Source organism: Rhinolophus ferrumequinum, chromosome 3 (genome assembly GCF_004115265.2).
Source record: "Rhinolophus ferrumequinum isolate MPI-CBG mRhiFer1 chromosome 3, mRhiFer1_v1.p, whole genome shotgun sequence".
In the NCBI taxonomy this organism is placed as follows: Eukaryota; Metazoa; Chordata; class Mammalia; order Chiroptera; family Rhinolophidae; genus Rhinolophus; species Rhinolophus ferrumequinum.
The window spans coordinates 68,239,474-68,311,562 of NC_046286.1; the positions used below are offsets into that span (position 1 = coordinate 68,239,474).

Consider the following 72,089-nt stretch of genomic DNA (forward strand, 5'->3'; position numbering starts at 1 on the left):
ATATGCTTATATGATAAAATGGAAGACTATCCTCTTACATAGTATCCAATAGGATTTTTATTAATGTTATCCTCACAGATAACACTGGCCATCAGTATTTGTAACACAAAACTAACCCAAGGAGACTAGAGTTTTCGCCGTCTAAGTTGGCCCCAGTGGCTCTGGCAGTTCCTTCCAACCAACATATTTTTAACCAACTCAGATTAAACAGTTCCTAAGATCAGTTAATTCCTACCAAAAAAAAAAAAAATTTCTATCACAGTAACTAGGTTGAACCTTTGCATGTACTTTATGAGCCATTGGTATAAATAATAGAAACTACTAGAAATAAATAATAAACCAAAATATTTAATGTGAAAGAAACTATTTTTTTTTAAAAAAAAAGATCAATACCACTTTTAATGTAGAAGATGCCATCTTTATTTACAGGCTAATAAAAAAAATATTAAACTCAACTAGATATTATACATTTGTCATAAATCCTATAGATTTGAGGCCAACCCTAAGTAGATTGAATAAGTGGCACAAGATTACATAACAAGGATGCCAAATAATGTGCAACTTACACATGAATGAATATATTTTGTTTCTAAACATGAAAACAAAATAAGTGCACTGTAGCGGGAATGAAACCAGCACCAAGACAAGCTGTTCAGTTTTGACAACTGTTCAATTATAATTACCAAGACCCACAAAATTTTCATCTCTCTGAAATCTATTTTAACAAGTCTCATAACCCAAATGTTGTTTTTCCATCTTATTCACAAGATACTATAGAATTTAGAGGTTAAAATGTAAATGTATACACACATACACACAAACCCTCACATGCTACTGAAAATTTTTTCTCAGCTATTCTGTTTGTATATGCATTTGTGTACTTTTTTCCTTTTTAACTGTAATGACTTTGCAACAATTCTCTCCTTATCTGTTTGGTTTTGTTCTAGAAGGTTGAGTGTTATGAGTTTCTTTCCTATAAATGTGAAAATATAAAAACTGTTTCTCATTCAGTCCTTTGGAAAAAGTCTATAATTCTTAATTTATCCCCCAAAGACCTAAAGATTCTAAAATGAACTTTTAACTGGGTACTTTCTAAACACCTGACAGGAAGCTCACAGTAGCATGTGAACAATAGTGCTCTCACACAGGTTTGCAAACCAAGGTGAAGCAGGAAGGAAAAGGGAACTGACCTGTGCACCTTTAAACTATCAGTAAATTTTTCATTCTGCTTAAAAGCCCTAGAAAGGAGTTATATCATAACCATCTCACACAATCCTTAACATTACAAAGCATCCTCATAGATACACCAATTCAAGGGTCTAAAAAAATTCCTTATAGACTCATTAGATAGGTCTTGAAAATCAAAAGGTTTTAGCTAATATTTCCTAAGATAAAGGATATTCTCTGGAAAAAAAAAAGCTTTGTCATCCCATTTAAAATTGTATTTTAAAAAGATAAAAATAACATGGTTTCAAGTCACAACAAAAAATTTTTCAGATATGCTAATAATTTTTACTAAATGAATACACCTGAATTTTACATTTTGCAGATCTCATGTCAAGCATAGGGGGTATGTGTTTGGAGTAGGGGGAATGCATAAGAGAAAAACATTGTTTTCTTTTAAGAGGCCTAGCCTAGTATGTCAGGAGCAAACAATAACATGTTGCTCGCTTATTCGGTTGTGCAATTAAATACTAACTTTTGCTTAGAGGCAACGTTATCCTACAAGGTATTTTAATATCAGTAACAATATATATACTATGAAGTGCATTTCTATTACAAATTAACATGGCGATATACACATGAACAAAACCACCCAAAACAAACCATAAATGAGCAACAGTTAAAACATAAAACTTATAAATAGCAAAACCACCAAATAAAGTATATACATTTTACAGATTTACCTATGAACAAATATATAGTACATCTAGGAAAGACGAGAAAATGTATATTATATCACATAACATGTGACTATTAGAAATGAAGAAATGATAATACTCTAAAAGCCTTGTAGGCTTTCCCCCACTTAATATTCCCTTACAGGTATATCCCTTAAAACAGTGATATTGGCAAAACTATCACCTCTTTAAATGCAATATTTTCACTTTTCCCAGCAGGGTGCAGTGGCCTGCAGAACAGTGAGTAAGAGCAGGTACTCCATGCTTAATCCTGGGATAAGAGAATTAGCAAACCTGTAATTTGCATGTGAAAAGCACTGTAGTCAAATACAGTGTATGTAGTCACATACACTGACATGAAAAGCCAACTAGAACAATTACTGTATCAAAAGTCTTCACCTTATATCTTTTCCACCAGTGCCTCAGCTTTTTAGATGACTGGCCGGCCAATCAACTACTTTGAGAGAAAACTGCTGTTTGAATGCAATGTATTTTGTTGACATAGTAATAAATTTGAGCTTTTACTGCCAGAAAAATGTATCTTTAAGTGCCAGGATTATCACATCAAAACAAACTTCATGAACAACTCAAAATGTATAAAATTGTGTTTTGTGGATCCCAGAAAAAAAGCATTTGAGACTAAACATTAATCATGTAATGCTCACACCATGCACACAGATCAACATAATTGAGGACAGATATTTCCCACTCATCTGCATTTCTTTTAAAAACCAGCAAAGTACAATGTACAATAACTTTTCAGAAACTATTTCCAGTGCAGCATTGACTGATAAGAAAACTATTTTATACTGCACTGAATAAAGCTGAAAGGCAAACTCATTACAATAAATGATCATTAAGAACTGATTTAGATATCAGGATGCAAAATAAAAAAAAAATTAAAACCATTCTTTCAATTTAAAAAAAATTAAGTCAAGCCTGTATTTCTGCAATTCATTGAAGTCCAGTTCTGTCCTTTGAAACACCACACTTAACATTCCGGAATGTGTAATATGAATTCATTTATTCTCTTGCATTTAAAGGCTATTTCTTATAAAATACTGGTTAGCACTATCCTCCTACTAAATGGAAAAGAAACCAAATAAAACAGTAGTGCTTCATTTGGTACTTAAGAGCCTAGTAATATTCCTTTGGGAAACACATGCTTTGGTGCTTTACAATTTTTTAAGAAAATCAAAATTACTTTACATGCAATAGCCGATTATGGTATACCACAGCAAACAGGGAGTTACGCATTTGAATTGCTCACATGAAGCCCTGAGGTACCCGCCTTTCATTTAGGCAACAAACAGCCCTCCTTGATCTCACAGTTTTTGTTATTGTCTTCCCTATTGCCCCAAATCAGACCAGTCTGACTAACAATCCTGTCTGGGGATACAGTCAATTTAATAAGATTTTTTATGATAGAGACTGTGCAGATCATCTAATTTAGAAGCACTGTCTTCTAGTGTAGTTTCACTTGAAGTTCCTAGGTCTCCATTTTCGTGTCCATCAGTTACTGTCTTCTTATTAAATCCTAAAAGAGAGAAAAAAAAAATCAGATATTTTTCTAGCCTTAAATAAATAAAGGGTCTAGTGATTTTATTGGGCAAAAACAAAGGAATGCCCATTGTAATTAAAAATAATGGGGCCCCAGATTAGTCGAGTTAGCAATTTCTGAAAAGGGAATTTTTCCTTCTAATAGTAGATATCAAAAATTATACAGATTTTAAAAATATTATCTCTTGGATATATCTAAAAATTGTATAAAATTTCCTACCAAATTTTCCATGAAACTTAGAATTGATAAACACAATTGTAAAATTCAATTTTACTTACACAAGTATCTTTTGGACTAAATTTCCCTTTTACATTTTGCTTTAAGATTATTTAACTTCAGTTCACTGCATACTAGTTTATTGCTAAACATCTATTGAGTTGGCAGACAATGTCCAGATATAATTCAAAACTAATTCTGGTTTATCTGCAAAACAGTAATAGGCTTTTAAATACATGAGAGTTAACTATGTCATCTATTTAGTGAGCTATGACGTATGGATATGTGCTAAACAAAAAACCAATAGATAAACACTTTCGTGATTCGAGTCAGTTAACAGTAATATATCCTAAGAGCATACATTTTTGAGTCACATATTAAAGTGGTCTGCAATTTACATAGGTGACAAAGAAGTCTTTTAGCCTCAGCTGCAAAAAAGGAAGGGACAAACCTAATCCTGACAGAAAATAGTAGAAAGGATGAAATACAATGAAATCATAGAGAGAGCAGCCCAATAATGTAAGGGTTTGACATAATAGTTTTGTTCAAGATGCATGAGAACAATAACGGCTACTGCTGTTCTTGTGAAGATAACTCATAACATATGAGCTTACCAGAAGGACAACAGTTCATCAGTTCACTATAAAACTCTATGCCAGGAGTTCTCAAGCTTTTTGGTCTCAGGAGCCTTTTGTACTCTTAATAAGTACTGACGACTCCAAAGAGCTTTGTTCATGTGGATTATTAATGTTATGTGAGTCACTGATATTTACCATATTAGTAATGAAAACAGAAATCTAAAAATAATTATTACTTTTGTTAAAAATGATAAAAACCCAAAAAAGTTAACATAAATAACATTAGTTTAGTGAAAATAACTATTTCCAAAAATATTTACTCAGAATAACATTATTTTACGATACTGCAAATATCCTTAATGTCTGGCTGTACTGAAGACAGCTGGGTTCTCCTATTTGCTTCTGCTCAATCTGTTACAAGCATGTGAAGAAAATTCACCCTCACAAAGATATGTAGTTGGAAAAGGGCAGAGTAGTAGCCTTTTCAGATAACTGTCACTATTCTTTTTTGATATGATACCAAAATTTGACAATATAGAATCTGAAATCATATTAATTTTTTGCACTGTTACATTAAAATCCATTTGTCTATCTTGTGCTTTGAATGGCTCTTTTACCCATGCAAGATTTTGTGACATTATGTACTTACTGGTATTTGAAAAATACTGGATCACTTAGTTATGTAGCAATTCCAATAGTTGACACATTCATTTTACTATATCCAAAAAATCATATTCATTAATATCACCACCAATCTTACTAGAAAAGTTCTTTAAGTGTGGGGAAGCTGTCAAACTCATGGTGGCTGATGCATGTGTTACAAAACTCTAATTTTTACTTGAAAGTTCACATTTTATCACTGGCAATACTATCAGTTGTTTTTCTTGAAGTGATGGACTCACTTTGTTCATTTTAAAGAAAATGATTGCCAAATAGTTTGAACAACCATAATTTGTTATTCTTTCAAGTAAAAATTGTCTTCCATGAAAAAAATGGCTAGTTCAGCTAGCAACTTAATCACTTAAGTACTTTTCCTTGGAACCAGCATCTTAGTGCAATACACAGACTAAGTGCTTTATGCGCACTTTCCATCTCATCACACAGAATATAAAAAAGAAATATACTCAAGGGTCAAGATTTTAAAAAATGAACACTTTTTACTATTTCATCAAAGATATTCTTAAGTGAGAGTAGCATTTTCTTCTTTTTTTTTTTTTTACTCCAAGTGGTTGTCAAGGAAGAAAACAAGGATTGCATATACAGTGGTGCAACTGCCTAGAGTCATACTAAGGCACCAGTAGTTTTATCCCCATTGCTTCTGTACCATCACTGCAAATATTAACACAGCAAAAAAAGGCAAATAATGCCTTAGTGTTATTATGAAAAGTTTTGGTATCATGAATGCCCTAAAAGGTCTCAAGGACTCCCAGAGATCCATAGATCATAATTTCACAACCAGAGCTCTATGTAAAAGAAAATTTCAAAGAATTTTTCTTTAAAATCTGAGTAAATGATAGCAAAGGAGCTAAACCAAAAATTTCAACATCACATATCCTGACTCTTACAATAATCATGACAACAGTCTAATCACTTATTCACATTTAGCCTGTAACTCATTGTATTATGAAAAAAGAATTTGCATTAAGACAGCGAGATGACACTAAAATATCTTTACTCTAAAAGGCCTATTGGTCTTTGTTCAGAGTCTAGAAAACTTGAATTTTATTTATTTTTCAAGAATCACTTGTAGTTCAGTAACTGTTAATGTACTTATCATAAAGTCTAAGATGAATCAATCTAGAAGAACTTATATGTAAATAAAATTTTGGCACAGTTACCGGTGTACAATAAAACTATATAAGCAAGGGAAAGCTATTCATTCTGTTAATGATGGTTTCCCCATTACTAAAAGTGTTACTGAAGAACAACCAAGGCTTTCCTATTTGAAAATTTTATTAACAAACATATTCTTAATAACTTTGAGTGGTTTTTACCTTGTAACACTTTGATTTCCCCGCTTGTGTCTTTGCAACTAGCACCAGGATTACTGCCTGCTTCTAACTCATCAAGGTACAAGCGGTAACGATGTCCACTCTCATCTTCATACTCTACATTTTCATCATCAGAATCCACTTCAGGAGCCACATAAACCACTTCAAACTCAATCTCACCTCTCTAAAATGGGGAGAGAAAATGAGGCAGTTATTGTAATTAAAAAAGGATTTCTAAATTCTTTAGAATAGAGGATAGAGGTGCGGAGCTGTAGTCAAACCTCAGACGTAACTCCTTTCAAGATGACAAATAATGAAATTCTAGAATCTCAAGAGGTGGAAGAGGACTAAGACCATCGTGTCCAGACCAACCCCATGAATCCTCTCTACAAGTAATTTCCTTTTAATATTACCAGAGTTCTTTCGATCATAGCTAAGACCTAAAATAGAAAAGGATGCTTTACTATTTAATTTATAGAATTTGGGAACAAATGTGCAGTTTAAAAGTCATTTAGCCATTTTGTACAGGTTGGTGCAAAAGTAACTGTGGTTTGAAAGGTTAAATGGCAAAAACCACAATTACTTTTGCACCAACCTAATACTGTACATAGCAATTCAGCAAATCCATCTATGCAGTCATATATTAAATAAAGTTGCACCTAAGGGCATCACACAAACTCTTCCTTGACTAATTTAAGAAAGCTCTACACAATGATTTCTTGTTTCTTACTGACCAGGTCTTGAATCTTTTCTTAACTTTCACTGAGTACCAGGCATAGTGTTAATCAAGGCATTCTGTTCAGTGGTAATAGTAATTACTATATTTATTGTGTAAGATGATACTCTTCAATCCTCAGAAAAACCCTAACTGTAGTCTCTTTTACATGAATGAGAAACCTGAGTGAGTTCTGGAGAAAGTAGGTAACTGTCCCAATATGATGAACAAGTAAAACAGAAAAGTAGAATTTTAACTCCAAAGTTCTTGCTCTACTATATTAGACTAAATGTATAATACTTGTATAATTATTCTTTAACAACTTTATGTTCAAGTAAAAACATTACATATTTTTTTATGTTAAAAAAATTCCAAGCTGTAATTGTCATTTAATAAGAGACGACAGTCATTACACACAAGTCTGGTATTTGCAACTCTCTCAAAACGATGGCCTGCCTTTGCTCAAATGAAAGCAAGCCATTTTTTTACTGCTGCTCATTAAGTTAGTCTCTTTGGTGCTCCTCTTTTCCCAGCAATTTAAGGTTATGCTTCAGAATTTTAATAAGTGCTTAGCGTTTCCTTAAAATTCTATGTCTGCCTATTTGTATCTCCTTTATTACCACAGCTGCCATTCATCCCCCTCTCGTACTACTGGATGACAGCCAAGTTGGGTTGAGAAAACACTAACTTAAAGAGGCTAGAGCTGCGTTCTTAGATCTCCCTTCTTAGATAATGCTTTAAAAATAGCCTTTGGGGAGACAGGTGGATACCGCAGTGGTCTTCAGTTCAAGATGACAAAGTTCAAGATGACAGAATTAGGTCTGTGGGTAGCTGTCACAGAGACACAGATTTGAAGCTTAATATAAGGACAAGCTTTCTAAAAGTCAGCAATGTACCACAATGGAATGGACTGCTTTATCATCAACAAGTCCTCCTTTAATGCCATTCTTTACTTAGTGATATTGTAGAGGTTTATGCATCATGTAGAGTTGAACCATATGAGCTATAAATTCACTTTCAATTCTAAGATTCAATTCTATACTGGCACACCACACTAATGACCCAACAAACACCTCAGTGCACTATTACCAAAACCTCTCTAATTCCTTCAACCCTATTCTTGAAGGAGAAACAAAACAAATCTTAAGCACATGGAATCATAAATATGACTTCTGGATAGGAATTCTAACTCTCTAATTTATTTGCTCTGCAACTTTGAGAAAATCATTTACTTCTCTAAGAACCTTAGTTTACTCATTTTAAATAAGAGGGTTGGGCTAATGACTTCTAAGAACCCTTTTAGTTCTAACATTTATGGCTGTAAAAATCAATCCACCTCTAGCGCTGTCTTTTCTGTAATACCTCATATTTGTATAGTTTTTCAGTCATTAATGATGTTTTGCTCTCTAAGTAAGTGTCTGGTCCTGTTCTGAGCACTTTATGTATTAACATACTTACACGGCTCTCAGAGGACACTACGGCACAAAAGACTTAGGTAACCTGCTCAAAGTTATACAGCTGTGAAAAAGAGCAAATAAAATCTCCCTTTTCAGTAAATCAGGCTGAGTGTCTTCTAAAAAGTCCCCAAAGAAACTAGTATCTATATCTAAACACTTTACTACTTGAGAAACCTCCTAGGGAAGTATAAAATATTCAACAGATTCAAAAAGAACCAATTGATAGATCCAATTTAATCTCATAAAGGGAACTTACCTGCTGGGAAAGAATGGTTACAGCTTCTTTATGCTTTGTGTCCCTTAGATTAACGCCATTAACAGCTAAAATAGCATCTCCAACGTGGAGCCCTCCACATCTATCAGCAGGTTGCCCTGGGTGGATCTCAGAAATGAGGATGGGAACACCATGTTCTTTGCCACCCTAACAAAAAAAGCAAAACAAAACAAAGCAGTAAATTAGTTTACTCTTTGTATAATCACAGAAATTCTAACAATAAAATGTTTTCTTAAAACTATATTTCATAAGCACTCATACTGTCTCTATAAACGCTGAATGAAATCTTATTTGCTGCTTAGGTAATGATAAATAACTTATGAGTATCGAAGGGTTACCTCTTAGTCAAACGATTAATAACATACATGTGATTTTCTAACAAGTGTTCTAGAACCCCTCTCCCCAAAAACTACAAATGCCTAAACTCTTTTAAACATAAATAAAAAGATTTTATGTATTAGTTGTCTACAGTACTAACAGATTTTATCAAATCTAAATTCTTATAAATGGTAAGACATACCATTCTTTTATGTACCACAAAAATAACTGGAAGATTGTAAGATGAATCTCAATTTCAGAGATGTTAAAATGTGAAAAAAATATGCAATACAGAATTGATGAAATGCAGTACCTATTTAGTATCTATCATTTTCTAGCTTGTATCACAGTTATTTGTGTGTGTGCATGTGTGTGTGTCTGTGTGTATCTTATTTCTCCTACTAAAAGGTATGCCTTTTGAGGGCAGTACATTAAAAAAGGTAGGTAATTCAAAAATATCCATTGGATAAACCTTTTATTATAAGAAACATTCCTACATTAAGCAATACTAGAGGGCAAATGAACTTATGCAGTGCCTAAGTATTACCAAATGAAAAAACCACCTTATTCATTCATCTGGAACAAAGCGCCGAACAACAGCAAAATGATTCCAAATATATGTATTTTATAACAGATTGTTCTCAGGAAATGTTGCCCAAGACAAAATTTTGTAAAGGCGTCAAATTTAAAAAGGAAGAATATTTGGACCCAAGAGGCAGTCAAATCTGACAACAAAGAAATGAGACGAGAGAAAAATAACACATACTCTAGTGGAAAAAGTGATATAATCTGGAGCCATTTAACTTAGAAGAAAACGGTCACATCCATTCCCAAGGCTCCCACAGGCATCAGAGAACATGGTACAGAATTATGACTGGAGTCATAATGAAAATGTTAAACTATACTTAACTAAAGGTATACTTAACAATTATTAGGAAGATCTACAAACAAAAAAAGTTTATAGAAAGCTTACACAAAAAGGGTGCCTATGGGGATAAATTTAGTTATTTAGAAAATACATCCAGAATACTTTGCTTCTCCATGATGTCCCATGAAGGAGCATAATATACTAGGTAACTATAGAAAAGAATACTGGAAGCACTACTTACTGTAATTGAAATGCCAAGGCCTTCATGATCTTCCTTAAGGAGGAGAACTTTTCTAATTGGACCAACACCTTGGCTTTTCTTTAAAGAGTCTTGATCCTTATTAGAGGAAAAAAAGAAGAAAAATTAGTATTATGTAAACAATACACCAAGTAGAGTAAACCCGTGCTATATAACTTACCTTTATTAAATAAAGAAATCTTTATTAATTTCTATCTTCTTTAGCTACTATCCTCCTCCCTCTTTCCTTAACCCCTCACACAAAGTTAATCCTCACCATACCTACTTCCTTGTCTCCCAAATTCATTACTCCAACCACTATGATTAGGGTTTAGCCCCACTTGCTCCATTGAAATTGTCTCCTCTGCAGTAATTGGAAACCAAAATGGCTACATACAAAGAACACTTTTTAGTCACTATTCTACTTTAGCCTTCAGAAAGGTGATACTGTTCACTACCCGGTCCTTGAAACCCGCTTCTTCGTTTCTATTACACTTCTTTCCTAGATGGCCTGTATCTGACAGTTCCATCTCAGGCTCCTTTGCTGACCTATTTTCTTCCCTCACTCCATATAAATTTCTTTCCATCTCTGCCCTCCCATTTTTTTACCTTCTATATACTTTCTCTAGATGAGTTAATCAATTCCATAGTTTCAATTATAAACAGATGGATGATTTGCATAATATTTCTTCAACTCAGACTTCTCTCCTGAATTCCAGTCATATATCCAACTGGATATATCTTGGCTGTCCACTGGCACCTCAGGTACTACATGTCTAAAACTGATCTCATCATCCTTTCCCCAAAACCTTCCTTCTCCTCTATATGCTTTTTAAATGAATGCCATCAACTCACTCAGTTGCCCAAACCAAAAAACCTAGTGTCTTCCTTCTCACTCACATACTTAACCAAAAGCTGTTAGTCACAAAGTCCTCTTGATTTTAATTCTGTCAAAGCTGTCCTTCCTCTCAAATGCTCTTCCCCTGCTCTCATCACTTTCACCTTGGCTTATTATAGTATCTTTCTAATGTATCTCCTCACCTCCAATTAGACCTTCTTCCAATATATCCTCTTCACTATACCAAAGTAACTGTCAAAAAATATTAAATCTTATTAAATCCACTGTTTTATTAAAAACCCCCATCCTTATCAGGTTATTTTAGCATGAAATAACTTTTGTCACCTGGCCCTCCTTAGAAGCTAACAAGGGCCACCAATATCCCAGAGAAGACAATGGTATGAGTGCTTACTGCCACCCCTCCTTCTCTCCCACCAACTCCACGTACATATCAATTCTTCCTACAATAATCTTTGTATTATTAAAGGCAACAACTAATTTTACTATGTAAGGCCATGCTTTATCTGGTACTAAGATATGTGAGCCACTGGGTAGGAGTTTGACATGCTTTTATTATATTAAGGCTTGTATTATCAGACAGCTGTTGTGATGAAATCTGATAAAGATTTATCCAGATAAAAAGAACACTCCCTACACGGTGGCTAAAGAAGCAGGCAATTGGACACAGATCTCAAATTCTGTCTTAATTCAAGAACAAACAGGTCTAAGTGTTAGCTCAGAAACTGCACTTGAATCCAGTTACCAAAAATTCCCTTAAAAAACTACCCAAAAATATTTGCCAATTTATCAATATGACTACACACTGTCTGCTAAGCTTACAACAAATTTAGACATGCCTAATCATGATCCAGGAAAATTTTGAAATATGAGCCAAAGTACTAGCAATATATATTTACTAGCAATGGTTCACTGTCTTCAGAAATATCACTTTCAGGACATTAGTAAATCTTTAAAGAGCTATGGGTTGTTGAAACTTTAAATATATATCTGTTTTAAATAAGTTTAATCTCACTTTCACTTTCTAAGTTAAGGTTTTTAAATACTAATAGAATTTTAAAAATGAAAAGGACTTCCAATTAAGGAAAGCCAGAAGAAGTTGAATGGGAAACAGTAAGTAGCAAAGAAAACATACGTGGCCCGGTGGTGCCTGCATTGGTCGTTTCAGATCATTACGTCCCCTACAGGCTCTGATGACAGTTTTGTGACGATGTAAATGTATTTCAGCTTCCAGTTGGTTCCAAAGCTTATCATGAGCAGGTCCCTTCATATCTCGTCCTAGTAATTGTATTTGTTGGACCCTTCATATTATGAAAAGAGTTAATTTGGTTAGTTTTTCATTATGTGTACTATAGAGAGAATTGAGAACTACTGCACATAAGTAGCTTTTGCATAAATCTAAGTTAGTAATAAAACTCAGGGACCTCCCAATGTCTCTCAGATTTACAAAGATAAGAAAACTGAAAAGAACAGATGTGTTAAAGGGAACACCAGTTAAAAAATGAGGTCTTCTTTAGTCCTATACTTAACTGACATACATCTAAGAAGCAATTTATGAGACTAATGTCAATTAACACGTTTCAGGTCTTGCATATAATCAAGGTAGGTCACCAATCTCAAGATACTATTGAATCTTTAGATGAGGCTAACTATAACTGTACAAAAACCTGTGTAATGTTGATTTCTTTTTATAAAATGATTATTTTAAATGTGCTAAAAGTTATTTGAAAATGTGCACTTCAAGATGATATAAATTATTTTCATTTGTTCCACATAAGTTCTAATGTGACATTAAGACAATGAGCATAAAATTATTTAGTACTAATAATAAATCACCGAAGTTTGTGAATAGTTCACTGTGAAAAATTAACGCACACAGAACTCTATATTAGTGTAATAAAATAACTGTCATTCCAACATATTTTTAAGGGGCAAGAAAAACCACATTTCAGGGATCAGAGAAACAATTCTGTATGCAAGTCATGCTACACATGTGCACATTATCAGTTTTGGCGACAAGGCAGGAAATGGCTGAAAAATTCAGCAGTAGAATTGTTCGCATTTCACAGTAAGTCACTACTATCAGTGTGTGTATAGCTAAATAAATCTGCAATATATAATATTATCAGTATTAACAAAGGTAAGCTGTAACCAAATGTAAAACAACTCTTATGGTAAAGATTCATGTTTCAATTACCACAAGACATAAGAGTCAACCTTATTAAGTATCCAATATGTCACCGAAGAGTACAAGGATACCCATTTCTTACACACCTTCCTGCCAGTTCTTTATCCAAGTACTTGGCAGCCAGTCTTGCCCCATAAACTTCGGCCTGGAGAACAGCTATATGTCTGCGAAGGGCTTCATTCTCTTTTCTCAGCAACTTCACTTCAGCTTCCAGTTGAGCTTCTTTCATTTTTTCTTTTTTGTTTGCTTCAAGCTCTCTCTCCTATTAGAATTAAAATAATAATAATAATAATAATAATAATAATAATATAATGAAACTACTTTTAAGACTCTTTAGCAGTAGACCACACTTCTTAAAATACACAAAAGCACACAATCTGTGATACTAACAATGAAAGCATAGGATAAAAATTAGTATTTCATCCCTATAAAATGAAACATAAAGATTTGGATCCAGTTCTTTTTAACTGGTACCAGAAAGTGTTGGAATCACTTCTAGTAAGGATACTGAGAGAAGCAGTCTCCTCGAAGCTCATATTGTCACATACTATAATAATAGAAGTGGCTTCAATCTGCTATTTTCTAAAAACGACTAACATAAAAACAATCAGTCTGCTGGTTGTGCCTAAACATTTAATTAACTGTAATGCAACAACTCTGTAAAGCAAGTCAAAATCACTCAGTGACACAGAGATACGTTTTATAGCTAACTTATCTTAGAGGGCTACAAGAAACTTACAATGCTTAAATTAGAATAGGTATTCTAATTTTAAAAGAAAACATTTTATGGTCATGGAAAGATGCAAGAAACAACTGCATTAAAACATTTACACATTAAAAATTTCTATAGATAAGCATATCTATGGTGTAGATTGTCACTGAATTTTGGGACCTGATTCATTTTTCTGTCCATATGTTAAAGCGAATGAAGAACTGAGTTCTGAGGAAAATATGGGCTTCACTTGCCGACTATATGGAGGATGCATATCCATTTGTAGCTCTCATACTAGCATGCCGTCCTAAGCCTCACTTGTCAGATCATCCCTATGTGGGAGTTTACAGGTGTGGGCCAGAGCGCATCACCTCGAGATCTTCAACACCAAATTTTTAGCATTACCTCACATATGAGAAATCATGTTCAATTTACCTTAAAAGTATGAAGCACAGTATGTCTAGTCCAATTGATCAAGGGTTACACAGGCAAATGCCTTCAGGATCCAAGCACAGAGCAGATAGATAGGTACAAGACAGAGTAGAATGAAAAATGGAAGGTACAAAATCCTGCCTGAAGGTGGTCAAATTCAAATTCACACACAAACTCTGTGGTCAAACAATTTGAGACTTGAGTAAGGGGCCGGATAGATATTTTAAGTGTTTTTTTTGGATCAAGAGAACCATCCAAACACTGCAAACTTATATTTACCCTAAGCAGAACTGTTGGTACTGACTTACAGTCCTACTTTTTCTGAGTCACTAATTTACAGAATCTATATATCTTGTGAAAATATGGCTATAATTGTTGACATGATATGGGAGACACTTCATTATATGAAACTTAAAGATCTACCACAGCACCAGGGAAAATTGTTTCTCTTGAGCAAATGGCAAATGATAGTTTCTATTGTATGGATACTGGTTATTGTAATTATTTCCCTTTTTATTCAGAATATTAAGAAACTGAGACATTTAAGCAAATTTTTAGCAATTCATGAATTATATTATGGTACTAATTTAACTGTCTGCTTTGGTCTACCATTTTGACAACAGTCCACCAATATATGCTATATTTAAACATCAATATATAATATATTCAAATATAAGGCTCCGAGTACCATAATCTTAAAAAATTGTATGAGCTAACATGAATGATCACTACCAAATGTTGGATATATTTATCAATTTTTTGATGAAAAATATTTGTTATTATATATGTGATAAACAAGGAAGATTAGCAGGCTTTTTCAGCTACTGTAAAAAATTAACTATTAAAACAATTTCTAGATATTGTTTTTAAAGATTTTGAAGAACTAGTAATCTACACTCCCATTTATAACAACTTTGGTATTATTAAAATGTCAATTTATTTCAGAACCTACTTCTTAAAAGGGCAGGTATCAGTTCCAAAACAAACCACCGTTCGGAAAACATGAACAAAACTCTTTTTCATGACATTTATTCAGGTTAATGCTGTTTGTTTCAGAAAAAGACCAATAATTTTTTGGTTTATGGGCTAAATAAACTTTATGTTGAGAATTATCTACTTACAATTACTTTAATAAGCTACTTATACAATAATATATTAAGCTACCACTTTAATAAGTCAAACCCCCAATTACCCTGACAAACTCTCAGGCCTGAAATTAACAGATGTAAGTAAGAAAAGGACTGAGAAAACTGAAGTTAATCACTTTTAGATTGAAAAAAGAAAAAAAAAGGATTTGTTTGGTTGACCTGTTTAATATTATTAGGTAAGAACCAAGAAGTTCATTTTGTATTTAGATAGCCAAACAGTATCTTTTCAAAAGACGTGAAGCCATATGACAAATTGGAACCTGATTAGGTTGGGGTAGTGGGAAAAATATTAAGAATTTATGTACTGTTATTTTCTAAAATAATTTATGGTAAAGGGTTTCAAAATTCAGTTGTAAAGGCCACACAATCATTTTCAAGACTTCTGAAAAGTTACAACACATGCAGTGGATGAATAAGAAATCAACATGCACATTCTCTCTCCGGGAATAAGTTCACACAGAAAAGGAGGAAAAAGCTGGGCCTGCATAACATGTCTTCAAACCACTCAAGTGGGAAAACCAATTGCTCTTTTGAAGTAGAGGTGTGAGCAAGTTACCAGGCTCAGAAGTTGTCAAAAATTGATAGGCTCTGCAAATAATGGCCACAAATCACAAACAAAAGAAAAATCTTTAACAACATGTAGTGAAAAAAAAAGCAATGGGCCACCCACTGACCTTTTGAGGTACTGGCACATTAAAAAATTGCCATCATTAACATCGTTTTCAAATACAAAGTGACAACACGTATACGCAAATAAAACACCAAGAACACTTCAGCGTGACATATAAAAGCAAAACAGAAATGGCATACTTACCAGCTCCTCCACAGAGGGGACAGACTTAAGATATAAGAAAAAAGTTTTATAATTAGAAAAACATCAAACAAATGAATTTACCTAGTGGTATAATCATTACAAGGAAAATTCCCATGTTGAATGTCATTTGGGTAAAGTTTGTTAGAACAAATATATTTGCAAATCCATAAGCAACAGTAACTGTATAGCATTAGAGTAAAATTTTTTTGTTTTATGAGAATTAGTCAACACATCTGGGTCAGTGTCATTCCACTATAGCAGCCTGTTTCAAATCTAATGTTAAAATTTCACGTGAATTTTTTTCTAGTGAAAATGTACATTGTTTTCTCAATGTTAATATCAAATATTCCAAAGAAGCAGTTATCAGATGCATGTCAGTTAAATAAAACACTACTTAGATTCATAAAATTTCAGAATTTAAAAGGACTTTAGAACGTAAATATTTATTTAAATAAATTCTAACATATCAGTATTAGAAACTAATTAACCAATCAAATGGAACTAACTGAAAACAAGTAAAACTTACAAAGTGTCTGGCACATTGTACATACTCAATACATTAAGAGGTTAAACTGAAATGAGACTTCAAATATATCTATTGAAACAACCTATATTGATCAAGAAGGCAATGGTTAACTGTGCAAAATTTATACAATGAAATAGTATGCAAAATGACAAAGTGTTCAAGTGGCAGGGAAAACATTTGTAATATATTAAGAGCAAAAGACAAAATGTGCCACTGGTTGGCACCCAGTTCGATTTTCCCCTTCTTCCTTATTAATAGAACTCCAATTTAAATGGAGGTGGCCATGTGACCAACGAAGAGACTGACATACAGCTAGAGATGCTAAATCTCTAAAGAGCCATCCAAAAGAGATGGCTAAATTGATTGGCAAAAACAGTTGAGGAGGATTTCATGAAAAGTTCTTTAAAGAAGGCTAATGCAACAGGGAGCATCCTCTAAGATTCTCCCTTCTACCTACCTGGAACGCAGACATGAACAAATCCTGAGGACAAATCATGAGCTGAAAATAGCAGAGCACAAAAACAAAAGGAACCTGGATCCCTGATATCTGTGGAGCTGCCACATCAGCTCTGGCTGTCTGTCTCAGGGCTTCTTTAATTGAGAGAAAATAATGTGTATTATTCAAGAATAATCCCAATTTTACTTGGGATTTCTGTTATATGCAGCTGAACTTAATCCTAACTGACACAGTAAGGCAAAAACCTGTTTATATGTTATAATCACAAATATCTTTTAAATATGAAAAACATCCTATTCTAAGTATCAGTTGGTTATTGATAGTATCACTAATCACGTCTGGGTGTCATGCTGACCTTCACATTTCCTATTTTCTAAATTTCCCACAATGCACACAGATTACCTTTTATAATTAAAAGCCTCATTAAAATTGTCCTCTCTGTCCTCTAAAATGTATGTAAGTCTATGTTATCCTCTGAACTACTTACCAATTTTGCCTTAATGGTACCAGAGTCAACACTTTGACCAGTTTTAGCATGAAGCTGAAGCTGAATAGAGTGCAACTGTAAAAGCTGATCATGTACTTCTTTCTCCAGCACAACTTTCTCTGCTTGGGTCTCTGTCAGTTCAGATTTCAGATCCACCAACTGTGCCTTATAAAACAACAACAAGAACAAACATTAAGTATGCTTAATTTTCTTTATTTTTGACTCTAATAATTATTATTCAAGAACGACAGAGAGACTCTTTGAAATGAACAGATGAACACTAGAAAACCATTATCTGACAGAGCTATACGACATCCATCTAAATTGACATAAAATCAATAGTACAAGTAAGACATTGGAGTGGCAAGAGAACTCTACATAAATAGTACCTTCTAATAAAACAGAATGCTTATTTACCTTGCTTACTTTAAGAAGGCTTTTCACTGTTTCACCTTTATTTACAAGGTTTATGAAAGTATACAGGTATGGGGTGGTTCATCATCCTGTGAAGACAATATGTGCTATAGTGATCGACTAACATTAATAGTTTATTAGAGGAGAGGCCAGAAAGTGGTGCTCTGTCTTCACCCTAGAGAACACCAGCCAAAATCAGCCTAACCACTACCTAGTAGTTACTTTAGGCGCTCAATTGTGAGCTACTGAGGCTACGAACAGAGTGCTTAATTTTAATGCAGCTCAATATGTCAATAGTTTCCATCCCTAAATTAAATGCTTTGGCCTGAATTTTAGCTTGTCTGCTATCAAATTTGCAATCTCTGCTCTCATTTTGTTTACCCGGTATAATTTTGTCTCTTTATTTTTAACCTTCAATGTATTTTTCAATTTATAGTTCTAAGAGTATATAGCAGATACAAATATAAAGTCTTCACTGCTCTTCGCTAGATTTTTAAATATATATTTTCAGTATTCTGAAAGCTTTGTATCTTTGTTCTAATAATTACTTTTATATAATATCCTTAATTTCCTCTTTAGATTGTATTTAAGATATCATCCTGCTATGAACAGTCATGAAATTAACTAGTAACATTTTCTTCCCCTTTTCCCCCAGGTTTTAATAAAGTGTTATCTTTCAATTTCCAGCTAATAACTATGAGCAATCATCAAGCTTATCATTACTTTCAAAATATTCTTCTCCCATTTTTGATCATTGCCCTATATTTATATTGTAGAGCATACAGTATATAACATTTAAATATTATTTTATCATCCTTAACTCAATAGTCTTAGTCCCATATGCTCACCAGCAGACATTTTACCAAAGCTGCTCCTCTGACTTCAGCTCATTCTCTAACAGAAATCTAACAGATTTCTCAGAAATGTCCCACAACAGTATTTCCTGATTTCTAGCTTATTCATGACTATTTATTTGTAGTCTTTATAACTGAAATTAGTTTGCCTGGATATCAAATCTTTGGCTCACATTTTCTTTCCTTGAGTATTTTAAATGTGCTGCTCCATTGGCTTCTGGTATGAAATGCTACTATGGAGATATGCAATCCTAATCTTTTCTTTCTCTCATTTATGAGTGACTTGGTCTTTTTGGCTGCTTTATTTTTAAAGGCCAGTATTTCACTAAAATATAGTTTGGTGTTAATCATTCTAGGTCCATGTGTACCCTTTTCAATATGCAGATTCAATTTTGTGTTGTTTCAGGAAAATTTTGTTCATAGTTTGTGTTTTTTTAAAAGAACGAATTGGTTGGTAATGTTTTTTCTTGAGGCAAAGTCCACATTTTAAGTGAAAACTTCAGTGGCATTTATTATAATCACAATGTTTGTCCAACTACCGCCTATATCTGATTCCACAACATTTTCATCACCCCTAAAGAAAGCCTCATAGGAGTAAGGCAGTCGCTACCCATTCTCCCGGTCCCCAGGTTCTAGGAACCACCAATCTGCATTTTGTTTCTATGTATTTACCGATTCTAGATATTTCATCTAAATGGAAGCATACAATATGTGATCTTTTGTGTCTCGCTTCTTTTACTTAGCATAATGTTTTCAAAGGTTCATCCATGTTACACCATGTATCAGTACTTCCTTCATTCCTTTTTATAGCTGAATAATATCCCACTGTTATGTGTCACCAGAACTTGTTACCCATTCATCTGTTGATGGACAGCTGGGCTGTTCCTACCTTTGGGGGATTGTGCACAGTGCTGCTATGAACATGTGTCTGCATATTTGAGTGCCTGTTTTCAATTCTGGGGGGTATATACATACCTACGAGTGCAGTTGCTGGGTCATATAATTCTATGCTTAACTTTTTAAGGAACCATCAAACTGTTTTCCACAGTGGCTGAACCATTTTACATTCCTACCAGCAATAAACGAGGGTTTGTTGATAGTAGTTTTAAATATTTTTTTCATGCTTCTTCATGACTCCAATTATACTAATATTAGTTACTATTTTCCTACCTTTATATTTGTAATTTTTCTCTCAGATCTTTTTTTTTCTCCTGCATATCCTCTTTTTCTTGCTGTTCTTATTCTGCTATCTATTTTTTATGTTCCTTCTAATTGTCTCCATTTTGAAATGATTTTTCCCCAAGTTTTTCCAGAGCTCTGCGAGTAATCTTTTATTTTATTTATTACTTTATTGCTGAGTTTTCCTATTTCTGAATTATGCCATTTTATTCATATTATTAATTTCCATTTACTTTATAAGTTTACAATTTTCATCTGCTTTGTGGGCATATTTTTCTGATATGTTGTCACTGTGCTGTATTTACTCTATTAATTTTTATCTTTTTGGATTACAGTACATGTTACAGGATTTAAATGAAATCCTTTTCTGTTACTCATGTTTAAATGAAATGGGTTTTCATACACAGTTAGATATCCATGTAGGGCGGTGGATGTGCACATAGGTAGCTTGCCTAGCTTTAAGTAGACTACTTAAAACCATGGCCTCTCGGTAGCCAAACCACTGTTTTGAAATCAACTGCCTACGTATGTATCCCTCTCCTATCTTGAATGAAAACTTTCTCTTCCCTTTAAACTTCATGTTTCTGCCCTGCTCAATTTGGATTCTATTTCTAGCAGCATTTCTTTAGAATTGGACTTTCTCAGCAGCAGTTTTTGTTAGGAATTTCTGAAATTGTTAAAGTCCATCCCAGTATTTTCTAATCTTCCCATGGCTTCTTCTAATCTTCCCGTGTGTCCCCATGTTTCGCATTCCCCTGCAACTTGGAGCCAGTTGTTCTCAGATCACCTGCTCAAGTTTCCTACCCAAAATGATGTCTTCTCCTTTTAGGGTTTGTTGGTGATTTCTGTGTTTCTGGGTTCCCCTTTCTATTCCTTCTGCCACACAGGTGTTTCTTCATATGCAATATGATTGTGTCCTCCTATCCCAACCTACCCATATTCTGGGGTTTGTGAGTATACATTCTCATCTAATTTTGCAGAAGAGGCTGTCATTGGTTTTTTTCTTTTGTGACTCTAGTTTTCCGGTCTCTACAAAAGATTTTTTTTTTTAATTTTATTTAAAACTATGCATCCATTGTGATCTTTCTCAGACCAGAAATCCTCAGCTCACATTTTCATTGTAATAGGAAAGCTGTGATAATCTAACCCTGCACTGCCCAATAGAATATATGAGCCACATATGTGATTTTAAGTTTTCTAGTAGCCACATTAAAAAAGTAAAAATAAACAGGTGAAATAATTTTTAGAATATATTCTACTTAATCCAAAATTTCTAAACTATTATCATTCAAACCATTATAATATAAAAGTTATTAGAGATTTTTTCCCCATACTAAGCCTTCGAAACCCAGTGTGTATATTACACTCACAGCACATCTCAGTTTGGATCAGCCGTATTTCAAGTATTTAATAGCCACATCAGGCTAGTAGCTATTCTGTTGGACAGTAAAAGTCTAGCTCTTTTACTAGGAATCTGAAGCATTAACAAATTTCATTAAGATTTAAATGCTAAACAAAATAAAAATGCTAGTAGTTGACTCTGTTCTTTAAATATAATAAACATATAAGAGATTCAATAAAACTGAACTTCATTTCCATTGTCTTCTAGAAGAGCATAGAAGTTAACAGCGTTACATGACATCTTTCACAAACACTCCTAACTGAATAAACTTAAAGGAAAAAAAACTTAAACATGTATGACAAAAATGTCTTACAGACTTTCATCCATTTAACAAATTTCCCACCAAAAAAATTATAAACATTTAAAATTACCTATTACTACTAGACAATGTTTAGTACTCCCTGATCCTTTAAAGTACAAATAAGCCTGATCGATAAAGTCCTTCTTAATCAAAACAACACCTATAGGGTTTTATGGTCTCTGAAACAAAATAATCGCAAAAGGAAAATAAATATTTGAATAATACACACTCTTTTTGAGCAGTACGTACCTTATGCTAAAGTGAACCTACCCAGAAATAGTTTAAAATAGGCAATTTAATCTATAACAACCCTTATCTCTCTTTTCATTACATTGACTGTCATTCTTCTCTATTTGTCTATTTCTTTGTGGTACTGTCTAATATATTCCTCTCTTCCTTATATTTCCTATAAACTGGAAGTAGACCTAAAGGCTTAATTAAATTTTCTTAAATCTTTGTGGCAAGAGGTATACTGTATGTTTCAACATGCATATATTGTCTGCTTGTCCCACTATGATTTATTTTTCAAACCAAAAATCTCATGATTTTTTAAATTACTGAGTAAGACTTTCTAGAGTTAAGAAACAAGTTAAAGAGACATCGTGGTATTCATTAATCAGTTTGGCAGGCCAATATTCAAATTAGAAATGACTGTATTCCAAAAGGGCAAGAGAAACAGGGATGTGTACAGATCTTTCGAAAATGGGCTATTATAAACATGGACTCTGCATGAAGTGAAATTATTTCTCAAGAGGTTGCTCAACTTAAAAAATAAATAAAAGAATTCTTTACAAAGAGGATGCAGGTATCAAAATTCAAAGACCAATTTTATTTTTTTGGAACAAGTGTTTAAAATTTACTCTAAATTTAGTTAATATTTAAGTAACTCTTTTCTTGTCTATGATATAAACACGTTAGCTGTTAAGAAAAGTTAGTTATTGATAAATATGTCAAGATTAAAAATTTCCGTATTTTACTTAATGGTTACCCTCCTAATATCACAGAATTTTAGAATTCGAAGAGATATTAGAGACCATAGACTATGACTACGACAATTAAAATTTAGGTAATAAAGCCACGGCCCATCAAGACTGCGTTTATTTCCAGGGCTACCCAATCAGAAGGTGGCAAAACAGCACTTTAAATCCAATTCTTACTCCCAGGGCGAGGCAGTGGAAGTGTTATCAAGCAGCTAGGCACAAGGAAAAATGTGTTTCTATCGCTACAACACGGATGTCTGACTCATTAACAATATTCACAGCTACCACAAAGTAAGCATCTACCTACCATGTGGCAGGCAAGCAAGCACACCACACATTCTCTGTGATTCTTATCATACTCCCCAACTTTTTTATAAGAGGTAAGAAAACTGAAAGTCAGAGTTTAAGCCATTTGCCCAAGATCACACAGTGAGTAAGTATTAAGACTCAAAACCAGCTTGGTCATAAAAAAGCCCCAGTACCTTTCACCTCACTGTCCTACCTTGGCCATGTTATAACTAGATAAAGCTGAAAGTTAAAAAGAAACAGCTGATTTCAACCTTCAACTTTTAAATTTTCAAGTGATATCCAAAAAAAGTTTTAAAAACAGTTAAAGACTGTATTACATATAGACTTTATTTGGGATACAATTTCACTTTCCTACATTTGACCTGAAGATGCATTTCTTGAAGAAAAATAAAACCATCAAGCTGTCCTTTCCCTAGAATTCCTTGAGGATAAAATGATCTCATTCTAGGAGGATCTCGGGCCTTAAGGCCATGTCCTTCACATCACCCAAGCCATTAAATCAAAACGACTGGTGAGATTTTCTGAAGCAATGATTCTCAAAGAATGGTCCCTGGATCACCACTATCAGCTGGAATGGAGTCGGGAAACAGATGAAAAATCAGGGCATGATGTGCAAAGTAGGAATGAAATATTTCTAGGAATGGAAAAAACAGAGAGGGAGTTTATCTAAGTAACATTAGAGGATTATCATCACTATTTATTAGTATTTATTGTAATTATTACTATTCTATTTCTCATCTCATACTCTTTCAAAACATCCAAACTTTTCCATCAAGATAATTCCTTTCTGATATAATTCTTAACCACTGGATTCCACTCTGTGGCACTAACATTAAAAAAGAAAAATTATTTCAGTTACCTATTATTCCACTTTTATAGACCTTAATCTGCTGTCTATATAATCTTCCAAAAATATACAAGAGCTGCACTGTTTTCTTTCTAAACGTAAGCTAGTTTTATTTCCTTAACTGTCTTATGATTAACAATGCCAATTACTTTACCTTATGCACCCCTCAAAAACCTCTTGTTTTGGAAGAGGATCCAACTAAGGCAAGAAATTAGCAAACATCAAGTTACACAGCAAGGAATTTGACTCCAGCTCATTAATTTCAGCATGTTATATAGCTCTTTTGATAACATTTTAGAAGGTCCAAGCTAAGAACCTAAAACAATCTGTCAAAACACCTTTACTTTGTACATGAAGAAAGCAACGCCAAAGAGATTAGGTGAGTTGTCCCAATTACAAATTGCATAGGATTAAAACTCAGATCTCCTGACATGCTTGGTAATTCATGCTTGGTAATAGGAAAAATGGTGAGGAAGCAGTCCATGAGCTAGCTCCAAATGAGATCACATCTCCATATCTCAGAACTAGAGACAACTCTAAGAAAGAGACTGCACACCCCCAGCTAGCTACGCATGCTCACATGCAGACACACACACACGAGCTCATGCATGCACAGCTATGAACATGCATGCAGACACACGCAGGCATGGACACGCATGCACACAAAAGCACATATTTCCTCCCAAGTTGTTTAAGGACTGCAAACAAAACAGTTGACTCCAAAGAGCATTTTAACTGTAATGAACCATAACACAGAAAGATGCTGATAAAGATGTAAACATTATCTCACATCTACCTGGAAATGCTCCCATACCTTTTGTTTTAAAGTATGTGTACAAAAGGTCATCACTTCACTAAAAACGAACAATTATGCTTTTATATGTCTGTGTGTTTTCATGTTTGAAAATGCAATTTAGGATGAAAAATACAGGAATTTAAATCTCCAGCAAATCGTACCATTTCTAAAATGTATCATCTATACCCACCTACTTCCCAAAAGGCTACCCTTCTGGGAAATGTTTTGGTTATTATCAGAGCAGTAGTTCTCACAGGTCTATGGGATCTTTTCAGAAGATCAACAAGGTCAAAACTATTTTCAGAATAATAAAACGTTATTTGCCTTTTTCACTGTGTTGACATTTATACCAAAGGTGCAAAAGCAATAAGTAAAATGCTGGCATTTCAGTACAAGTCAATGCAGAAGCACAAATTGTACCAGGAGTCACTGTAGTCTCACTACTAGCACTAGCAGTTTTTAAAAAAATTCATTTAAGAATATCCTTGACGAACCAGTAAAAATTATTAATTTTTAAAAATCCTGACCTTTGAGTACATGTCTTTTTAATATTCGGTGTGATGAAATGGGAAATATGCATAAAGATATCTGCTGCATATCAAACTAGGTCATCTCAGGGAAAAGCACTTATATACACAATTGCTTGAGTTGCAAAGCTGAACATTTTTTTCTTGAAACACTATTTTTATTTGAAAGAAGAACAAACTATGGTTATTAAGATTAATACACTTGGCAGACATGTACTTGAGAATAAAGTGAATTTGTTATTTCAAGGAAAACAACTGACAGAATTTGTTGCCAATGATAAAAATTTGTGTTTTCAAGTGAAAATGAGAATTTTGGAAAACTTGAATCCATCACCATGAACTTGACAGCTTCCCAACACTTAAAAGATTTTTCTGATGAGAAAAATATTAACAAATGTGATTTTTTGATATGTACAATGAGATGAGCCATTTGGAAGACTAGTATTTTCAAAATGACCAATGCAAGATGTTGTTATAATCATGCCTGTGTAAAATATCCACTCAAAGACTACACAGACCACTCTATTTTAATGCAACAGTGAGTATGTGAAAAGTTTATTGAGAGCATTTCAGACCACATTGTAACTAACCTTGAAGAAACTACCTTTTACTACCAAAGAAGAATATCCACAATTATCTGGAAAAGCTATTAAAACACTCCTCCCTTATCCAAGTACCTATGTCTGTGAGGTCAAATTTTCTTCCTATTCTATACCAAAACCACATATTACAACTGTTTGAATGCAGAAGATGTGAGAATCCAGCTGTCTTCTATTAAGTCAGATATTTCAAAAATCTGAAAAAATATAAAAACAATGCTATTCTTCCTAATTATTGTTTTGAATATATACTTATTTTTTTCACTAAAAATTATATTTATATATTAACATGTAATGGGCTTACTGTTGCTATTTTTAACTGATACAGTAAATAGTTAAAGCTGTCTCAGTTTTAACTTCTAATAATTTCTAATACAGTAAATGCCAGTAAATAGATATAACCCATATTAAAAAAAAATAACTCTTTGGGGACATCCTAATTTGCAGGGTGTAAAGGGGTCCTGAGACTAAAATGTTTGAAAACTGCTGTCTCAGAGTTTCTGAAAGGAGGCCCATGGGACTGGACCCTCCATTTGTGCTCAGTATCAAACACCCACTCATCTTTCAAGATACCACTTACGTCACCATCTCTGGAGGCTTTCCTCATCCCACTCTTCTGTTTTCTACAGGCAGAGGTTGTCATAACACCTTGAACTCACTTGGACTGTTAGATTTGTTACATTTAACTCATGGTTACCACATCTCTAGCTCTAGAAGGCAAGCTCTGAGGATCAGGACCACGTTTTAGGTGAAATAATCTGAACTATCACACGCTTTGTGAAGCTGACTTTAGAGGGTAACATCATCTCTTTGTGAACCTGTTTTAGTTTCCATGAGTTTTGCTTTTTCTCCATAGTGCTCTTAAACCATATTGAGTAGGGATTCCTTTGAGTATGGATATCATGTTCATTTATATGCGGATTACAGAATTGGTGTTTGTCCCCTTTTTAAAATTAGAAATTTGGCACTCACACATTAAACACCAACCTTTCTTAGGTACTTACATCCCTATCTCACCTGCTAGGGGTTTTTATATCTCAGACCTTTCCCTTTCCCATTAGAAATAGAGTCTGAAACGCTCTCAATGAACTTTTCATACTGTTGCATTAAAATACAGTGGTCTGTGTAGTCTTTGAATGGATATTTTACCCAGGCATGATTTTAACATCATGCATTGGTTATTCTGAAAATACTGGTTCACTGAGTTATGCAGATCTTCCAACTGTTGGCACATCTCATTATACAATATCAAAAAAATCCCATTTGTTATCATTTTTCTCATCAGAAAAATCTTTTAAGTGTTGGGAAGCTGTGTGGTACTGTACACAAAGGGGACAGAGAAGGCATTATACACAACAGCCTATGCCAAAGCAGAGAAACCACGAAAGAGCAACAAGGCCTATTTAGAGAACTGCAAACAGACCAATTTTATTGAGGCTAAAGCAGCTAAGAGGTGACAAAAAATAAGGACACAGACTAAACATTGGTCCCATGTTACAGAGTTTATATTTTAGCCATTAACAGGGAGGTATAAAAAGAAAAGTGACTTTTTTTTTTTTACATGAACCATTAAACTAAAAGCTTTTCAGAATCATTTTGATAACTAAAGGATGGGTTGGAGGGGGTAGGAAGCAATTAGCAGACTACGTTAGAAATATACAAGAAAGGATAGGGACCTTGACTATACACAATCTCCTGAACCCACGTATCTCTCCTGCCAGACTTGATCCTTCTCCTGGATTCCTTACTGCAGTGAATGGTTTAAGTCTCCTAGGGCTGTCATAACAAATTACCACAAACTTGGTAGCTTAAAAGAACAAAAATTTATGCTCTCACAGTTCAGGAGCCCAAAATCAAGGTGCTGGCAGAGTTGGTTCCTTCTGGAGACCCTGAAGGAAAAACTGTCCCATGTCTGTCTCCTAGCTTTTGGTGGCTGCCAGCAATCCTTGGCATTTCTTGGCTCCTAGACATGTCACTCCAAACTCTGAGTCCATCTTCACATTGCCGCCTTCTCTGTGTCTCTGTGTGTCTTCTGATTGTCTCTTATCGGGGTCCTCTCATTGGACTCAGGGCCCATTCTCATCTGCTATGATCTTACCTCCATCCTTACATTAATTCCATCTGCAAAGACCCTATTTCCAAGTGAGGTCACATTCTAAGGTTTTGGGTGGACATAAATTTTGGGGGAACTATTCAACCCACTACAGGTATCAACACATTTCCCCAAAAGAAATGTGGTGTCATCCTTCATCCTTCCTCTTCCTCATTGTCTGCATCTACATAATTACCGAATTCTGTTTCTACGTCTTTAATTGAAGATGATCGCCTTTTCTCCATTACCATTTTCACTGCAATGGCACTCTTGTCTACATAGCAAACTTCTTGCTACGGCGCTGGATGAACTCAATTATTACCCTCATCACTATGCCTGTTACTAAACAAGTAAGTATTGCTGGAGAAAGTTACACAACAAGGCAGACTGGTTGTGCCATGAATTCACGATAACTCCAAGTACGTCCTCAACATTGCCTGGCAGTCCTTCCATTTCTCCAGACAACTGGCTCTCCCACTCTTCCATAATTATGTCACATCTTTTTCACTCTCAAGCTCCTACTTTCACCCACTTTCAGCAGTTGTCCTGGACTCCTACTTTAGAGAATAAAGAAGCCATCACACAAAAACTCCCTCAACCTCCTACCTTCTGCTCTCATCATCTCTCCTTTCCCTTTAAGTATAATAGCTGTCCTTTCAATATAAGGTCATTCTCTCTACCTGTATCTCGGATCTCATCTTCACTCGGAAACCTTACTAATACCAATCGTCCCTCTCTTTCTCTAGAATATTCAGATTCCTGAATGAGATGCTTCTCATTCGCTTATGAACATGTTCATTTTCTCATTTAAAAAGAAAATGAAAACAATACCGCCCCTTGAACGGCCCCCGCCTCCCCCAGCTATCTGTCCAGCCACACTCACTCATTCTGCCTGCTTGTCCCTCTGCCTCCTCCTTTTCCCACCAGATATAAATAAATATGTTTTTGGAAGACTGATTTCTCTCGTTCTGTAATCTCAGGCCTCTTACTTAATCCCTGTAATATGGGAATAACAATACTAAACCTACCCGACAGGACTGTTGTGAGAATTAGATGTATCAATGTATATAAAAGACTTAGGATAGAGCCTGGTCCATAGTCATTGATCAAGGTTAGCGATATAGTTATTGCCAAAAATATTTCAAATCCATCTATCCATCCAGCCAACTCACATCTTGGAGTCACCCTGAATTCCCTCATCCCTCCGCTCCAAACCATCCCTGCATCTGTTTATTTTTACCTCTCAAGTCTCTCTGGTTCACTATCTGCACTGTCATCTCACATGGATCAGAAGAACCTCCGAAGCGACTTCCTGCATTCATTCTCGTCATTCTCCCAAACTCTCTCCTTACCATAGATCGACTAGGGTATTTGAACCTCATACCTGAGGTTACCATCTAGTTTAAAACATTTCCCACTGTTACAATAAAGCCCCAAATCTACTGTCTGGCCTATAAAATCATGTAGATATGGTCCCGACCGACCTGTTCAAACATAGCCTGCATCTCACTTTTTTTGCCCTCTGCTCTTTTAACACATACTCTTTTAGTTTTTGAAATGCATTACGTGCCTGCCCATCACAGGTGCTTTCCATTTCCTGTTCTCTCTACTGGAATGTTAAATAATATTCCTATTTCTCTTGCCCTAATTAATTCCTACCTCCTTTATGTCTTAACTCAGTGGTCAGTTCCTCAACAAAGCCTTCCTTGATCCCTCAGAATAGGCTCTCATTACTCCATGTACCTACCTTTCATAGCACATATCAAAGTTGGAATTTCACATATATATGATAATTATGTCAACAAATTCCCCCAATATAATCCAAGTTCCATAACAGCAATAACTATGCCTGTCTTTACTCTCCATTGTATCCCAAGTGCCCAATACAGCACGTGGCACATAATTAGTGCTCAATAAATGTACACTGGATCAATATTAAACGTTAAGTTCCATGCTGCAAAATAGCGTCACTGCTTGTTTAAAAACAAGACAGCTTTAAAGCAGGAAAGGGATAGTATATCATTAGTTCATTATCAACATGACTCTAGACCAAAGTTAAGCTTCCTATTGATGGCTGTGAATAGTAATCACTTTCAAAGGAGACACTGTTTCAGCAATTGCTGAGGGAAAGGAGGATGTGATAGAAGATGTATTGTTTTGCTGTCATTTTAAAGCAGGGGTGAATAGGCAGATCGTATGTCAAGGCAGAGATGAGTTTGTCTCAAGTATTGGTTCTCAACCTTTGTTCTATTCCAACACACCTACTACTGCTACTACCACTATTACTACGACTACTATCCCAGTCAGTACCTGTTACTCCCACACAGCTGTCACCAAGTGGCTCACGTAGCAGGAATTCTCAAACAGGTGGGAAGTGCAGGAGAGATGTGAGTCATCTGAAATGGCACTACCTCAAAATATTCTGAAATTCGTTGCCCTCCCCATTCTCTTACAAACATCCCTCTCCCCAAATATAACTTATGGCAAGAAGCAGTCATAGATGTCATTTATATTTAATTTTTAAATGTAACCTATGATTTTTTTTTTTTTGGCAGCAACATTGTTTTCCTAACTACGACATTAATATTAAACATGGTGCTACCTAAAGACACGATGACTGGGTAGAAGAAGGGGCAGTCTGGAAGAGCACTCAAGACCAATTGAAATGTAAGTTATCCATAATTGGAGATATCTGAGACTTTATTACAAAAATATTTTATTATGGTAATGTGGTTTAAGGTATTAATCACTAAAACCAGTGAACTTTAAACTTTGGTGCACGTTTGTTATACATCAAACCGTAAGTGGCCTCAAACAGTATGCCTTCATGTCCAAATCTTTCGAACAACAGAATTCAATCCACTTACTAAGAAATACAATAGGGCAAGAAAGCATGGACATGTGTTTCTGAGATTTCAAAACCTCAGAAGATTGATAACATTATACAGAGCAACCTCTGAAATTTTGCAAATGATATAACAGCAGATCTACTTTGAAAAGGCACTACTGACAATGAAGCTCTCCTCAGCAATACACAACTAATTTCATAAACACTGTAGAAACTACTAAATGTAGAAGGTTAACCCCACAAAGAGATGAGCAACTGTAACTGAAAAAACATACGAACAAAAAAATCATGTTTAGCCTCTTCCCCTCCCATTTTCTAAGACATTTATATCAAGGGTTTCAAGCATGTTAAAAAAATGTATGCTCACATTATGATAGGCTAGCATTTCTTATTTCGAGAAATAACGCTACTTCCTAAGTCAGGACATGGAGTCAGAATACGTAATTATAATTTCTGGAAAAAAGAACATGAATAATTTATTATAGCTCTGAATCCTCATGTAAAATATTAAAGATGAAAGAAATTAAGCACCACCTCCTACTCAGAGAACTATCCTTTTCCCAAAATTAGATTTTACATCTTACATCAAAATATCACTGTTAAAGTTTCCTTAGTCATTTAAAACATGAATTAGATATTGTTTCATTTTTTAAAAGCTATTTATCCTTAGTAGATACTTTCCGTTGTAAATGATATGAAAGTTCTCATGTGGCAAAACCTACTCTTGCTCTGTTATTTAAAACTAGAGTACTATTAATAAAAATCATCAAATGCAATTTCATTACCTGGAAAAATAACTATCTTCTAGAAACTATCACTAATCAAGAAATCAAGAGACATTTTTATATATCTAGAAGAAAAAGTGATTGGCTTCATATTAGCACTTCCATTCCAACCTTTTCAAAACAGATGGAAAAAAATTAACAGTCCTTTCATTGGAGAAGTCACAAAATTTCTGATATGCAATTCTATACTAATCAAAAATTATACCAACTTTTTCATGACTAACAGGAAACAGAAAGAATGCTAATGGCTATGCAAGGAGAGGATGCATATCTGATATTTATATTGATATGAATCCAATGGGCATTCTCTTATTAAAACTGGTAAGTAGCAATGATGATTTCTTAGGAAACCTAATGTTCAAAGAGCTTTGCACATCATTGATTATCTTATTTTTATGTACTTTAAAATGAAAGACCCATTCTTACACTTAAAATAACCTAGTTAGAAAAAGCTCTTTATGCAATGTTAACCTATGATGATTTCTAAATATTGTAATAATACGCTAATTTAATTTTCTGCACAATGTGGTAGATTTTTTGTTTTTGTTTTTTGTACCCACCACCACTCCACCCACAACCACAACCAAGATTAGAGACTAAAGCAAATGATCATCGTTCACACACTCTCAAAAATAAATCCTGACTTTTGGAAATATAGTCAAGTACAAACAAAATCTCAATGTTAGAAGTCATTTGAATGATTGTAGGGAGCTCTGGTGGTGTCGCCTGTAATTTAAGGACTGTAAACCGAGAAGGACATTGATACTATTGTGTTTATCCCTCTAAATTTTCCTCAGCGCTTTTATCAAATTCCCCTAAATAGTTCATGCATGCAGGGAATAGTATGTCTGTGTGCAACAACAGACGTTCATCTGAAATGGTTAAAAATAATCAGGACAGTATCTGTCTGGATATACAAACCTAGTTTATCAATGTGAAAGTATATCTAAAAACCCAAATGTTAAAAGATGGGCGAAGGTATTCCTATGACAGAATCTTTGAGCTTAAATCTTAGCTTAATGTAATATGTAGGTTGGTGCAATTCGTTCCTGTTGCCTCCTCCTAGATATAGAAGGAAGGTGGATGGCAGGACCCAGGGAGACCTAACGTCGATCTACACCCCCTTTCCACTCCAACCTCACCTCCCTCTTTTCCTTCACACAGACACAGACGCACTCTCCCTGACATTTGAAAGCCCAGGTGCCCCAGGGGGCACTTTTCTAGGGTCGTTTCACTGACGCGATCTGATGACTGCAGTTGAATGCCGCCCCGTCCAGCGCCCAAAGCTCACCTCTAGCTTGTGGTTGATTTGGGACACAGTTTGGGCTTTGTGGCAAAGCTGCGCAAAGCAGGAGCTCAGGCTGGTCATCTTCTGTCGCCCCTCATAAGTGATGTCCGCCTGGTCCGGATCGATCTCGCCTAGAAGCAGATCCACATCCACGAAGGCCTTGTCGAACTCCTTCTCCAGCACCTCCAGCCACCGAAACATGGATACCCCACCGGGGGAGACGCCCACGGCGCAAGATGCGCTCCCTGGGGCCCCTCCGGCTCCTGCCGGGCACGGGCCGCCCGCCGACATGGCGCCGTCTAGGGCCACTGCCGACTACTGCTGACCCCCACCGCCCACCCCGCGCTACAGGAACTGCTGGGACTGTGAGGATCCCCGTGCACGCACGCTCCTTCCGTCCCGTCCCTTCCCCTCGCGCGGCTAACGTTGGCAATGCAGCCCCGAAGTGGCAGGAGCAGCCACCCTGAAGAAGAGACGGTGGCACACGGAAGAATCCAGCAGCCCCACCACCCGGTCAGCCCCGACTGCGCATGCGCAGCCAAGACCTAGGCGGGAGCAGCCGGAGGGACGTAGTGGGCGGGGCTAAGATGCGACCTTGGCCTATGAAAAGCCTCTGCAGGGGACCGGCCCGTCAGCGGCCATATTGACAACTGGCAAACTCCCTCTTGAATGCGGGAGAAACGGAGGGGCATGGTGTCCCCTCCAATTTGGAAAGGCCAGAGGAAGAGAAGGATGTCCATGTGTCGCCCAGAGGAACGACTTCCGCCTGTTTGACTTCACAGTGGGTGGGAGCCATTCTAAAGTCCGGGAAAGTTGTGGCGGTGACGCCCTGTAGGCGGGGAAGGGAGAGTGAGGATGGGCGTGTGAGCCTGCGCAAAGGCCACGTTTTACCTTGAACATCCCAGTTCCTGGTTAGGGTGGGGTGGGTGGACACACTGGCTCATCTTGGTAAACCAGGCCCTAAATTCACAGTGGACTCTGCACATTGAAGGACTGTGGTTGACCAGGTTTTGCTGAATTAATAGTTTTGTCTTGTGATTAAGAGTCAGGCAAGCTTGGATTCAAGTCTTAAACCCTGTAACATATCAGCTGTGCCATCTTAGTTGTATTCTCTTGAATACAATCTTGAAGCCTCAGTTGCCAAAATTCACTCCGTAATGTAAAATGCTTAGCTTCAGTGCTTGGCATTTGGTATTCTTTATTATTACACTACAGGTCATTTCCAGAAACTACTTAAAACGGTGTGTTTATTTCAAAAACTGGTACAGTGTTCCCACACATGACATTTCAGAAAAACAAAATTATGACGATCTATATATTCATAAATATATTGAATGCAGAGCCCTGCTGAGGCATTGGGGATACAAAATGGAATAATACGTAACACTCAAGCAGAGCTCAGAGGCCAGTGAGTCTAATCCTCAAAGCTACAACTTTAATTTGAATTTTGCAGTACCTTTGAGAGTGTTTAGCAACTGCTCTTTGCTATTCTGCGTACTCACTTTCAACCCCCTTCCACCTCAAGAGTAGCCCAGTCTTGGAAAACGAAGGAAAAACCAATCTGAATAGTGTAGGTTGATAGGAACTGCCTCTCCATTGCCTAGGGGGAAATTTTACTGGCAGGCTACAGACTCTTCTGTGATCTGTTCATGGGACAGACTCTTCCAGTTCATTACCACCAAAGCCTGCACTGTGTACCCCTTGCCAACACAATGCCAATGAAGAATAAGAAATCATAGCTTTAGTTTGCTCTCTGGGTACTGTATGGCAGACTGGATAGCATCGGTCAATAAAGTCCTTTGGCTTGGTTCAGCAAACTTAGCTAAGCAAAACTAACCATGAGATCCTTTCCTTGAGCTGAAATAGGCACCTTCATATAGGTTTTAACACACAAGAAATAACATAAAATTTGTGTCTTGCTCCATTACCTTCCCAATTAACTTTATTTTCATCTGCAGTACTTGCAAGAACATCATTACTATAGCTACCAAGTTCCCAGCCACCTTCTCTTGTTAAACTAAAAAATTTTAACTTCCATGGCTGAAGGTCTTTCTTTAAGTAGTGTTTCATTGACCCAAACATGCTAGCCAAAAGACTGGTCTTGGAGCATGGAGTCTGAACCACCAGCAAGCAGCATGGCTAGGTAGAAAAGACAACATGTCTGTCGTCCCAGAGTTTTGCAAGTGTTTTTATACATCAAATATGGGAGAGGGGGAAGAAGGAGATAGTCTGAAAGAATTTACATGAGCTGTAGGCAAAAAGTTGGGGAAAGGTGAAGTCCCGGGGGCAAGTTTTGAGATAGCAGAGTCCACATGAAGAAATGTCTGCTAGGACACCAGTCTAGAAAGCTCACATATGAGCAAGAGGAGGCTCCTGGAGTTAGGTGGTGGCTGGCTAAAATAATCTGCAGAAATAACCACCTGGAAATTAATCTGAAATTCCAACAGGCAAAACAGGGATGTGAGAAATCTTTTTGTTAACTGGTCAGCAGCCATTAGCAGACTAGCAATACTGTCACTTTCTCTTACTTTCCAGTCGCTGTAAATTAATTTGGACCTTCGCAGAAATTTTTTCTTATAACTTTATGCATAATATAGTTAACAATGTATTTTTCAGGAATTTGGAGCAAATAATTTAAAATGAGGTGGGGCACATAACCTGGAATCACAATAATAGCTTTCCATTATGCAGTGCATACTATGTGTTAAACAAGTGCTATTTGTTTACTTCTTTGACTCTCACAAAATCCTGTGAGGTAGCTATTGTCACTTTTTTATAGATGAGTCACAGAGAACTTAAGTATCTTGTTAAAGTAATACAGCTAAAAGCCGACTGAGGTGAGATTCCACTCTAGGTATCTTTTCTTCTAAACTCTTGAAAGTTAAACACGGGTTATAGAAGGATGAGGGAATCTATTTCTTGTATAAGTTACCAGTATTATAAATTGGCAAATCAGTCAAAAAGGTTTTTCGAAACAATTTCTTCCCAGTTGTAGCCATATGCGAATCTATTAAAAAATATATCAATCAACTTCCTGCTATATTGTATGGGTAGTACTGAAATGTATTTTAAGTGTTTATATGTTTCCAGTGCTCTGATCCTTGGTGAATACCCCCATTTTCAGGATTGTGGAATCCAATTAGCTTCTGTTTCCAATCTTTTCATCTTCAACAAGTCACATCCTGTGTCTCAGAATACTTTCATCTCATATTGTCCCTTCTCATTACCATACTATGTAGCAACTACCACATTCCTATATACTTGCTATCTTGGTGCTATGTGACTAATTCAAATACGAGGTGCCCTCTATAGACATTTTTTACCCACCTTGATTGGGGTTTTGCATTTCTGCAAGTTAAATTTAACATGCCTGTGAAAAGCAGGGTTTGATGTTCAACTGCTGCCATCTGTTGGCTGTGCGCTCTACCTACATTTTTTATTTTGACCTACTTTGGAATTGGGAATTGTATTAATCTCAATACTTATGGGATTTATTTTCCTAGAGGTAAAATCTTTATACTTATATTTGCCATTGCATTGGCAGAACCTTCAATAACTGTTTCAGGAATCATGCTTACATGATTAAAAATTTCTAGCATAACTTAAATGTGACAGTCTTGTTTTAGGAACTTACCTAACAGTTTCACCACAAGGTATTGCTAGGAATAAATAGGGTGGGGACTGAGGAAACTGAAGAAGAAAGATGCTAAAGATTTCTTTGGTAGGTACTGGTAATTAGCTGTGAGATTAGACTTCAAATATTTCTTAGAGCATCATTAAGTCCCTGTAGCGAATGGACATAGAAGTTCTACTTTGGACTGGAAAGGGGGACTACCATTTAATGAACTCTACTGTATACCAGGCCCTATATTAAGCTTCACAAGTATCATTTACTCTCCAATGTCCCTACCAGGAAAAGGAAAAGCTATTAAGTAAGTGCTATTGGTCACAATAAATTGTTTTATATATTAGAAGAAACCCAAGGAAAACCCATTAACATTTTGCTTAAGATATGTGGGAAAAATTCTGGAATATATCATATTCATATGTATTATTTATGTCATATTTATTCATATTTACTAACAATTTGAAATTTTGTGATAGACATACTAATGAAGTACGTGTGGGCATTCCACAGTGATTTAGTGGCCTCATTCTCCTGATCATTTATATGAGATCTGACAATTAAGTTCGCGAACTTGTGGCAATGATGTTACTAACCTTTTTTGATATCAGAGGGATTATTCACTATGAATTTGTACCAACTGGACAAATAGTTAACCAAGTTTACTACTTGGAAGTGCTGAAAAGGCTGTGTGAAAAAGTTAGACGCCCTGAACTTTTCGCCAACAGTTGATGGCTCTTGCATCACGACAATGCACCAGCTCACACGGCACTGTCTGTGAGGGAGTTTTTAGCCAGTAAACAAATAACTATATTGGAACACCCTCCCTACTCATCTGATCTGGCGCCCCATGACTTCTTTCTTTACCCCAAGATAAAGGAAATACTGAAAGGAAGACATTTTGATGACATTCAGGACATCAAGGGTAACACGATGACAGCTCTGATGGCCATTCCAGAAAGAGAGTTCCAAAATTGCTTTGAAGGGTGGACTAGGCGCTGGCATCAGTGCATAGCTTGACAAGGGGAGTACTTCAAAGGTGACCTTAGCAATGAGATATGTAGTAGCACTTTTTCTAGGATGAATTCGCGAACTTAATTGTCTGGCCTTGTATATACCTATGGAATAATTGTTTACTCTCTTGTTCCTAAAACTTGAGAATTTTGGTACAGTGATTTAGGATTAGTTCAGACACCTCTTCCAGAAAGCCTTCCTTTTTTTCTCTTCATATGAAGCTATGGACTCCATCCCTATTTAGTTTCCTGCGAATACCTGCTATAGTTTTCATCATATATTTTTTTTGGAGCCCCTTAGACTGTGGCAGCAATAGCTCTACCTCGTTTACTTTGAATGCAGGTCCTGTGTTAGTACTTAATATAGTGCGAATGCTGAAAATATTTGTGTGATCAGTTGAAAAATTAAGATATTACAATTTCAGAAGTAAGATTTTCTTTTTATCAACCTCAACTTCTTTTTTTGAATATGGAGAATGCAAAAGGCAACAAACAGAACTCCTCAAAGAAGTCAAAGGAGAAAAAAAAGACTTGCAAATTCCAACCTTTCTCTGTAGAAGCTAAAGAGAAACAGCAGGCTGTTGGTGAACCAAGTACAAAAAGAAACTCAGGAAAGGGAACCAAACGAGAAAGGTCCATGAAAGAGGATGAAGCTTCCTATCCACAAAAGATGGCACAAGACAATAAAAGAATAAGACTTCGGAAGAAGATACCAGTTCCTCCGTTGCCCTCTAAACTGCCACCGATAAACGTGATTCACCGAGACATCGTGAGGGCCTGGTGCCAGCAATTAAATCTGGGCACCAAAGGCTTGAAATTGGAAGCATATAGGCGACTCTGCGAACAGGCTTACCCTCATCAAAAGGTTATTCCCGTCACATCAGCAGAGGCCAAGATGTTGATCACAACACAAAGAAAATTAAAGATGGAAAAGTGGGAAATGACTCGAAAGTTCTTATCCTTCTAAAGTGACTGCTCCCCCTGAGGAAGGGATGCTTGCTCTTGAAGGACTGGACAAGGTTGTCATGACAACTTCTCCCCCCCCCCCCCCCCAGATGCTGTGTTTGCTTCCTGGACCAGAATTGCAGCCAGAGCTGGGAAGATGGAGGCAGAGGAATCACCACAAGAGACTTCTAGTGTCAGGTGGTGTGTGGTCCATGGGCGAAGTCTTCCATAAAGAGGGTTGGGTCCAGCTACAGTTTTATGCTTGGCAAACCTGGGTTCCTGAAAAACACGGGAGAGTGTGTGCACTCTTCTTGCTACCTGCTAGCAAATTTCCACCCCCGTTCCTGGAGGACAATATATTGTGCCCCAAATGTGTTCAGAGGAATAAGGTATTGATGAAAAGCCTTCAATGAGACTACAATGCCAGGAAAAAGGATACAGCTATGATGCTAATTAACCATAGAAAGGAGACTACTATCAACTCCATGACGCCACTGACCACTGAACTCCAGGCTGCTCCACACCCTCCATGCTTTCTGCTTAGAAGAGGACACACAGGCTGGTGGGGTGCAGATGTTACCCTCAGACTCCCAACAGTTCCTGCTGCTTCGTCTGTTGGGATACCGAGTTAGTTTTTAAAGTGGAAAAGTATTTCACAAATTATCATTCATTGTGATTAATAAAATGAAAAAGTCAATACTATCAAATGATTATCCTTCTGAAATAGAAGTCACCTCAGCAGCTCTTTAAAGTGGGAACTTGAGCATTGTAAAGGGGTTGAGTGAAAAAATACCGCACTCACATGCTGGATTCCCTGCCTCAGAATTCTGTCTTTCTGGGGTCTGCTGCCTTAGTTCAAATTCGGCTGCTTTAAGACAAAGGGAATGCTGTTATTCTCTCCACTCCCCAAAACATTTTCTTAATATTACAACACAACATTTTTTCTAAATTTTCTTAACCTGAATTTCTATGATGTGTCTCTGGGATAAAAACACAGGGTACTTTGTCATTGTTATTTCCATTTGTAATTGTTTTGTACATTTTTACTGATTAAAAATGTTCAAGTCTACTTCTAAATCATAAATACATATATTTAAACTGTATATATAAAATCATCTATTTAGGAAACTTGTATGCAAATAAATGTTAATAGTATTAAGCCAAAAGGCAAAAAAAAAAAAAAAAGATATTCCACAGTTTACCTAGGAAATTTCTAAAAAGTCACTTTTCAAGACATACTTTGATATCTGCTAAGGGGCATAGCTAAACGTTTTTATATTGGCTCAGAGGTTAGGAGTAGCTATAAAATACATGTTAAATATCTATAAAATGCATATTCCTTTAAAAATCCAAGGAATATTTTTCCCAATCTAAAGAGAAGTTTATTTAACAATTTGACTAATAAAATCCAGTATAATTTAGGCTTTGAGAATTATTTTACCTATTCTATAGTTAAAATATAGGAGATACTACATTTTGTATGGTGTACCCAAACCTAAAAACAAAACAGCAAAAATCACTTTAAAAATCTGTATTGCAATATTTTATTCTCTTACACTCTCAAAGATTAACTATAACTGCTTTTCCACTATTACCTGATCTACAATCTTCATTTACCCTTTCCCACAGCTCCAGGTTTGGTTCAGTATTATCTAAAACCACAGTTTATCAACAATGGTATCAGAGTTTGCTAACATTGATTTTTCCTCTTTCACCCACTATCAAGTCACTGTTTATTTCTCAGATTGTCAGACTTTACAGATCAAACATAGACTCCCCCTCACCAGCCTCCCTCATTTGTGTTTCTTATTGACTCGTTCTGTAAGAGGCCCAAAACGACTGCGTTCTGAATGCCCTTTAACATTAATTATCTTTGTACTTATATTAAAAAGTATAATAACACTTTAAATTATCGCATTAGAATTTTCATAGTCTTCTGAAAAAAAGCATAATGAAACAATTACACAAAAGCCATATCACAACAGTTATTAGGACTAGAATTTGTTTGGTCCCCAGTTGATTACAATTCACTCAAAACTCATTTGGCTTTCATGGTCACGGTAAGCAGGAGTGAGGGTGAAAAGATTTTATAGTGGAAATTTGTCACTACTAATGGGGGGCTGTCCATATTTGAACCCCCTTTGTTTAGGCAATTCCTGACCTGTGTGACTTGAATATTGGAAATACAGGCCTCCTCCCATAATGAACTGAAAATGTCAGCTTTGTGACAGGTAGAGCACAGGCATATGTCCTAGGCTTACCTAAACAAAATCATCCACCTGAATTTTTTTATTTTCTTATTTTTTTTTATTTAAGTGTGTTTTCCAGGACCCAAGTCAAGTAGTTTCAATCCGGTTGTGGAAGGCGCAGCTCACAGTGGCCTATGTGGGGATCGAACCAGCAACTTTGTTAAGAGCACCGCACTCCAACCAATTGAGCTGACCAGCCACCCATCCACCTGAAATTTTTACCATGGAAATAGTGAGGCAGGGATTGGGGAATTTTTCTTGGTAGGGAATGGAGACGGGAGTGAGAGTAGCAGCATCTTTTTTCAGTAGCAGCAGTGCCAGCAATGATACCCAGTTGCTGTTGCAGTAGTGGAGGCCAGGACATCCATGTTCTGTGGTGACTTTAGACTGAAGTGTGATTTTGCCTGTGGCTCTGGCTCTCAAGTCTTCCTTTATTCTTGTCCATTTCCAAAACTGGTTCTCCAGGCTTTCTTACCATCCTGTGAGATATCCAGTTTTCTCTCAATAATTCCCTTTCTGCTTAAATCAGCCAAAATTTGTTTGTATTGTTTGCAACTAGTAACCTAAGCAGATACCATTATTATTTATTGAGATCCTCCCCCCCCAAAGGACTTGACATGCTTTAGTTAATTTCATCTCTTTTTATAAAATGGAAAGTATTTCTCCCATTTTAACTTCATTCTGTAGAAGAAAAAATTGAGGTGTAGAGAGGTTAGCTAATAGAAATTTGTATTTTTTGTTTTACTTTCAATTTATGCTCTTCTTGCAACATTTTCCAGAAGCAAACAAGCCAAAAAAGAATCATAGTCACAATTATTTTACTCTTTAAAATGTCTTTTACCTTAGAATGAGATTTTCATAAATTAAAGTCTGTTTAGCTCTTGGCTGATAAGTTTAATAATAGGAACCACAAGCCAATGTTTCTATACCCTAGTCAGGGAGAATTTGGGTTAGTTTCTTCTTTGGAATTCATTTTCCTTTCTATAATGGAAACTTGTCCTCTTTGCTTTTAATGAACACAAAACAGTCTCTATGCAATATCCATAGAGGCACAGACTTGTGTTTATTGCAGTTTCTTAACAACGGGAATATTGACATTTTGGGTTGCATAATTCTTTGTTGTGGGGGCTGTGCTGGGCATTGTAAGGTATTCAGTATCATCCCTGGTCATTACCCCACAGATGACAGTAGCACCGCCTACCCATCCACTCCCAATCTTTTATTGTTGTTCATAATGTGTCCAGACATTAACAAATTGCCCCTGGTTGAAGACTACTGGGTTATAGGAAAAAAAACAGATGAGAAAGCAAGTCAAGGAGGATCCTGGCTTGAGAATCTCAACAACGACATAAATCTAATTCAATCCAGATTCAAATGCAGAGCATTTTTTTTTGAGATTGCAGTTTTTTTATGTGCTGAAAGATTAAAGCTATATTCTGGGCTGTATTTTGAACAGAGTTTCTGGGTGACTTAATGAGTTTTCATACTTGAGAAAGACACTCGTGTTCTTTCTTTAGTCGGTTTCTCCTTACCCAAAGAAGCCAAGTAATAATGATCAGAAAAGGTCTTGTTAAGTCCTCTTTAGAGAAAAGAGCAGTTTACCTCGCACTCAGCCTTAGGGACTCATAAACTCAAGAGCTAAAAACCCAAACTAAATGTAGTGAATTTTACACCCCTAATCCTTAGTCAACATGTCAAAACTCGGCAGAAAGTTAAACTAGATGCTGAGCAGTGGTGAGACAGGATAGTCAGTATGTTGGCTAGGTAGACAGGGGGGTCCCTGATGGAATAAACAAAAAAAACAGCCATAGCTTGAAACTCCAGGCCCTGGAATGTCTCCTTCATTCCAGGACAGAGACATGAGAATATGCCTTGGGGTTAATAGATAATCTCAAATCCCTTCTGGCCGGACAAAGGAGCAGATCTGATAGATAGGAATGGGTTGGTTCGTTAATCCCTTCGGGGATGGACAAACAGGACAGACCTGATAGATGAACTCCATTAGAAGGCTCCAGCCCCCTTCCCCAAGCAGGCAAGGGAAGGTATAAAAGTAAGAGCTTTTGCCTTGGTCACTGGGTACCCCCATTCGGGACCCCCTCCCGCTCCGGAGCTGCAACCTCTTCTCCTGCCTCTAATAAACTATCTTCCTTTGCAACTGTTTGCCTCTCCCTCCTCCGTGTGTCCATTCTTCGGCTTTATGAGACATGATCCCAGCCCACACCCAGAAACGGCTAGCAGATCCAACATCATTTGGGGGTTCACAGGAAAATATTCCTCCTTCAATGGTGACAACTTTTGTGGCTGCTTCCTCACACAACATAACTGCAAAGGGGCCTGTCACCTCCAGAGCAAGTACAACAAAACATGCATGTCCTTCAAGCATTCAGGCTGTACCTTTGTATTATAATTTCTCCTCAGTTTATAGTATCAACAAGAATTCACCTTCTACCTGACCAAAAAAAAAAAAAAAAAAGGGACTTCTCAGCTTAACCCTAAATAAATAGGTATAATCTTGGGAACAGATGGATTTTTATTCTTCAAAACATCCTCAAACTTTTTATAATCAAAGTTATTTATGTTTATAATGGTAAAATCAAGAAACAACCTAAAAATCCAACACTTAGAAAACAGTTAAATTTATACAATACTCTCGATGGACTATTAAACGTTTAAAGTTGTGTTTATGGAGACTATGAAATAATAAGGAAAAATAATAGTGAAAAATACAGAATATAAAGTTATATCTCTATGAGTATGTTTACAAACTGATAAAACTATTCACAGTGTAAACTACTAACATATTAGAGATAATGCCAAAATTGCAGGAAAGCTATAGAAATACCATGGAAAAGTAGGGGGAAAATGTAGTATAGAGTGTAATTTCAAGGCTAATCAAAGAAAACAGAATTCTATGACCACCAACACAGTATAAAAAATGAAACTTATTGCTATGTCACATAACAGAAAAATTAGTTGTCATTGATGGCTGATGAGAGGATAGGATTTTGCAGGCATTTTGTTTCAAGTAACTAAACAGGAATTTACCTTTTTAGCAATACAGGAAGAAAAAGTGTTCAATAAGTATTTCTCTTTGTTGTTTCAAAGCCTAGGCAGTGAAAAGAAACTGGAAAAATGTTTGATTTGGATTTTTCCCCCCTTTGCTCTTTTTTCCAAATTTTTTTTTATTGAGCATTACTTTGCTATTTGAAAATCTTAAAAATTAAAAAAGAAAAATTCTATTACTAGACAAGATAAATAAATAATAAAGTATTGAAAATCAGAATATTGACAGAAATCTCTTATCATTCTTTGTCTCTGATAGTGAAAGAAAACAGAGGGAAAACAGAAAAGAGAAGTCAAAAAGTCTGTTGGGAAAAGCACACAGAAATCCTTACTCCGGAAATAGAATAAATTAATTATTAGATCAAAGAAACTTTTGGCTTCAAAATGAATATTATCACAAAGAGACCTAAGGTTGAAGAGGAGATCAGAGAAGCTTTTCAATATCAGAAAGGGAGGTTGATTAGCAAGGGGAAATTTAGGTCTTCCCCTTGCAGGGAGAGGATTCTTTATTTAATCTTTCACTTAAAATGCTTTCAGATCCCTCAGCAGGGATGACTACAGCAAGACAAAAGCCACAGCAAAGGAGTGCCTGTGATAAGTGAAGGTTTCCCTCTCTAGTCAGGTGTAACAGCCAATAGGTTCCTCTGAAGAAACCAGAGTTCTTTTTTCTTCCATTATTACAAATAGATGAAGATTATAGACCCATTTCAGAGTTTTATTCTGGTTTGAGTCAACAATATTTTTGAATAACAAAAATATTTTCCAAATATGATATTTGGAAATCAAGTGGATCAAGTGATGGATGAATCGAACAAGTTATCTGTAGCTCTAAATATCTCTCCATTTTACCCTATTGTTTAACCTAGCAATAAAATGTTACTGAAACAACAATAATGAATCGAAAACCTGGCCATTTTCCCATACTAGTTAATGTGAGAAAAAAACACCTGTTCCTTGCAGTCCTACAAAAATGGTTTTAATATGGGGTCACAGAAAATTCAAAGGTTTTATAGCCCCCTATAAAATAGCTCTTTGTCTTTTCCCACTAATTCCCTAGTGTCACATTTAACAAAACAAGGAAACCACAGATAATAGAGGTGTTTGCAGATTAGCCTTTCAAGCCATAAATAACACCGGGTTTTGCTCACCTACAGGTATTAAGGCAGCTTATCAATGTTTAAGCCCCTTCCTCTTTGTAACGGTTGCTAACATTTTAACCCAGGCAAATGAAGAATTTTTTCTTTCCTGTCATCTTACATTGACAGAGTACACATTCATAAGATTCTATTATCCGATTTCATGGTATAAAGAGTGAGACATCACCTAAACACTCACCTGTTCCCTGAGAGGCCCTGTTTTGGAAGATGCATCTGCTTTATGTGTTCCTTGCTTTACTCTCTCTCAGTGACGGTTTCGATCCAAACTGTCCTGGCAGATGCAGCTGCGATTATGTGCAGTCGGTGCAATGCTACAGGCTAACGGAGGTGCCATCGGCCATTCCTCCCACCACCAAGAAGCTCTACATCAGTCATAGCAAAATTCAACACCTTCAGGTAACTATTCATTCATTCAAGTTGCTGCTACTTTATTTTACGTGGCAGGGTAAGGGGTGAGTGTGGAATCATTCAACTTGATTTAAATAGTCAAAATTTAAAACTCAAAGGTTAAAACTTAAAACTCAAAAAATAATCAAAACATATCAAGTTTGGGTAGTTGCACTAGCTACCAGCTTGCTCTGTATTACGGAGATGGGTATGTGCCTCTGGATGTTTCTTTTTAGAAAGGAAGCAACCAAAAAAAAAAAAAAACCCAAAATCCCCCAAAAACAAAAAAAACAGAATCTGTAATTGATATTTTATTTCAGTGTTTGTTTAAAAAAATGTCTGATTATGTTGTTGCAAAGAAAAAGTAAAGAAATGGCTCTTTTGAACAAAAAGAGTTTGAGAGCATATGGCTACTTTATGTCTCCAGGATTAAGAGTATGTCCTTCAAGGGAAAAACGTAGTTTTGTTTATACCATAGAAGGCAGATGATACTTAGAGCATTATAAGACTATCAAGATGTACCCAGCATACAAGAAGTATTCATACAGACCTTATATTCAGCTAAGCATTAGTATCTTTGTGGAAACCTATTCAGAAGAAATACATGTTGCTGAAGTTCTCATTCTATGTACTTTTAATTATGATTTTTATTTGTATGCTTACCTATTCAGAGGACGCTGAAAAGAGTGCTATAGATTTGTCTTACTTTTATTTTGAAAAAAGGATCAAGAGACTAGGATTCTCACCTTAGTTTGCTTACTAAAAATCTCGGCCTCACTGTTACCTTTATGAAGTGAGAAAGCTGGATTAGATAGATGATCCCAGACCGCTTCTAGATGGAAAATTCTATAGCTCTCTGATTTTGCCTTTACTGGTCACTGCTTCTACCTCATTGATCCACATCCTAAAATAAGGAAATGCCTCTCTGTGATCCAGGTACAAAGTCAACAGGTGAATGTACTTTCTCTTCAAATAGAGACCCCTCCTCCTTTCATTTGGTTAAGAAATGTTAATGTACTCGTAGTTGCATGTGAACACAGAGGGTTTAAAATATGTGGTGTGGTATTTATTTCGAGGCTTATTCAGCACAATTGCCCGGTTGTCATCTGTTTACTTTCTTCTCCTAATCCAGTGGTGCCCAATGCCAGATAGCAAGTGTGACCCGGTCAGGTCTCAGCATTCAAGCCAAACACCTGGTTAAAAGACCACATGCTTAAATATTTGTTCTGAGGACTTGAGAGGCTGAGAGCTAGGGGTCAGCTAAGCCTGGTTATGATTCCACACTGCTGCTTGGCAGCCAGTAAGATGAAATTATGACTCTCTTATCAAGTTTAATGACTGAATCAGTCCATTTGTCATTGGTTTAGGTTCATTAGACCGCAGTATTGCCACTTCCCTGACTTGAACCCAGTTAATTGTCTCTTGGAAGGACAGTTCCCAGCAGAAAGGTTGATGAAACACAGAATTGTTTTACGAAGGAAATAAAAAGCTTTGAGCAATAATATTTTCTCCTTTCTCTTTTCAAAACCCTTACGTTTTAAATGGCCATATTTCAATGTATTTGGTGAATACAATGTATATTCTGTGTACTTGGTTTGAATTGTAGAATACAATGCCTATATTTAAAGACAAAAAAATACCTTAAAATGTCTCTTCAGATTAATTGCAATAGAAATTATGTGTGTGTATGCATATATATGCATCTATGTATATAAATATACGCATACACATATCACACACATGTATGCATGTATACACAAATATATACACATATATGTGTATACATGTCACAATTTAAAATGTTTCTATTATGTGTCTGTGTGTGTATGTGTGTGTGTATATTTATATACACACATACACAGAGGGTGCCAAAAAACTGTATACACATTTTAAGAGAGGAAAAAACTATATTAAAACTGTAATACTCGATATGTACCAATAACAAAAAAACGAATAAAAGTCATGTGTATACATTTTTTTGGCACCCCCAATATATGGTGTTTGGAACCATCACACAGTAATTTAACTATGCTTGGGATTGTGGATAAAAGAAAAATATACAGTTTCTGCCATCAAAAAAAAAGGGACTTTATCAATTTATCTGTAAAAAATTTCTACTTCTTTGAAGGTGCATTCCATCAGGCTGTAAAAAAACTCTTTGTTCTTCTGTGTGTCTTATACTGTGCCCTGGTCCCTTCCCCCTTGGCTGTAGTCTTCCTCTCCATCCTAAACCCTGCATGTCTTGAATGACTTCAATGTCCAATGTCCTAGTCTCATCCTTCCTTAAACTCATAAAAAAGTATCTTTTACCATAGGCATCTACTGTCTTGGTTATGTCACAATCCTCTTTATACCTAAAACTTCTCCACTCAAAAATCTTGAATTCCCAGACCCTCTCTGGTCCTCATCTCCTTTCCTTTCAGCTGTCGTAATCTGCATTTCTCTTTCTACCTCATGGAGACTTCTAATCCTAGATCTACCCAATCAATTTATTTCTTAATCTATCTTTCTACCTTTTCCCTGTTTTGCATCCCATAATGAATTACCTCAACTCTTATCCAGCAAAGCCTCAGTCTTAAGTTAGGGTGATCATTTTCCTTTATTTCTCCTGTACCTAAACATATGGATGCTGCTGGAGAAGATTACACACCCTCTGTGTGTGTGTGTGTGTGTGTGTGTGTGTGTGTGTGTTTAGAACTATCACACATTTGTAGAATCACCACAAATTCAAGGTCTCCAACCTCATCTGGATCTTCAGTGTCACCCATCTGTCCTTTCAATTTTTCTTTGTCAGGTTCTCCTTATGTTCCCTCCACATCTTCCATAACTTCAGTATCGTTTTGGATTGCTTTCTCAATCCCTGCCCTCCTTATTCTCACCAAATGGCTGGCCTTCCATTTTATTGACAAATTATGACAAAACTAAGGCCATTATTCTTGATCTCCTTCAATTCCTGCTGTGTATTAACTTGTCTCTATCCAATTCTGCAAACTCCTTCAGAAAGGATGAGATATCTCTCCTTCTGTTCAAGGCAACCTCCCTCACATGCCCTTGATTCCATCTTTCTCACCTGCCCCCAAAGCTTGCTCTATTATTCTCCCCACTCCCATATCTTTAGTTGCTCTTTCTGTACTAGCCTATAAATATGTGCCTTTCACTACAATAAAAATAAAAGTATTTTAATCCTGTGTCTCCTCTTGCTACTATCTTTATTTGCAAAACTCCATGAAAGGGTAGTCTGTATTTACTGTCTCCACTTCTTCTGTTTATTCTTTAATTCACTGTTGTCTGGTTTCTACCTACTCCACACAGCTAAAACTGTTCTCTCTCAGACATTGGCTCAATCCTATTTCTTGAAATTCCTACTTTCTTGCCTTCCATGACACCACACTTTTATGTCTTCATTATTCCTCCCTGATATGTCTTTTCTGCCATTTTTATAGGTTTCTTTTCCTCCACTGCCCCTTAGTTGTTGGCTTTTCCAGAGGGTCTCAATCATCAGCCATCTCTTTTCTTACTATGCACACTCTCCTCAGGTGACTTTATGTACATGATGATGGCTCCCATAACTGAGTTTCTATGATACCTTTCCCCCATGTTTCAGTCTGATTCAGCTGTCTACTAGATTTCTCTCTTGCGCTATCTCTCTCTCTCAATAACATGCCGTAAACTGAATTCAATCTTTCTCCCTAAACCTGTGGTCTTTTGTGACTGGCTTTTCCATTTAAAAAATGTCCTCAAAGTTGATCTATGCTGTAGCATATGTCTGAATTTTCTTCTTTTTAAAGACAGAATATTGTATATGCCACATTTTGTTTATCCATATATGAGTTGATGGACATTTGGGTTGTTTCCTCTTTTTGGCTATTATGAATATAATGCTGCTATGAACATTCATGTACATGTTTTGTGTGGACATATATTTTCATTTCTCTTGGGTATGTACCTAGGAGTGGAATTTCTGGGTCATATGGTAACTCTGTTTGACATTTTGAGGAATTGCCAGACTTTTCCAAGTGGCTCATCATTTTACATTTCCACAGCAATGTATGACAATTTCAGTTTTTCCACATCTTTGGTAGCATTTCTTATCTCTTTTTTTGACCACAGCCATCCTAGTGAGGTCAGGTGGTATATCTCATTATGTCTTTGGCTTTCATATCACTAATGGCTAATGTTGTTGAGCATCTTTCATATGATTATTGGCCATTTGTATACTTTCTTTAAAGAAGTGTCTATAAAAATCTTTTGCACATTTTTAATTAGGCTTTTTGTCTTTTTATTATTGAGTTGAAAGAGTTTTTTAATATATGCTAAATATAAATCTTTTATCAGATATATTATTTGTGAAAATTTTTCTCATTCTGTGGGTTACCTTTTATTTTCTTGATGGTGTCCTTTGAAGCCCAAAAGTATTCAATTTTGATTAAGTCACATTTGTCTATTTTTTCTTGTGTCACGTTTGTTTGATGTCATATCTAAAATAGCTTTTACCAAACCCAGGGTCATGAAAATTTATTCCCATATTTTCTTCTACGAGGTTTATAGTTTTAGCTCTTACATTTAGAAGACAAATAGGAATGTCTTTGTAGGGGGCAGTCATTTACAATGGTTGCACTTTACATCTTTTGTGGAAGAAAAGAAGTTACTTAAAATTCCTCCTAGGTAAGAAATACATAAACAGGTTTTATCACCGAGTGGGGGATTATAGATTATTTTTATACTCTCTATATACCTTCCAGAATTTTAAAATCATTTACAGAGAATAAGTGTTTTGATGATCAGAATAAAAAATTCCAACATTGTTTTGAAAACTTTTTGCTGGCTTGTTCACACATGTCTGAGGTACTCACTGTGACAGTATGTCAGTTTTGTATGTACCTTAGACCTATAAGAAGTTCAGGAAAAGTGTGTGGCCCTCTAATGCTCAGAGCATGGTCTGCCCAGAATTGAAACCAGAAACAAAGCCTTTCATGGGGAAGCCAGTAGGAGTTGCCCTTCGACTCTACTTCATTTTACTTCCCTCCTTTTTTTTAAAATTTTCATATTTTATTTTAACTTTTATCTACATATGTATTAGCTAACTAAACTGTAAAACTGTGATGGCAGGAATTATACCTAGATAAGCTTCCTATGCCTAATTATTAATGCCAAGCCATACTTGCCTTGCTTTTTAAGCAACATTGGAAAAACTGCCAGCAACTCCAAGGTTAGTTCTAGGACAAAAGCATCTCTTTCCACATTTCATTGAGCACAACCATGCTTAGGCCAGGAAAAATGGAAAAACAGGTCTGGCAGAACTTTTTTCTTTTCTCAGTTCTGCAAACTCAACTGAAAAGTTGAAAATCAGTAGGTATTTTCCTCACTGTTTGTGCCACCGTAACTATATTCTTCAGTTAAATGAATATTGTAGTGGTTAAAGTTAAAAATATACGTATTGGGGTAAGATAAACCTGGGTTGAAAACCCAACTTTTCTACATGCTATATAGATATATTTGGACAGGTTATTTCGCCTTTTGATCATTAGTTTCCCCTCTGAGAAAAGGGTATAATCATGCTTAAACATAGGACTTTGTAAAGATAAACATAGTAAATACTTAAATAAAGGTAGCCATTTTAATTGATAATCAAAAGTAATCTGCATTGACTCTGATAAAAAGAAAAAGAAAAGTTTCTCTATGTTTAATAAGAGAAAACAACTATCTACTGGATTTGGTTAAGAATACGGACTATTTACTATATTTACTATTTAGGCCAGTCTGTATACTTTACAAATAGAAATCAAGACAAACTGACAGATTGAAGCTCAGACACCACACTTTACTTGTCTATTCCCCAAATAAATTGCCCATTCAGATGCACGTCATCTCTGATATTTGCTGCATAATCAGCAATCTTTTAGAGTTTGTGGTCACTCAGAAGTGGAAGTTCTTCTCTTGGGAGATCAACAGTCCAAGAAGTAAAGATCTATGTCTAGAGTCGTTTCTGACTTTATATGAAATTCTCAACTCTTTCACTTACTAACTTCTAATTTCCTCATCTAAAAGCCAGTGTTGACAACAGCAAACTTGAGTGTTATTAGGAGAATTAATGATAACATAGAGAAGAACCACTTCACACTTGTAGGTATTCAACAAGGGCAAGAAAAAATTTTCTCTGATAGCCTCATCCTAGTGATAGCAGTTTTTAGGACATTTAAAATTTTCATTTTTTATGCTTAAAAAATATAAAGGCAATTTCTACTTTAAAAAAATTCAAATAATGCAAAATGTAGATAGATTATGAAAATCCCTTGTAATCTTATACCCTAGTGTTAGCAACTGTTAATGGTTTGGTGAAAGATTTCCAGATTGTTTCAATTTGGGGCTATTATAAGATGCACAACAAGGAACATCTTATCCCATAAATCACTGTACAATTATAGGTACTTCTGCCTAGAGGTAAACTTGCTGGGTCAGAGAACATGCAGCAAAAGTTGACCAATATTGCATGTCTAAGAACAGTGTGTGTAAGTGCATAAAATGTTTTTGATATCTTACACTGTTAGCAATCATAAATAGTCAGGATCTGAGTTTTCATCCTTTTGCAAGAGATAATTTAAAATAGATCCTGAAAGGAAATCTGAAATATCATTAGTATTGAATTATACATATGGTTTTTTTCCCACACACAATTTTAATTTATTGCTTTTCTCCCCGCTCCCCACTTCTGCCTTTTTTTTTTTTTTTTTTTTAGCTATCTAACTTGACCCGAATGTTGGCTCTAGAAGATTTTATTCTTCTGGCCAGTGGAACAGAGTCAGTAGAAAATGATACCTTCAAAGCTCTGGGTACCTTGAAGACCTTGGAACTCTGGAAAAATAAGCTCAGACGAGTCCCCAGTGCTCTCCCAGCCAGTCTTGAAGTGTTAAAACTAAATGATAATTCCATATATGTCCTGCACGGATCTGATTTTGAAGGACTGAAGAAATTAAAAATCCTTGAACTTAAAAACAATCTGATATCTTCCCTGTCTGATATCTTCTCCTCCCTTGCCAGTCTGCAAAGTTTGATGTTGGATGGGAACAATATTGAGACGGTAGCCGGACCACTGGCTCTTCCCCATCTGAAACATATGAGCATGGAGAATAATAAACTGCATCTTATACCAGCTATCTTCTTTACTTCTCTACAGTCTTTGCAGTTTCTCAGTTTCAGTGGTAACCTTCTGACGAGAATTCCTATTAACCTGCCCAAATCCTTGGTCTCTTTAAAGATGGAGAGAAACCAGCTCAAAGTGGTAAGGTTTCGAGATATGAAACACTTGGAGAACCTTTCCCATCTTTACCTGTCAGAAAATTCTCTCTCTTCCATCGAAGGGGCACAGCTCCTTGCCAATTTAACCACTCTTGAGCTGTCCCACAACCAGCTTCAAATGCTGCCCCTCAGATTTCCGGCAAGGCTACAGAAGCTTGATATTAGCAATAATCTCATTCAGAGAGTTACAGTGCAAGACTTTCAGGACCTCCGAGACTTGAAACATTTGTTTCTGGACAACAACATTGTCAGCCTGTTCGAAGCAGGAGCCCTGCAGAGGTGTTCCCAGCTGTCTAATCTGGCCCTGGAGCAGAATTTGCTGTTATCTATACCTCTGAGGTAAGTGAGCGGTACCATTTATGGTCACTAGTATAAAGGTTCTCCAAAGATTGGGACAAGGAGAACACAAGCAAGAACATTAGTCAGAGCAAACAGAGATGACCTGACCGAAGGGTTGAGGGGTAGAAATTTTAAACGAGATTAGAATCTCCAGCCCTCAATTTGAGGCCAGCACTAACTTAATTTATTATTTTGCCCATGGGACAAGACACCAATGGATGAGATCTATATTTGAAAATACGCAATGCTGTTTTGGGGAAGTGTGCTAACAAACATGATATGGAGATATTACCTATAAAAGGTGTGTTTCGGTTTCTAAGTATATGGCCTGGGTTAACCCAGGGCAGAAGAGGCATGGGCTTAGCCATTAGCAAAGCAAGGACACGAGCAACAAAATGGGGGTGGGGGTGGGGGAAATGCAGTAAGACATTTATTCTTTAAAAAGCATTGAAATAGTAGTTATGGGAAAAAATAAAACTTTACAATTTAATATTATATATATCTATTTTGAATTACTTATTTGTGAGCCTCATATCCTTCTTAGTGCTGTGATCTTTAAAGGACTTAGCTGGCTCTGCTTATTCTCTGTGTGTCTGTGAGTGAGTGAGGCCATTTGTGTTGGCCTTACCTTCTGGTTTTGGTTGTCTCTTCACCTCTCTCTCTCTCTCTCTCTCTCTCTCTCTCTCTCTCTTTCACACACACACACACACACACACACACACACACACACACACACCCTCATACTCTTACACTTAATTTGTCTTTCCAAATATCTCTCTCTCTATACCCAACCCACTGTTCCCCCAAACCAATCATAATCTAAACTAGTGTACGTTTACATTAATTGACCCTATTTATTTTTTTGACCCTATTTATTTTTAAGCTTTCTCCTATGTTCTACATTTTAAAGTAGATAAATAAATAAAAAAGTAGAATACAGCATTATTATTCTCTCTAAAATTATATTATATTGTTTATTATATGTGCCTACAAGTGGATTATTTTTTCTTTTAGCACTTTATAGAAAAGAAAAGGCTTCTTGCCTGCCTATTATCACTATGATTTCTCATAATATACCAGCTTCTGGCTTCTGTAGAATCCTACAGCACGCTATTTATTTTCATTGTTAGTTAAAATAATTTCTCTTACCAATGACAAAGAGAAAAATTATCTTTGATATTTACAGATGTTAATTTTTTTCTAGTTAAAAAAGAGACTTCATTATACAGTATGATAATTGTACTACTCAGTACAAAACATCAAAATGTGATTTTCCAACTGAAATCCATGTTTTAAAATATATAATTCAGGGTGATTTGAAAGTAATCAATTTCTTTCAATGCACAGCATGTGCACACAGTTAATTTAATTCCCTAAATATGTTTTGAGCATTTACCATGTGCCAATTACTTTACCAGGCACTTGGGATGCATCCGTTTAATAAAAGAGAGAAAACTTCTTGTTCTGTACAGCTTAAATTCTAGCAAGGAAAGAGTGACAATCACATAATGTATAAGTAAAGTATGTAATATTTAGATGGTGTTAGGTGTTAGAGTTCATGACAACAAAAAAGGGCAGGATTACTAGATTCAAGACTGTAGAGTGGGGGTGCCTGGTTGAAATTTTAAATAAGATAAGTTCTCATGAAAATGCAATTTTTGAGCAAAGACTGAAAGGAGATGAGAGATTAGCTGTGAAGCAATTTGGGAGAAAAGGTGTTCCAGACAGAAGAGCTGGTACAAATCCCACCAAGGCAAGAATATGCCTGCTGAGTTCCCAAACTCTAACCCTTGTTATTTAAATAATTATTGTTTCAAGCTATTTTGCTACTGCATGTCTCTACTCCAAAAAAAAAAAATCGCGTATGTAATAAAAACTCATAAAACAGTCTTGGGAGTGACTTTATCACACAAGGATTCTCAGAGGCTTATGACAGCTGTGGGCAAAATTGAGAACTCAGTTGATTTTTCTATTCAGGTTACTTTTAGACAGCATTTGGTTAAGTAATGCTGCTAAATTTAATGAGTAAAAAATAGCTTACTTATTTACTCCTGCTAGCATATTTGTGTTTTAATAAGTGACTGTAGAAAGCCTTGCGTTTCTACCCAATGGAGTGTATAATGGAGTTGCAAGCCTGAGTGAGCTATTATTTTCAAATCTGACTTCACATTAGAATGATCTGAAAAACTCAAAAAAAGTCATACTCGTGCCCAGACCTCACCTCAAACCAATTAAATCAGACACCTGGGGTTGGGACACAAGCATCTGTAGTTGTAAACAGCTCCCCAGATGAGTTTACTGTGCAACCAGGGCTGAGAAGTAGTGGGCAAAGGCAGTGGGGCAGGTAACATGACATGGGAGCGGGCTTTTCCTGTGAGACTTAAATTAAACAACATAACTGTCTGCTCTGTCAAAGAACTTGGCCAGCTATGAGAGTGAAATACTTGTAGAGAGTGACTTTTAAATTCAAATTTAAAAATCACTCTCTACAAGAGTGATCTATTTGAATTTTTAAAAATATTTGAATTTTAAAACTTTTGTTTATGAGCTTTAAACAGTACACCCTTTCTTTTCCTCTCTCTGTCTCTCTTTCTCTGTCTCTCTTCCCCCCCCACCCCCGCACACTTCTTATTCAGACACAAAGTCACACTTTAAAATTCAGTTTTGTATAAACTGTAATAAACACATGCAATTTATTTCTATCACAAACTATTTTCACAAAACCTTCTTTTCCACCTTGGATTCTACATTTCATCAAGAATAACAGTCTACCCTATTTGCCCCAATATGGTAACTGAGGTAGAAAATAATACCTAACATTCATTAAGTGCTAAGATCAGCAGTGAATTCATATACATTCGTTGTTCCTTACAGCAATCCTAGGTAGGTACATTGCCTTCCCTATTATTTTACAGATTAGGACGTTACTGTTAAGAGGAATCAAGAAACTTGCTCAAAGTCACATCATCAGTAAGCGGCAGTGGCAGGGTTAGCACAGTAGTCTAACGCCACAGCTGGGATCTGTGATCATCGCAGGATCACCCGCCTCGAGGTTAACCCTACTTTGGGCAGTACACTACAGTACTTAGAAGTCTGAACGCCTTACTTTGCTGCTTCACATTTCACCCATCTGCAGCTCAGAGAACAAATATATCACATCGTCTCTTCTTTATCCACTCTTTGGATAATTCAAATCCAGGACAGCTTTCTATAAACTAACGCATTCCAGTTAGCATTTTATCTTACTCAAGTGCCATCTACTTGCAAAATAGGATAGGCCTCTTTTTAGCCTAAAAAGCAACAACTACCCAAAGAACATATAGCATTTCTAGAAACACATTTGTCTTAAAATCAGGGCTACCTTTTCATAGAAATCAGAATTACAAAGATAAATTATATCTAAGCAATAAATGACTGCCCGAAAGTCACAAAACCAGGAAAATTAGTGTTTTTTTCTTCCGATGTCATTTTGGCTATAACATCCATAGAAACAAGAGAAAGAAAAAAAAATGTACTCCTGAACATTTATTGCACTTAAAACAGGTGCAATATTTGGTTACTCAGCCCAGAACTGAATAATTGTATTTGTTTCAAAGAAAACTTGGCTTGCTTATTTTCTTTAGCTAACATTTATTATGTGACTTCTGTGTACTGAGAACGTTCATCTGTAGGGTGGAAAATTAGAAGTTTTAGGAAGTGAAATAACCTACCTAAAACCACACACTGGTAAATATTAATGGAATGAACGGTCAAAGTTAGAATCCAAGTCCTAATGGGTAGGGACTTTTTCCATTTTAGGTTTACTCATATCATATCTTTTTCCAGTTTTGCTCTCTTGTACTCTCAATGGGAAAAGAATCTTGCTTACTGCTACACAGTCTATAATTAGTCAATCTTTCCTTGGTTGGGGGGGAGCTATACAGGAGAGACTTTCTGTGCACCTTTGAGAGATGTACCTTACAGAAACTAGTGCATGCACAAATCACATTGTCTTGGCAATTAAACTCAAATGAATTTAATCATCAAACTGGTAAAATGTATGAAGTAATTTCCCGGGTAATTTAATCTTTGTTACGTAAATTTTATTCCAACTAAGGAGAAGGCATTTATGTAAGTATATTTACTATATAGTTTAGACTATGAATACAAATATAAAATATATAAACATAAATATATATATATAAATATAAAATACAAATATAAAATAAAAACCCAAGATAAAATTTTAAACTAAGAGCCAATAAAAAACCTAAAAGGATAACCTTTTGGAATGAAATTCGTGTAAGAATAATACTATAACAAGCAAAGGGGATACTGTCGTAAAACATCACTAAATTCATTTGTTTTTGCTCTTTGACATAACAATCAATGACTGGGAATGTCACAATAAATTTCACTGAATACTAAACAGGCATGGACACACATCCAATGTGTTCACACCATATGGAAATAGTATTTGGATGGCATTTGAAGGGCCTTTTGAAGGGCCTTTTTTTTTTTTTTCTGTAAAACTTCCCAACTTTTTGTGTTTCATGAAAAGAATGGCACTAAATACAAAGTTTTTGTATAGCAGAAAATTTGGGGGTTCACAATTGTGATTCTTTTTTATTTTTTTTATCAATGGGCATTCATATGACATTTTTCACATTGCTATCCACAGTTTTTGTTTAAAATTTTTTTTTTTGGTAAAACTTCCTAACTTATTGTGTTTCATAAAAAGAATGGCACTAAATACAAAGTTTTTGTATAGCAGAAAATTTGGGGGTTCACAATTGTGATTCTTTTTTATTTTTTTTATCAATGGGCATTCGTATGACATTTTTCACATTGCTATCCACAGTTTTAAAAACTTTTTTTTCCTTGACTATAAAGCAATATTTGTTCAAGGTTGAAAATTTAGTGTGCTGGAAAATAAAAAACACATCCATAATTGCTCAGAGAGCCTATGTCTAATCATAATTTGTTTTTACATATTTGTGATCATTCAATTTTATATTCTAATTTTTCTACCTAACATTGTAGTTTTTTTTCTTTCCCTTTTCCCTTTCCTTTCTATTTTTCTTAAGTATCACTATGAACTTATGGATCTTAATTTATTCAGTGTGTTATGATCCTTTATAGTTGCTAGTCTATTTTCATGCTCAAATTGTCCCCAATTTGGCTAGTTGGAGCCCCTTTTAGTTGGTTCTTGTGTTCATGAGACATGACTCCATTATCTATCTTTTTTTTAACTGTGGTAAAATACACATAAAATTGACCATTGTAACCATTTTTAAGTGTACAGATCAGTATTGCTAAATGTCTTCACATTGTTGTGCAACTGATCTCCAGAACACTTGCATCTCACAAAACTGAAATTCTACACCCATTAAACAGCAACTCCTCATTTCCCTTCCTTTCAGCCCCTGGCCACCACCATTCTACTTTCTGTTTCTATGAATTTGATTACTCTAGGTATCTCAAATAAGTGAAATCGTACTGTAGTTGTCTTTTTATGATAGGTTTTTTCATTTAGCGTAATGTCCTCAAAGTTTATCCATTTTTTAGCATGTGTCAGAATTTACTTTTTAAAGCTGGATGATATTGTATGTACATATAGCAAAATGTGATATGTATGCTATATACTCATCTGTCAATGAACACTTGGGTTGCTTCCACATTTTAGCTATTGTGAATTCAGTGCGGGTGTATGCGTGCCTAAATATCTCTTCAAGACCCTGCTTTCAATTCTTTTGAGTATGTACCCAGAAATGGAACTGCTGGATCATATTGTAATTCTATTTATAATGTTTTGAGGAACCACAATACATATGGTAAGATACCATATGTGTTCCTTAGCAACTGTGCCATTTTACATCCCCACTAACAGTATACACGGGTTCCAATTTCTCTACATTTTTGCTAATACTTCTTATTTTCTGGGTTTTTCTTTGTTTTGTTTGTTTTTTGTTTTTTGGTAGTAGCCATCCTGATGGATATTCCGTTAATCTTTAAACATTGTATTGCATTTTGGCTCAGAAGTTCTAGCTTACCTCACCTTAGATATGGGATCAGCCATTTCTCCAAGAAACCTTGTGTTTTTTTAAGTGGAGATTGGAATTCTGAAACTAAGATTTGAGTGTGTGGTGTGCTTATGGTATGGGGGCAGTGCCACTACTAGGATGTAATATTGCTTCTATTGTAATATTGTTTCTAGGTCCTTTCAGCACACAGACCTAGAAAATATATTTTGAAAATTATGAATTCACGTGGACATTTCCAATTCATAGTTAACATTAGAGATGGTTTTACTTCTTCTGTTTTGTAGTTGTACCTTTTTCTTTTACAGTGAAAATCTTGGTTTCTAATAACATTAATATATTTACTTGTTTTGTCTTACTGTGTTCATTAAAAAGTTTTAAAATTTAGTTACTAACATTAATATTAACAGTAAACATACTGAGAGAAATTTCTTTCAGGTCCTTTTATCCTTAGACTCTAAGACATAGCCACTAAGGATGTTCAGTCAGAGTACTAATATTAACAGTAAACATACTGAGAGAAATTTCTTTCAGGTCCTTTTATCCTTAGACTCTAAGACATAGCCACTAAGGATGTTCAGTCAGAGTACTTTTTTCTTTTCTCTATATGTTTACATTTATGTTACCAACATAAACATTTGAATAATTAATTAGATTTGTTTGATTCTGCTTGTGTTCAATTTTAGGGCTTGATTTTTTTCCCTTTTTTGTTTTGTTTTGTGGACATATAAAACATTAATGTGATTCAAAATTTAAAACCATATGGAACCAAACATTCCTTATAAGTAACCACTTTTATTCACTACTGGTTTATCTTTTTTTCCCCAAATACCAGCAAATATGTGTATATGTATTCTTATTGCCCTTTTTCTTGCACAAAAACTAGCATATTACATATGCTGTTCTGCTTCTTGGTTTTTTTTCCCCCTTTAGCAATACTTTCTAGAAACTATTTTGATAGTTCATAGAGACCAACTCCTTTCTTTTTTAAGGATGCATACCAGTTCTTTTCTGATGAACTGGTTGTTTCCAATCTTTTGATATGATCAGTAAAACCATAATAAATGCCGCATACATTGTTTTATATTTGTGGAGTCATGTCTTCAGAGTATATACCCAAAAGTAAGATTGCTGGGTCAAAGGGTAAAAAAGCATATGCTATTTTCTTAGGTTTTACTAAATTCAGGAGCTGTGCCATTTTAGACTCCTATAAGCTAAATATAAGAATGTCTGTTTCTTCACAACTTTGCTCACAGAAAGTATTGTTAAAGATTAGGATTTTTACTAGTCTGATAGATGAGAAATGGCATGGTTTTATTTTTCATTTCTCTTTCCTGAATATGGTTGAAGTTCCCAGTCTGATGTAAAACATTTCTTTTCAAGAGAGATTAGCTCTTTGTCTGGGATGTACGTTGCAGATATATCCCCAAATTTATCATTTGTCTTTTGACTTTGCATATGCCTTTTGCCATACACAATTTCTTTTAAAATTATTTTTAGTGTAGTTGATTTATCGATTTTTTTATAGCTTCTGGATTTTAAGTCATAGTTAAAAAATTCTCACAGAATTAGTATTTTAAAAATTATTTGAAAACATGATTTTTATGATCACATAATAGTCTTTATCTCTTCATTTCCAGTAGTGGACATTCATCTTTTATCAGTTTTTTTTCTATTATAAATATGATCAAATGTGTAAGAAACATATTTGTAAATATGTCTCTATTTCCTTTTCCTATTATCTTCAAGGTCAAAAGGCATGACATTATTTAAATTTGATACATGTTATCAAATTGTTTCCAAAGTGGTACCAATTTACACTCCCAACACCAGTGTTAAGTTCTTACCTCATTACACCCTGAGTAGCAATAAGTTTTAAATTTATAACCAAAATCATGTTCTCATTTGATACATAAAAATGTTGCATCATTTTTTCATTTGCCTTTTATATTCATTAAGAACATTATTTTCCATATTTTTATTTCTATAAATTATGATTCATGGCCTTTGTCAACTAAAAAAATGGGAACTTAGTACTTTTCTTATTGATTTATTTGTGTGATCCCATTTGACAAGAAAAATATTAGAGTTTTATGACTAGGAGCCAGAAAAAAACAGCAAGTTGGAAAATATGACTTATGAGGAAGGGTTAAAAAACTTACAGAAAAGACTGAGGCTTGCACTTATAATTACTTCTTTAAAAAAAATTGTTTTCTAGCTTCAGAAAGGACAGAGCTGTAAAAAGGCGGGTGTTGCTCAATCTGAGTTGCTCTGCAATTATGGAATAATGGTCATGACCTTCTCTTGCATCCTGGTTTTCTGCTTTTGCAGGCTTCCCGGGACCTTAGCCAGGCTGGATCTCAAAGGCAATGCCATCAGGGACATTGCTGAGAGGGAGCTCAAGGATCTGAAGCAGCTTCAGGTTCTAAACCTTAGGAACAATAAGATCTCGGCCTTAGACCTCAAAGCCCTGGAGGGGCTACCTCGCCTCAGGCACCTGTATCTGGATGGAAATCCATGGAATTGCACTTGCAGTCTCCTCAGAGCGCGGGAGGTCCTGAAGGCCAAGGGGACAGATGTGAGGGGAGGACAGTGTGCAGCACCAGCTGAAAGACAAGGGGAGAGCTGGATGTCTTCCAAGAAGATCATGAGGCAATGTGAGCATCACTTACATCTGACCGAGAAAAGCAAAGAGACCAAAAAGAAATCAAAACCTGAAGAGCACTCCACCATCAGAATCAACGTGGATGATGATTATTATGATTATGAAATTGATTAACTGCGAGCTTTGCTTACAGTTTAGAAAAAGGTTTTGCTTCTTGTTCTTTTCTTTTTTAAATAGACTTCAGTTTTAGAGCAGTTTTAGGTACACAGCTAAATTGAGAGGATGGTACAGAGATTTTCCATACGTCCCCAGAGATTTTCCATACGTCCCCAGAGATTTTCCATACGTCCCCTCTCCCACTCTCCCCCGTTACAAATGCTCCACCAGCGTGGCACATTTAGTACAATCAATGAACCTGCACTGACACATCATAATTGCCCAATTGAACCTGCACTGACACATCATAATTGCCCAAAGGCCAACGTTTATGTTAGAGTTCACTCTTCGTATTGTATATTCTCTGGGTTTGGACAAATGTATGGCATGTATCTACCATTATATTATCATACAAAGTAGTCTCACTGCCCTAAAAATTCTCTGTGCTTCTGAAAAAGTTTTGTAATATTCAATCTTTTAAGCAGAAATATTCTATACATTTAGATATAGAAAAGACTCTTTTCTGTAAGTTTTTCTTTCTTTTTCAAAGCACGAAATGAGGTTAAGATAAGTTGCGATGGGAGGGGGTAAGTAGAAAGGAACAATGGTAAGATGATGTAAGATTCCTTGCATGTTAAAAGTAATTTGTTTGCGTTTTGTACTGAAATCTAGATAAATAACAATGCCAAATAAAACTGCCATCTGTCTAACTTCCTGCAAATAGAGTAAGTTCATTTTATCCAATAAAAAGTGGTGATTTTTGTAGATCAAATTGATATAGGTATATAGGTATATAGACCTACACTATCGTAGGCTTTTGACTGCAAGCCAATAAAAACTGACTGTGACTGACTTAAGCAACAAAGAATTTATGGGAAAGATAGGGACTAGGTCACAGATCAAAGGAAAACCTGAAGAACTTAGAAAGGAGGGATCAGAATTGCTCCGTTGCCCCAGGCAGAAGGACTTAATGAGGAGATTCTCAGCTTCTGGAGGTTTCTCTCTGCAGAATGAGGCACTCCTCCTACTCCAAGAGTTAGCTTTCCTCAAGATCCCTATCCTCAGAGGGAAAAGTTAAGTCCTTGCTGGAGTCACATGTTTGCCCTTGGCTAAGGGACTGTAGTAGGTCTTGTTTGACAACTTACCAAAACCATAGGGAAACCAGAAAGGAAAATATAAACTGGCTGTTGCCAGCACCTGGAAGGGCAGTCGCGGCATTTCAGTCTCTTCCTGAAAGTCAAGGGGACGTTAACCCCTCAGCAGGGCCCTACGTCCCTGCGTGGTACTCATGATGTGAGTAGGGAACAAAATGCCAGTACACAGGTTCAGACAGAGTGAGTAACACAGCTTTATTTGGGAGCCAATATCCCTCCAGAGGCCAATGCTCTGGTAAGCACAGAAGGTAATACAGAATAAAATAGACTTTAATAACGAACCAAGTCCCAGAGTCAATCGAGATAAGGAAGGTCCCTGGTCCGGGAGAGGTGACTGGGCCCACGGCAGGTCTGAGGCGAGCTGGTCTTTGAAGGAAGAGCTTCAGAGAGTACTGGAAAATTGCAGCTTGCTCCTCGCAGAGTCTCTGTCAGATCGCCCCGACGAACGTCCCGGAGGGTTCTGGAGTGTCTCGCTCAGAGCCTCGCAGAGGGTCTTAGCCAGAGCGCCCAGTCGGACCACTCATGGCACTGCTCTCAGCTCTGCTTTTATCCTCTTTTCCTTGGACTTGTCTGCTTTTTAGGTGATAACCAGAAGTTGTTTGCCAGGAGTTGTTTACCTCCCTGGTAATAACCAGACGTTGTTTTGGTGAACGTGTTTACCACCCAATTTTGTTATGCTCAGTTTCACACATAAGCATAAACATTCATGTATATGTTCTAAACATAAACATGTTTACTTTCACTTTACTCTTATCAGTCTCACACATGTGCGGCCATAGTCCTGTCCTTAGTAGTAAACAACTTGTTTTGCAAACCTCAATCCAACATATATAATACATTTTATATGCTCTATACATGCCAATCCCGATTTCTGAAATGTTACAAAGACAATATTGAGGAAATCACAATTATTGTGTTTTAGCAAAAACTTTACCTGTGCAACAGGTGTGTGTTATACATTTAAGCAATACCAACCAAAAACAATACATATCATAAAAAGCAAAATTTCTTTCAGTCCACTCCAACATTTCCAATGATAGAATTCCAGGTAGTTTGAAAGAAGTACAAAGAGTTATTTCTGCTCCATGAGCCAGAACAAGTGTGTAGGCACAGGGATCTCCTAATGAGTCCTGTGGGGACAGAGTCCCAGAGAGCGGTTTATAGGCTCTCGGCCTCACGTGGAGGGGTGCTGGCTCGGGTGGTGGATGGCTGTCAGCTGTGGCTGGTTGGCCATCAGCTGTGACCAGTTGGCCAATTGGCCACTGATATAACTGCTGCGGCTGCGTTGGTTGGAGAGTCGGTCGGTTGGCAGGCAGAAAAGCAGACAGCAGGTTGCAGGTTGTGTGGCTCCAGCCTCCAGTGAGACTATAGTGGTGTGACTCCCCTATCTATGGCTCCGTGGGTGTTCCTTTTTGGCCTAGCCATATCCTGCGTTCTTGTGTGGGGAGCGGGACCAGAGGCCCCGCAGGCCGCTTCGCATGACAAATGGCACAGCGAGCAGGGTCTCCCGCACGACAAGTCCCCAAAAGGAACAAGGTGTACTTAATTCAGTGGCCATGCCTTCCTCAGATAACCCTGCATTCATGGTATAAACCAATGACTGTATTTTGGTTGTATGTGCCTCCAGTGCGTGGAGGTGTTTAATGGTGTCATCACGAGTGGTCTTTAGTACGTCCAAATTTTGATTAATGGCTTCCTTGACTGTGGTGGAATTAATCCAAGGAATTGGTTTGCTAGTATCTGCCACAGTAGGTGAAAGGAAACAGTATGATAAATGTATATTTGTAGAGGTCAGGTAACTGTGACCATTAAAAGTAATTATTAATAACATTCAAAACATGAATGTAAGCTGTAAAGATTAAATTGTTGATTCACATGGCTGTATGATTAAAATAGAGTAACTAAGATATGTTGTGTGTATACAAAATCCATGCGCCATCACCCAAGCTCTTTACAAGTGTTGGGGTTTCAATTTGTACCATATGAATATCAGAAAAGGTAACTTTCACAGGTTGCCTAGTGAAGTAAATAGATGAGGTGAAAGAATGAATAAGAGCTCTAGAAAGATAATAGCCTTGTAGATAAAAGGGTCTCTCAAGGGGAACAAAGATTCGTCCCTGAATTGTGACAGGTGTCGCATAAGTGTCATAGAAAAGTACTGAAGCTGTATCTATTAGTTCTATTAGAATGATCAGGCATTTACCATCAGCTATACAGCCAGATAGCCTGGAATAATCCATTTTTAACAGAGAAGAAGTGATCCAAGAATTAGTAGATGCAATACCATAATTAAGGCATCTCTGAATGTCAACATAGGTAAGCTGCAGCCAAGTGTACATTTTATCACAGCGTCTTCTTAGCTGGTTTTCTAAGTATTGGTATCTAAGAGAGAGAAAATTTTGTTCTAACTGCTCATGTTGTTCTTGTTGTAGTTGTTGAGTTTTCACAGGTGCATGGATAAGTGTGTCATATGTATGTCATAAAGAATTAATTTCACCTATAGAACAAGAAAGTTCCTGTACAATGTCGTGAGTTTGCTTGAAAAACTTGTCTGGTTACTTGATCCTCCAATAGTTTCCCTTTAATCTCCTGTTTCTCAGCTTCCTGTACTCCAGCAATGATGAAATTAGTAATCAGTCCAGCTGCTAACAGTACCTGTAATGGTTTCCTATCCTTAAAGTGATCTAATGGTTTCATCATGCCTAAATTAATTGTCATACGATATCTAGGATCTGTGTATCCCTTACATCCAGGGAGTAGATATGACACCCTGAAATCATATAAATTAAAGGTAATGTGTACCCTTTTAGGTGCAGGTCTGTAGAGCAGGCGTTTAGGCTGCAGCGTAATAGGTAATGGTCTGAATGTAGTACTGATTACTGGAGGTGGTTTAACCAAACCTGATGTCCATTCTGGTTTATAACGTTCAGTTCTCAGGCAATGTGTTGCACTGAAGCAACCTCTCTCTCTAATACATGGTTCTGGCACATACTCAGGAACATGGCATTTCTTCCATGTCACTATTGCTAGAAAAAGGTTCTGTTCAGTACTGATTAAGGTGGTATTTCCAATTCCTTCAGCTGGTATGTGAGAAACAAAGGTAACAAACTTCCAGCTGCTTTGCATTGGAAGCAACATCTGAAAAGAATAAGGATCTGGTAGTGTATTTACTCTTGGCAAGTCTGGTAAACAAAGAACCTCCCGAGGTTTCCCACCACTCAGGTAAGTGTTCTTGGAGGTGTGCAGAAACATTGGGTGGAAAAATAAAAAAGATCTGAAAAGGCGTGCAGTTGACAAAAAGCAAAAGTTGGAGATTGTCTCTGTAGAATATCTGCTAGAGCAGATCCAGTAATAGACATTACCCTGACGTTTGTGTGATTATAATGTTTGGTAATGCTATAGGAAAATGAAGTGTTATATGATAAATCTGTCCAAGTGTCAACAATATTCCTTTTAGTCCCTAAATAAAATATGGACTTGTAACTTGTGTTGCATGAGTGACATAGTCCTTTAGAGCGTAAGCTGGAGGCTTACGCTCCCTTTGTGGTCTATGTGGTTGTGTTTTGTCTGGTTCATTAGGAACCTTAAATGCTCCAATTGTATCCTAGTTCTGATATTTAATAGGAAACTTGATTTGTCTCTTTGGCCTAGACAGTGAGTCCTTAGATTCTACCCTTACCTCTGATTCTTTGGTGAGAGAGTCTGCAATGTTATTATAATATTCTTCTGGTGTTTCTCCCTTTCTATGTGCTGATACATGTGTAATTAAGATCTTAATCTGTTCAGCTAATAGGCTTAGTTCTTTCCAGTAATCCTTGTACCAGATTACTCTGCCATTAATTTTTCTGTCTTTTTCCATCTTTGTGACCAAATCGTGACCAAATCCATTAGCAACTGCCCAGGAGTCAGTAAAAATTCTGACCATAGGTTGCTTATCCTGTACTGAGTGTCTCTCTGCCAACACCACAGCTATGAGCTCTGCATGTTGAGCAGAACTGCTCTTACCTCTTGTTCCTTGAGAACCACCCCGTCCTCTGGCCTGAAAGCTGCTGCTGTCCAAGCAGTCACGCCCTTAGTTACCACTGCTGAGCCGTCTGTGAACCAGACGTTCTGCAAGACAGGAGACCCAGGATGAGCCCCATTTCCCTTAGGGACATGGATTTGCTCATCCCTCAGACCAAGGTCCGGCAAGTCTATCTCTGCCTTGTGAATCTTCTCTGTGAGAAGACTAGGTTGCCCTTTCGTGGCAACATCCCTGCCTTGGATGTACCATATCCAGGCTAGCAACCGCTGGTCACATTGGATGCCCACTGTTTCTTCTGGCATCAGCTTAGTCCAGTATAGGACAGGTACTGTGGTTTGAACAGTGAGCTTGGTGTGGCCTGTGAGAGGATCTGTGGATATTAAAGCTTCATACGAGAGCCAGACCGATTGCTCAAATTTAGTATATTAGGAGAGTATGGAAATTGCCTGGTCCAGAAACCACATGGTTTGAACAGTTTACCCCCCTTTTTTCTGGTCCATAGAGACCATGTGCCATGATCACTCTTCTGTACTAGTTCCAGGTGCAAGCCATCACCTTGTGCTGGATATACTATGGTTTGAAAGGTAAGAATATAGTCTTTTAACTACTGAAAAGCTTTTTCCTGTTTCGAGTCCCCCCAAAAATGTTCTGCCTTCCTAGTTATTTTGTACAATGGTGCCAGCAACGCTCCCATATAAGGAATGTGTTGTCTCCAATAGCCAAACAATCCTATCAGCCTCTGAGCCTGTACCTACCTGATCCTTGGGTGCTGTTAGAGCTTTAATTTTGTCAATTGCTGATTGTGGTACTTGTCTGCCTTGTGAATTCCATGTTATGCCTAAAAATTTAACAGTTGTTGCGGGACCTGAGGTCTTTTCCTCATTTACAGTCCATCCTTTTGATCTTAAGTCCTGTACCAATTTTTGTTTTTCCTGTCCCGATATGTGTCCTCGTCATGCATCATAATGATATCAGCAATGTAGGAGATAATAAGAGAAGAGTATTTGGAATTGTCAATTTGTGATGCCAAAATGGAACGTGCAATGACTGGGCTATCCAAGTACTGCTGTGAATTGATATTGTGCACCTTCCCATGTAGAGGTGGTATGTTCCTTGCTGTCCTCTGTGATCGGAATGGCAAAGAACATATCGGACATATCAATTGTCACATAAAATTTGCTGTTTCTCTGGGTAATTTTATTAATTACCTCCTCAGGGTCAGGCAACACCCCTGGCATTTTGGAACTATTTTTATTAATATTCCTATAGTCAATAGTCAATCTATATTGCCGATTTGATTTTTTTTTTGTTTTTTATTATTAGTTTCAGGTGTACAAAACAATGTAATACTTAGACATTTATACCCCTCACAAAGTTATAACCCCCCTCCCCCAATATACTAACCCTCTGACATTGTATATAGCTGTTACATTTCCACTGACTCTATTCCTTAATGCTGTACTCCACATCCTGCGAGATATATATATATACACATATATATATATACACACATATATATGTGTATATATACATATATGTGTATATATATGTGTATATATATGTGTGTATATATATATAAAAAATTTTAGTTGGCATTCATTATTATTCAGCTCCAGCTTCAGGTACACAGCGCAGTGGTCAGGCATCTACACTGTCCATGAACTGGTCTCCCTAAGAAGACAAGTGTCCATCAGATACCCTACAAAATCTTTACAACATTACTGACTACATTCTCCAAACTGTCCGCATCCTCGTGGCAATCCCATGGTTACCGATTGCGCTTTCCAATCTCCCCACCTTCTCCCTCATGCCCACCGCCCGCCTCCTGCATCTAGCAACCCTCAGTCTTTCCCCTACATCTCTGAGACTGTTTCTGATTAGTTTGCTCATCTATTCCATTCCCTGGATTCCACATATAAGTGAGATCATATGGTATTTGTCTTTCTCCATCTGACTTATCTCACTTAGCATAATGTTCTCTAGGTCCATGCGTATCATTGCAAATGGTAAGATTTCATTCTTCTTTATGGCCGAGTAATACTCCATTGCATAAATGTACCACAGTTTCTTAATCCAGTCGTCTACCGATGGGCATTTCGGTTTTTTCCATGTCTTGGCTACTGTGACTAGTGCTGCAATAAACATCGGGGTGCATAAATTTTTCAAATTAGTGTTTTGATTTCTCTGGATAGATACCATCATCCTGTCCCTACTAGTAAACAACTTGTTTTGCAAACCTCAATCCAAAATATATAATGCATTTTATATGCTCTATACACTGGCAGCTTAAATACTACAGATGTCCCTACAAAGGCCTTCTTGAAAAGAATTGTGCTTTGAGCTATATGCAGTTCTGAGTTGACCACAATCCCCACACTGCCTGCCTTTCGATTACTGCATGCTTTTGAGAGTTGCCTGTCTGGAGATAGAGGTGTGACTGAAGAATATTTTTTTTCTATCAGTCTACTTGTGAATACAATGTATTTACAAATAAAACTGAAACCACATCCAAATTAGTTTCTGTTGTAGTATTTTATAAAGTTTTCCATGAAAACACCCTCGATGGCAGGGAAAGTAAACAGTAGAGATTGAGTAGCTGAGCAAAGATGCCCACCAGAAGCTAACACTTTCTCCAGAATGTCATGTTTCAACTTTTATGCAAATTTTTCATTACTTGCTTTATGTCCATGTTTTCTTCTCCCAAAATCTTTATAAAATTGACACTTCTTGGGGAAGAGACCTTTTTATATTATGGTTTCTAGTACTCCCTGGCACATTGACAGGTATCCCAGGTGCTTAAAGCACAGAAGGGAACTCTGACATGATTTTCCTTTCTTATTGTGTAGGGCTTCAACTCTTTTAATGTGTTAGACCTCCAGTTTTCTCTAAGAAAGGCTAATGATGCTTGATGTGTAATAATTTATGCCCATTGACATTGCCTGGATGTTAATAATCAGAATCCCCCAGCTGTGAAGACTTTGAGACAGAATCCAGTGTGAGGGAGCTGAGGGAGCTGAGGCTCATAGGACTGAAGTGACTGTCAGTTCACTCACACAGGAAGTGGCAGAACTAGAACTTGTAAATCTGCCGCCCTCTCTCTCCAAATGGAGACATTGCTCTATAGCGGGGTGCCAATCACATGGAAGCATATGTAAGTGGCACCCCCTAGGGCTATGCAGTGGACAGCGTGTGTCCTACTGAAGGCCCTCTCTTCCCTCACTGTGTCCCCCCAACCACTCAAATTCTACCTGCTTAGCCCTGCCAAGTGTCAGAAGTGAACCACTGCCTGGTTATACCCTCCTACTGGTTACGCAAATCTTGGCTGAAGATTTCAGATCGCACCCTGTAGGGGCTTGATTGTTCTTAGATGAAAGACTAGTCTCCCTCTCAGTCTTGAGGAAGGGGGTGAGAATTTCATCCCAGTTTGGAAACCCAGAAGGAATAACTGAAATGATCTGAAAAGAAGGCACTGATTCTTCTGGTGTACACGTAGTCCACAGAAACATACTGCTTTTATCAGATCTGATATTTTCATTCAGGGGCATTCTTTGTTTCTACTCAGAATTGCTCAGAATTTATAAACTTTAAAGAGTTTTTTCCTCACAAATTTATAAATTTCTATTATAGCAGGAAGCTGTAGACTTGTCTTCTTTAGATGTGTGGACTTTCTGTGAATGCCTTTGCAAAGGAGCTCACAAGTCTTCTCAAATCTTTGCTTGGTTTTACCTGTGGGTCTCCTCCCTTACTTCAGAGAGAGGAGGTTCATGGATGTTCTGGTTCTGGCTTTAGATGGGAAAGATGTCTTCAAAGCTGATGCTCAGAAAACTCTCCTTCCTGTGAAGGAGTCCTTTTTCTCCATAGTTGTTTACTATGTCCCTTCATCAAATAATGCTCTGGTGCTGAGGCTGTAGCCAAAAATGCTGGTTTACTCATTATAAAACACCTGGGGGGGGGTGGAAGGGGGATCTGTTGATGTTTAACTCTTTCATGTTTTTTGTATATAAGTTGCATAGATTTCACCAGCCCTGAGCAAATGAATACTAATTTTTTAAAGCTCTACTTTGCCAGGGGCTGGGGCTATTATGTCACTTGTTGAATTAGATATTTTGCTCTTAGCTAAATTTGCTTCAATAAATATGGACACAAATGAAATACCTACCATCTTTATAAGTCAACCAGAAACTCAATGGTTTTCCATCATATACTTGTATAGTGAACATTAAAAGTTGGATTTTTGCCAGCTTATCAGTCTGAAACCTCAAGGAATGGAAAATTGTCCAAAGCAGTTTTATGAGAATAAATTTTGTAGAACTGGTGCCATACCGGTAATAATGGTGGATTGTCTTAACATTTTCATTCAGGAACGTTACTGACACTATCTCTGAGCCCTGGTATCTGTTTCTGACTGGGAAGTGCTGCTATGATGGATTACCCTATCTTTTTCTCTCTAAGTCAAGATATTCTTCTAATATTCTCTATAGACTCTCACAAAACACTGTTTCTATAAATCCAACGTAAAGGATTTGATTGAATACCACATCCAACTTTCAAAACAGACACTGACAATTGCTTTTAGAGTATTCTTATCCCAATCTAACTTGGTTTCAGAAAAATACTTAGTCTATAGTCAGTCTTCCCCACCTATTCTCTCCCCACAACACAAACCCCCACAACCTCCCCTACCAATGTTGGATCATTGTCATTCATTGTCATTTGTGCTGTTGGATTTATCATCTACTTTTTAAAAAAATAAAGAATGCACTGAAAATAATACTGTCTGAATAGAAAGAAACTCCACGTTATATGAAAAGTAGCTCATGATAATTATTCGCTTGGAAACATGATGAAATTCCAAAATGGGATCCCTGTGTTAAAGGCTATGTAGATTTTTAATTTCAATTGATCCCAACAGATTATTTTACAAAGATTACTTCTTCCAAATGTTGTATAAACTCATTAGCAATGTTTGTAGACACCTGTTTTGAAACCATCAGCATTTATCCTCAATCTTTACAGTTCTGCCAGTCTGATGGGTGAGAAAAGAGTTATCTCATTGTTTGGACTTTCACATTACTGACAACCAGTGAGGTTGACCTTG

General features: G+C 36.4%; 2 protein-coding genes and 1 pseudogene across 3 annotated transcripts; 2 read left to right on the forward strand and 1 right to left on the reverse strand.

The window, feature by feature from the left end:
* Positions 1–219: 219 nt before the first annotated feature.
* Positions 220–33,480, reverse strand: GOPC (golgi associated PDZ and coiled-coil motif containing). Of its 2 annotated transcripts, XM_033102855.1 has the most exons (9): positions 32,962–33,470; positions 17,738–17,902; positions 16,268–16,291; positions 13,248–13,423; positions 12,109–12,274; positions 10,121–10,216; positions 8,676–8,840; positions 6,251–6,431; positions 220–3,438 (listed from the first exon to the last, which is right to left on the reverse strand). In XM_033102855.1, exons 1-9 carry the CDS (start codon positions 33,247–33,249, stop codon positions 3,308–3,310), a joined length of 1,392 nt encoding a protein of 463 aa, XP_032958746.1. In that variant the 5' UTR covers positions 33,250–33,470; the 3' UTR covers positions 220–3,307. The 2 variants fall into 2 exon arrangements, with proteins under 2 accessions (XP_032958746.1, XP_032958747.1); XM_033102856.1 differs by lacking the exon at positions 16,268–16,291 and having other exon boundaries at positions 3,279–3,438; positions 32,962–33,480.
* A 4,585-nt stretch (positions 33,481–38,065) lies between these two features.
* Positions 38,066–38,954, forward strand: LOC117020398 (developmental pluripotency-associated protein 4-like; annotated as a pseudogene).
* A 6,263-nt stretch (positions 38,955–45,217) lies between these two features.
* Positions 45,218–61,831, forward strand: LOC117020399 (nephrocan-like). Its single transcript, XM_033102857.1, has 3 exons — positions 45,218–45,406; positions 52,134–53,032; positions 61,384–61,831. The coding sequence occupies exons 1-3, from the start codon at positions 45,218–45,220 to the stop codon at positions 61,829–61,831; spliced, it is 1,536 nt and encodes a 511-aa protein (XP_032958748.1).
* Positions 61,832–72,089: the final 10,258 nt, after the last annotated feature.

What these genes read in the sequence shown, in the direction of transcription:
- LOC117020399 (XM_033102857.1), top strand. Translation starts at nt 45,218, where the DNA reads ATGCATCTGCTTTATGTGTTCCTTGCTTTACTCTCTCTCAGTGACGGT. An exon ending in GCAAAATTCAACACCTTCAG is followed by an intron (nt 45,407 to 52,133) that starts GTAACTATTCAT and finishes TTTTTTTTTTAG; the next exon opens with CTATCTAACTTGACCCGAAT. An exon ending in CTGTTATCTATACCTCTGAG is followed by an intron (nt 53,033 to 61,383) that starts GTAAGTGAGCGG and finishes CTGCTTTTGCAG; the next exon opens with GCTTCCCGGGACCTTAGCCA.
- GOPC (XM_033102855.1), bottom strand. Translation starts at nt 33,249, where the DNA reads ATGTCGGCGGGCGGCCCGTGCCCGGCAGGAGCCGGAGGGGCCCCAGGG. An exon ending in TGCAGGCACCACCGGGCCAC is followed by an intron (nt 10,217 to 12,108) that starts GTATGTTTTCTT and finishes TCCTCTAATAAG; the next exon opens with GATCAAGACTCTTTAAAGAA. An exon ending in GGAAATCAAAGTGTTACAAG is followed by an intron (nt 3,439 to 6,250) that starts GTAAAAACCACT and finishes TCTCTCTTTTAG; the next exon opens with GATTTAATAAGAAGACAGTA.